Source organism: Nicotiana sylvestris, chromosome 7, assembly GCF_000393655.2.
Source record: "Nicotiana sylvestris chromosome 7, ASM39365v2, whole genome shotgun sequence".
NCBI classification, from domain to species: Eukaryota; Viridiplantae; Streptophyta; class Magnoliopsida; order Solanales; family Solanaceae; genus Nicotiana; species Nicotiana sylvestris.
The window spans coordinates 146797664-146869752 of NC_091063.1; the positions used below are offsets into that span (position 1 = coordinate 146797664).

At 37.7% G+C, this 72089-nt stretch overlaps 2 protein-coding genes and 1 non-coding gene across 5 annotated transcripts; 2 read left to right on the plus strand and 1 right to left on the minus strand.

The window, feature by feature from the left end:
• Positions 1 to 17777: 17777 nt before the first annotated feature.
• Positions 17778 to 17851, plus strand: TRNAV-CAC (transfer RNA valine (anticodon CAC)). Its single transcript has one exon. It is a non-coding gene; the product is annotated as a tRNA-Val (tRNA).
• A 73-nt stretch (positions 17852 to 17924) lies between these two features.
• On the plus strand, positions 17925 to 25577 carry LOC104242719 (PRA1 family protein A1-like). 2 transcript variants are annotated; one of them, XM_009797797.2, is made up of 8 exons: positions 17925 to 18267; positions 21645 to 21685; positions 21796 to 21874; positions 23142 to 23228; positions 23303 to 23391; positions 23517 to 23588; positions 23690 to 23815; positions 25241 to 25577. In XM_009797797.2, the coding sequence occupies exons 1-7, from the start codon at positions 18110 to 18112 to the stop codon at positions 23791 to 23793; spliced, it is 630 nt and encodes a 209-aa protein (XP_009796099.1). In that variant the 5' UTR covers positions 17925 to 18109; the 3' UTR covers positions 23794 to 23815; positions 25241 to 25577. The 2 variants fall into 2 exon arrangements, with proteins under 2 accessions (XP_009796099.1, XP_070006652.1); XM_070150551.1 differs by lacking the exon at positions 25241 to 25577 and adding an exon at positions 24157 to 24235.
• An 18426-nt stretch (positions 25578 to 44003) lies between these two features.
• Positions 44004 to 60374, minus strand: LOC104242718 (uracil phosphoribosyltransferase). 2 transcript variants are annotated; one of them, XM_009797796.2, is made up of 13 exons: positions 60134 to 60374; positions 59774 to 59857; positions 59494 to 59572; positions 55903 to 55961; positions 51192 to 51269; positions 50858 to 50939; positions 50448 to 50496; positions 50182 to 50243; positions 45340 to 45407; positions 44719 to 44774; positions 44587 to 44634; positions 44440 to 44492; positions 44004 to 44345 (listed from the first exon to the last, which is right to left on the minus strand). In XM_009797796.2, exons 1-12 carry the CDS (start codon positions 60263 to 60265, stop codon positions 44441 to 44443), a joined length of 849 nt encoding a protein of 282 aa, XP_009796098.1. In that variant the 5' UTR covers positions 60266 to 60374; the 3' UTR covers positions 44004 to 44345; position 44440. The 2 variants fall into 2 exon arrangements, with proteins under 2 accessions (XP_009796098.1, XP_009796097.1); XM_009797795.2 differs by having other exon boundaries at positions 44004 to 44492.
• Between the last annotated feature and the right edge of the window lie 11715 nt (positions 60375 to 72089).

A 72089-nucleotide genomic window follows, 5' to 3' on the forward strand; every position in this document is an offset into this window, starting at 1 on the left:
GATTTGGGAGCAAGTATAAATTTGATTCCTTACTCTGTATTCAAATCTTTGGGTATTGGTCAACCAAAAGCTACTTCAATAAGATTCCAAATGGCGGATAGAACAATGAAGAGGTGACTTAGTATTATTGATGATGTTCTTGTTCGGGTTGACAAGTTTATTTTGCCTGCGGACTTTGTGATTCTCGACTGCGAAGTCGACTATGAGGTGCCTATAATATTGGGAAGGCCTTTCCTAGCAATGGGGAAGGTATTGGTTGATGTGGAAGCAGAAGAGCTCACATTCCGGGTGGGTGACGAAAAAGTTGTCTTTCACGTGTGCAAATCAATAAAGCAGTCGAATAGTACTGAGGTTTGTTCTTTTGTAGATCTGGTGACGGAGGTGATAGTTGTGACACGAGTGCCATGATCAATGTGGAGGATCCTTTAGAAGATGTATTGTTGAACCATGATGTGACCGAGGATGAAGGCTTGGTAGAGTATGTCAATGCCTTGCAACGAATGGGTTCTTACTCCTATAAGCCCCGTAAACTTTCCTTGGATCTTGAGAACAGAAAGACTCCACCAACAAAGCCCTCAATCGAGGAACCTCCTATATTGGAGTTGAAGCCTTTGCCTCCACACCTCAGGTATGAATTCTTAGGCACTTGTTCAACTTTACCTATTATTCTTTCTGCATGCTTAACTAACGTGCAGGTAGATGCCACCCTCAAGGTGCTCCAACAAAGAAAGAAGGCAATTGGATGGACGCTAGCTAATATTCGGGGGATAAGACCCGCCTTTTGCATGAACAAGATTATACTTGAGGATGATGCCAAATCCTCCGTGGAACATCAAAGGAGGTTGAAAAAGGCTATGTGAGAGGTCGTCAAGAAGGAAGTTATCAAGTGGCTAGATGTAGGGGTTGTGTACCCCATCTCGGATAGTTCATGGACTTCACCGGTACAATGTGTGCCAAAAAGGGGGGGTATGACTGTGGTCCCAAATGAGCAAAATAAGTTGATCCCCACTAAGACTGTCACCGGATAGAGGGTATGCATGGACTACCGGAAGCTGAACAAAGTGACCCGTAAAGATCATTTTCCATTGCCCTTACTTGACCAAATGTTGGATAGACTTGCTGGGCGTTCTTACTATTACTTTTTGGATGGGTACTCAGGTTACAACTAGATTTTGATTGCATCGAAGGACCAGGAGAAAACCACCTTCACATGTCTGTATGGCACCTTTGCATTCTCATAGATGCCGTTTGGTTTGTGTAATGCACCGGCTACCTTTCAGCGGTGTATGATGGCTATATTTATTGACATGGTGGAGGACTTCTTAGAAGTGTTCATGGATGATTTTAGTATTGTGGGTGACTCTTTTGAAGAATGTTTGGGTAATCTTGACAAAGTGTTGGCCCGATGTGAAGAGACAAATCTAGTGCTTAATTGGAAAAAGTGCCACTCCATGGTCGAGGAGGGCATTATCCTCGGCCGTAAGATCTCAAGGAACGGTATCGAAGTGGACAAAATGAAGATTGAAGTGATTTCAAAACTCCCTCCTCCTACTTCTGTCAAGGGGGTTAGGAGCTTTCTTGGGCATGCAAGTTTCTACCGAAGGTTCATCAAGGAATTTTCCAAAGTGGTGAATCCCTTGTGCACGTTGTTGGAAAATGATGCAAAGTTTTTGTTTAATGATGAGTGCATGAAAGCTTTTGAGCTTCTCAAGTATAAATTGACTACCACTCCCATCATCACTATACCCAATTGGAGCTTGTCATTTGAGCTCGTGTGTGATGCTAGTGACGTTGCGATAGGAGCGGTCCTGGGGCAAAGGATGAACAAGATGTTTCATTCGGTGTACTATGCAAACAAAACTATGAATGATGCACATGTCAATTATACGGTGACGAAGAAAGAGTTGCTAGCAATTGTGTTTGCAATGGAAAAGTTTAGGCCTTATCTCATGGGTGCCAAAGTGATTGTTCATACCGATCACGCGACACTCCGTTATTTGATGACAAAGAAGGACTCCAAGGCTAGGTTGATGAGATGAGTTATTTTGCTTCTAGAGTTTGACGTAGAGATTGTTGATCGTAAATGAAGTGAAAATCAAATGGGGGACCACTTGTCCCACTTGGAAGAGGAAGGGAGACCCAAATATGGTCTTGAAATCAATGATGCATTTCTGGATGAACAAATCCTCTTTGTGTCTTTGAATAGCATGCCTTGGTTCGCCGATATGGCTAATTTTCTTGTGACCGGCATTATCCCAAAAGGAAGAAGCTTAAATGGGACATCTTGGATTATTACTGGGATGAGCCCTATCTTTTCAAGATTTGTACTAATAGTGTGATCCGGAGATGTATTCCGGAAGAGGAGCAAATAAGTATTCTTGATGCTTGTCATTCTTCGCCCTACGGTGGTCATCATGGTGGGGCCAGAACTGCTTCAAAGGTTCTTAGTTGTGGTTTTTATTGGCCTACTATGTATAAAGATGTTGGTGAGCTTGTCAAGAGATGTGATGAGTGTTAGAGAGCCGGTGGAATTTCCAAGAAGGATGAAATGCCTCTCACCACTATTCTTGAGGTTGACATTTTTGACGTGTGGGGCATAGACTTCATAGGGCCTCTTGTGAGTTGATGTGGTAATACTTACATTCTGGTAATTGTTGATTATGTTTCTAAATGGGTTAAAGCCGTGGCTTTGCCCAACAATGAGGCACGGAGTGTAGTGGCATTCTTAAAGAAAAATATCTTCACAAGGTTTGGAACTCCAAGGGCGATTATCAGTGATGAGTGTCTTATTTTTGCAACAAGGACTTTGATACTCTACTGTCTAAGTATGGTGTCAGTTATAAAGCGTCAACCCCTTATCATCATCACGATAGTGGACAAGTTGAGGTCTCCAACAGGGAGATAAAGAGCATATTGTCAAAAATTATCAATGCAAATAGGACTGATTGGTCAAGGAAACTGGATGATGCTTTGTGGGCTTACAGGATTGCTTATAAGACTCAAATTGGTATGTTTCCGTACCGGTTGGTATTTGGGAAAACATGCCATCTTTTGGTTGAGTTAGAGCATAATGCCGGGTGGGCTTTGAAGCGGTTAAATCTTGAGTGGGATGTTGCAACAAATCTCCGGGTAGAGCAACTCAATGAACTAGATGAGTTCTGGTTTCATGCCTATTCTAGCTCGTCCTTGTATAAGGACAAGATGAAGTACTTACATGATAAGTATACACAAAGAAAGGAATTCAAGTAGGGTGACTTGGTTCTTCTATTCAACTCTCGGTTACATCTGTTTACGGGAAAGCTCAAGTCAAAATGGAGTGACCCTTTTAAAGTAGTGCATGTAACTCCATTTGGTGCTCTTGATTTGAAGAATAAAAATGGTGAAGTTTTCAGAGTTAATGAGTACCGAGTTAAACACTACCTGGAAAAATTTGATGACAGCCACGTGGTGGCCTTGATCAACTTCAAATGATGACGGTAACATACGTCGTGCCACAACGTTAAATCAGGCGCTTCTTGGGAGGCAACCCATGTGTTTTTCTTTCTTTTTGATTTTCTTCTTAGTATAGGCTTTGTTTTGGACTAACTGGTTGTGAAGTTTGTGTAGGAATTGTTGTGTAGTACATGAATGTTGCTGGAAAAGTTGCCTAAGTGTGAGAATTACGCTGTCGCACTCAGAATTTCACGGTCAGCGGTTGCTTTTCGCGGGGGTGTAAATAGCCAGTGGACGCAGACTTGAAAATTCCATAATATCAACTCTCTGAAGTTGTATTCGCATCAGCGCTTGAAATTTCGCAGTCTACGTCACTCTTTCGGGGCTGCTCTAGTTTTTCCGCTCTCAACGGTACCTTCTTTGTAATAGTCCTTCAAAAAGGTAAAAGCGTGGACCGCGGTGGAATTCCGCGGTCGCGCCATGTAAGGTCTATTTGTCCCTGTACTTTTTAGTATAAATAGAAGGTCATTAACCCTTTTACCCTTTTCGAACCCTAGACTCCCACTGAGCCTAAAAGCATTGTTTATCCTCATATTGTGGTCTTTCAATCTCAATCACTCAAGTGTCAGTCTTTTACTGCACATCTCACAACTGGTATGCTCGAATACTTGTGTTAATTTTATAACTTTCTTTTCTTTCTTCTTAATTTTGCTATTTCTTTATAGTTAGGGTTAATTAGTTATTAATTATTTGATGCTAAAATTCATGAGGATACTTGATGTGCATGCCTAGTAGGGATTAGTGGTGGCCATGATACCTGTTAATGACTCAAAAGTGAAACCCTAGGTCTAAGAGAAGTCAAAAATTCCCGTCTGGTCATACAATTCTGCGGACAGCGGTCCAAATTGCGATGTCCGCGTTCATGCTGTGTAAGAGCTGAGTGATTTGTAGGTCCACAGACGCGGTGCTTTTTTCGTGGTCCACAGATGCTTTTTTGTGGTCGTGCCTCTGTTTTCGCGGACAATATTAAATTGTTTCAGAGAGTTGGTAAATTATTTCTGCGGCCGCGTTCGCTTTTATGCGGATCGTGTTTCAAGGCTCGCGAGCGCGCTTTCTTTTTTCACTCTCAGCGGTACCTCAGATTCAGAGATTGGGTAGTCTGATTCACAATATTTCATGGATTCGGTGCTTTTTTCGCGGTCTGCGGTTGACTTTACGCTGCCGCACCTCCTTTTCCGCGATCAGCGGATCCTGATTCTGAGAGGCAGTATATGCAAGTCCTCTGTTGTGCTTTATTTCCATGTGCAATGTTTTAGCTTCAACTGCCGAGGGTTGAATCCTCCCAAGGCTGAGGAAAAAGGATGTTAAGGAAGGACCAAGTTGCCACTAGCGGTCTATAAATCTATAGGGAAGTTGCGGAAAACCATCAAAGCAGCGGACAAAGCCGCATCCCATTTTGAAGGAAGTGAGTATGTCCCTTCCCGGGAAGTTTTGGAAGGAGACTCAGGGCCAACCCATATTCCCATACACTTCCAAGGGAAATTCAAATTGAGAGGCGAGCCTACACCCCCTGCTTCTCCTACTTCTTTTGAGTCGTCTGATGGTTTAGAGGATAGTAGTGAGTCTTCAGCACCAGCTTCTCCACCTGCCATACCTTTGGCCTCACCAATGAACCCTATTGATGTAGATATTGAGATCTCTGACGACGGGAGAGGTAGTAACACCCAGATAGGAGGGTTGGAGAGATCAAGGAATCCTGTGGTATGGCAAGAACATTTTGTGAGTGAGAAAGCCTACCACAAGTTTCGGGAGTGGTAGCCTCAAAGGTCACTTATAACTGAGAGGGTATTCATTGAGCGAGATCTGTTACCCCATAACCCAAATGTCCAGAGGCAATTCAACGAGAGAGTGGGATGGAAGTACTTCACCAGTAACTTACCAGAGGCCAATGAACACTTGGTCAAGGAGTTTTACGCTAATGTCGCCCATATAAAAAGGGCACATTTTTTACCAAAGTCCAGAACAAGAAGATTAAGTTTGACGGCAAGACCTTAAACGACCATGCTGGGTTCAATGACGAAGATGAGACCCTATATCTGGAAAAAATGGCTATGGATGAGTTAGCCCACCCTTGGCTTGCATCGGTGATTGCTCTTCCTGGGACTACTCTAGCTTGGCTGGCACTTGGGGTCCCGATCTACAAGAACACTTTGAGCTTCGAGGCGAAGGGGTGGGAAACCTTTGTTTGCAGCCGGTTAGAACCTAATATGCATGACAGTGATATACCGGTCTCCAGGCTATTATTGTGGGGGCCATCATGGCGGGATACCCGATCAGCATCAGAAATATTATGGCCAAGGTGATTACCAGAGTGGTTAACAAGAATGAGAGCTCATTTCATTTCCCAAACTTCCTTACCATGTACCTAGATGATCAGGAAGTAGAAGGAAGGGAGTTTGACATCAGAGTTTAACGAAAGAGGCCATTTTCATGGTACAACCTTTAGGGTACGGATACCCCAAGTCCAAGGGAAAAGCCACCACTTCCACATGCCAGTCTGAAGAGCTAGGGGTGGTGGCCACTGGTTCCGAGCCTTACACTACCATGCAATATCCTTCCTCTGGTCCATCTTCTTCTATTCTGACTTCAGTGCCTTCTTCATCAGAATACCCTCTGGCTACACTGAGGGTGAATCAGACTCTATGTATGTCCTATCTATCACAGTGGCAGCTCGGTCAGTTCCGGCATAGCCTCAGATGCCTGCTTCAGTCGAGGAATCATTAAAGGAGCCTCTGGACAACTAGAAGCTCCTGGACAACCAAAAGCTGATCATGGCCACTTTGGAAGCACAGGGAAAAGCAATCAAGGAACTGGCCAAACAAACGAAGAAGATAAAAAAGACTCGGGCCTCAAAGGAGTCAGTAAAGCTGCTGAGCAAGGAGGTTGAGAAGATTAGATCAGCTGGAGACATCTTACTGGACTTATTCTTGGAGGAGCCATTCCCAGCAGCTCAGGCAGCATAGGCACCAGAGCAGGAAGCTGATAGAGCGCCCATGAGAAGAGTGATGATACCTCAGACTAAGGATTTGGAGATTGAGCTAGATGACCCCCCAGGGAGGTAACTCAGGCCAGCCACAGGACCCAACCAGTGACCCCATGAAGATAGAGGAATCATAGGGAGTTTTTCTTTACTCTCTACCCTTCCCCTATTCTATTTTTGATGATAGCATTGAGGACAATGATAATTTTTATTTGGGGGGAGGGGGGCTTATTTTGATTTTGATGATGATTTGGATATTAGTTTGTAATAACCTTGATACTATTTTCCGTTACTTTCGTACCTTTTTTTTTACTTTTGGTATGTAAATAAAGTTACTTTTCCATGTATATATTCATTTCCTTTTATGTATATTCATCTTAATCTCCTATTGTACATATTCAGTTTACTTTCCGTATTTTACTTTATAACTTTTTTTGCAATTTTTCTTAATAGCATAACTTCTTATTTCATTTAGTAGTTTTTTGTCAATTTGTAGCTTCTTACTTTTGCAAGTTTTCGTTATCAATAAGCCTTTTGTTTTAAAAGTGGAGTTTGTGTGAACCGGGTGGCTCTTCCCGATGATGGATGTCATGGCAACCTTCTTAAGGGTTTGAGTCCATTTTCTTTATGTTTTTATATAAATAGTAGTAATGAATAAAAGTGTCTTAGGCAAATCTTCACTTGGGCTTAGCACATTTACCTTTGACCTTATGGTTAGAAAAAATTGATTTGCAAAGAATGGTGCTAGTTTTGATCTTTAGACTATTATGTTGACTAAATAATCATCGAGTGATTTTTTGGGACCATTTGTGTTGCTTAATCTTAGCTAAGGTTGGTGTGGGACCTCGACTCTGTTCTCTTTAGTAATCCAATAGCTTGTGAGGTTAGGTATTGATTTGCAAGTCCAAGTTCTATGCCAATAAGTCTAGAACTTGCCCTGAATATTTGTCTAGGCAAAATTCCAAGTGTAGCTCGACTTGAGAAATGATTATAGGTTCTCCTTGATCCAAATTGAAACTTGAAAGCATCCATAGCCCACCAAATATGATATCCCTAGTCAACCCCGTTGAGCCGAAGCCCTTATTTTTTCAATAACCATGATACAAGCCTTTATCCGTTCTAAAATGACTCTCTCTTAGCCCCATATCTTTTCTTAGCACAATTGGCAAAAGCATAAGTTTGGGGGGGGAGAGACGAGGAATGCAAAAGTGATAAAATGTACAAAATAATGAAAAGGGAAGGCAAAAGAAAGAGAAAGAAAAGACAAAAAAGTCAAAAAGAAAGTGAACAATATAGAAAAATGAAGGGATTCAATAAAAGCAATAATGAAAGGCTTGGAATATTATAAAGGAGAAAAATGATTTCATGAACAAGAAAGAGTGACAGTGTATCTCTCTAATCCCCTAAGGAAGAAGAAAATGACTCAAAGAGTCAAGAAAGTATGAACCGAAATGAGAAAATGAAGTGCTTTAGGAAAGATGAAACCTTCATAGACCGATATATCCTACATTGAACCAAAATCCTTCATTATATTCCCCAAAAGCCCTATATGATTTCGAGTTGAGTGAGCTTACATTAGTGGTGATTTACATAAGAGGCAAGATTATGGTACTTAGAGCCGGACTTGTGACCTTTCTTTGAGATAGACGAGTGTGCTTCTACACAACCCTTGTTTGAGTGCTTCAATTCTTAAGTGAGATTTGCTTATGGAGAGTGTAGGAGAAAGAGTTTGGTTTCCACAACGATCTATGTAGTAGAGCGAGCTTCTTTGATAAGATAAGCCAACTCTTGATGCTCTTGTGTCGCACTAGAGCCATGGTGCTAAAATGTTGTGTGTTGTTGATAAAACATTTGTGTTGAGGGTAATTGTTAGTCCCAATTAATGCTTGATGATGTCACCTTAGAACAACTAAAATTTTCCTTTCTTTTATCTTGTGGAGGTGGGAATTATTTTATTTGCTTGAGGACAAGCAAAAACTTAAGTTTGGAAGAGGTGATAACTATGGATTCTAGCCTATATTATGCTCTCTTTTGCTTAGGTTTTGGATAAAAAATGTGTAAAAGGATTCCTGAATATTGACTTATTGTGCTTGTTTACACAGTTTGGTCAAAATGAGGTAAGAAAGCCATAACCAACTCATGAAGGAGTTAAAATTGTACAAGTTCAAAGTTGAGATAAAAGCGCTGACCGCAAAGGAAAAGAGCGGCCGCGGAAGGTCCACCGCTGAAGCGGCCATAATTACGGTGTCCGCAAAATTGAGATTCAAAGAAGGCATTTATGAGGTATAACAGAGACCGCTGACCGCGATGAAATAGTGCGGCAGCAGAATACCTGACGTGGCCGCAGTGCAAATTCTGCTGAGGGAGAAATAGAGATTCAGAGCCTTACAATATTAGCTAAAATGAGGAATGCGGTCCACGAACATTTTACGCGGTCACGATTGAAGCCAACGCTGACGCGACAAAATTTGCTGTCTGCCAAACCTAGCCCAGTCCCAGTCCAAAATTGATGAAGTGAGTTCCACGCTTGTTTTTGCGCAGCCGCGAAAGTTCATGCACTGAGGTGTCTAGTATTTCGCTAACAGCGGAACCCCAGTAGGGGTATTTTTGTCTAGTAATTTCTGTTGTGTATAAATAGATCTTTTTCACAATTTTAGGTCATCTTTGTATTCGTGAGCTCGTGAACAACCGTACTTTACCACTTAGAGTAATTTTAGAGCAGCTTTAGCTTATATTCTTAGATTTTATTCTTGCAATCAACTTTTATGGCTTATATTTCATCTCCATCTTTGATTTATACCTTTATTATGAATAGCTAAACCTATTAGCTAGGTTGTGACCCAACCCTAGTGTGGGTATTTAATGGGTCTTCAATTTTAGGGCTTATGTATTTATGGGTTAGTGATATTTAGCTTGATTCATGCTTTAATTGTAGAATTGGTAGTTACAAACACAGATTTACGCCTTTATGACTTAGACTCTTCTTGAGAAAGAGGGACTAAATCTAGGAAAATTAGGCTAATAAGGAATTGGGGTGCATTCAAGAGATTGATAGCCCCAATTAAAGGGTTAAACCTAAAGATAGTAATACCCGACTTGAGCCAATTTTACTTGCATTGTTTGAACACCCAATTAGGCTTGAGAAATCCAATTAGGGCAAAGTCACTCAAACTACCGAGAGGTATAGAAAGAGTAATTATGTGTAAAGGTTATATCACGACCCCAACTATAACAAGCTTGTCCTAAATTTTAGATCCCATTAGATACTCACCTAGGTGTAAGTCACTTCCTTAGTGCTTTTTATCAATTGAGAAAACCCTTACAAAAATATTATACTTAGATTATTTTCAGCAATCATTAGCATTAAAATTAGAATAGAAACAACTCCAACCATGGTTAGAAGTGCAATTAAAAGCAACATGCGTAGCTAGATTAGATAGAAACCCAACTCCCAACCAATATTAACTCCCTGTGGAAATCGATCCCGACCTTTCGGGTAAAAGCTACATCAACCTCTCCTCGCCATTATATAGTAGTGCAAGGTTGGAGCCGATCACACTCTTGGTGCTATGACATATATTACTTCCCCCTAGTGTTCGAATGCTAAATATGAGAATTCGAATACTGGAAGTCTTGCATTCACCGAAGACCTTTTCCTTCATTTTATACTTTATACTACTGCTTTATTGGTGGAGATAACTTGTGAAGGGTTAAACAATCTGTTTGAGTTCTGGGAAGCGAGATTCACCATTGAACCAAATATTATTTAACCATCCAAAAGTTGTTTACCACACGAGCTCATGGTTGTCGATCCCATCAGTGGAAGAACTTTAGTGCTCTGATATTAAAGGTCTTGCCTTTGTTGATGATCATTTCTTCGTAGTATGTTTTACGTTGCTGCCTCATTAAAAACCTTGTCAGCAAAACCCGATTGGGACAAAAACTGGTCGAAGGGAAAAAGAGTCTAGCACATACTTTCAGTTCCAGTAAGGATCTTCAATAATAGTACCTTTTAAGATGGGTCACATTCCAATTGTTCGACAATTTGATTCTGTCTTGATTTTCTACTTCGTATAAGTCTTTATCGGCTATAGCTGAAACTTGATAAGGTCATTCCCATGTTGGTCCCAGCTTTCTAGCATTAACCTCTTGAGTGCTTTGAGTAACTTTCCTTATAACCAGATCTCCAACTTTGAAATATCGGAGGTTTGCCCTGTGATTGTGATACCTTTCCATTCTTTGCTTTTGAGCTACCATCCTCACATATGCCAGACTCTAGTGTTCTTCAAGCAAGTCTAGATTTACCAACAACGCTTCATTGTTTGCTTCTTCATTTGCTTGGGAAAACCTCAAGGTCGGCTCCCCCACTTTAGAGCTTCAGAGCCGTATAGGAGCGAAAAAGGTTTTCACCCGTGCTGGACTTCGTCGTGGTCCGATATGCCCATAAAACACTCGATATCTCATCTAGTCACTCGCCTTTAGCATCTTCTAACTTCTTTTTAAGGTTTTGAATAATTACCTTATTGGTTGACTCTGCCTGTCCGTTAGCACTCGGGTGGTACTGTGAAGAAGTAATTCGTTTGTCTTTTAACCCTTCCATGAATTTTGTGACTTTTGAACCGATGAACTGCGGCTCGTTGTCATAAGAAATCTCCTTTGGTATTCCAATCGGCAGATTATATGGTCCCATATGAAGTCAACCACCTCGCGTTCTCCGATCTTTTGGTAAGGACCTACTTCAACCCATTTAGTAAAATAATCAGTTAAAACTAAAAGGAACTTTACCTTCCCGGGGCCTAGTGGTAAAGGACCAACTATGTCCATCCCTATTTCATGAATGGCCACTGAAACGCCATTGAATGTAAAAGTTCTGCTAATTGATACACTAACTGTGTGTGATGTTGACATTTGTCGCACTTTTGAATGAATATTTTTGCGTCTTGTTCCATTTGGGCCAATAGCAGCTAGCCTGACTAACTTGAGAACTAACGAGTCTGCACCATAGTGGTTTCCGTAGACTCTTTCATGGACTTATCTCATCACGTAGTCCGCCTACGAGTCCCTTAAGCACCGAGCCACTGGTCCTTGGAACGATTTCCTGTATAACTGTCCATCAATAAAACAGTACCGAGCCGCTTTAGTTCGTAGTGCCCGTGATGCTTTTGGGTCTTCGGATAATTTACCATGTCTGAGATATTCAATGAAATCATTCCTAAGTCCCAAATTAAGTTGGTTGAATTTACTTCGCAGGAACCGTCCACATCCAACATTGAATCCAACAATTAGACCACCGTACCTGAATCAGATCCTTTTATCTCCGTGGATGACCATAAATTAGCCAAAGCATCTACTTCCATATTTTCCTCCCTCGGATTGTGAATGATTGACCATTCTCTAAATCGTGCAAGTACTACTTGAACCTTGTTCAAGTATTGTTGCATACGCTCCTCCTTTGTGTCGAAAACCCTATATACTTGGTTTACCACCAGCTGGGAGTCGCATTTTATATCGATGACCTACCAAGTCCCTGAGCTAGTTCAAGTCCTGCAACCAAAGCCTTATACTCAACTTTGTTTATTAGTTAACGGTACAATTCTAATGGCCTATCTTAGGAATTCCCCCGAAGGGGTGATTAGAACTACTCCGAGGTCGGACCCCTTTACATTGGAGGCTCCATCCGTAAATAAGTTCCAAACTCCCGATGTCGTTTTCGATACCAACACTACTTCCTTAGCAGCCAAAGGCATTAATCCCAGACAAAAATCGGTCAAACCTTATGACTTAATTGTAGTCATCGGTTTATATTCAATGTCGAACTCGCTAACTTTGATTGCCTATTAAGCCAAATGGCATGACAACTCAGGCTTATGAAGGACATTCCTTACGGAAAAGGTTGTCATAACGGCTATTGGGTGACATCGAAAATAAGGCCTAAGTTCGAGAGGCAACTACGAGATCTAAGGCTAGCTTTTCAAGATGCAGATAAAGAGTCTTCGCTCCTGATAATATTTTTCTAACATAATAAATAGGAAATTGCATACTTTCTTCTTCTCGGACCAAAAGGGAACTTACCGCTACTTCCGATACCGCCAAATAAATTAGCAGTTATTCACATTCCCCCAATTTTGACAATAACAGAGGACTGGATAGGTACCTTTTTAGGTCCTTCAGTGCCTGCTGGCATTCCGGAGTCCACACGAAGTTGTCCTTCTTTTTCAAAAGTGAGAAGAAGTGGTGGCGTTTTTTTGAGGACCTTGAGATGAACCTGTTGAGAACCGCCAACCTACTATTCAGCCTCTGTACTTCCTTCACACTTGTTAACTGGTCCTGGATGTCCTTGATGTCTTAGATTTTGTCAAGGTTTACCTGAATCCCTCTTTGTGAGACAAGAAAACCTGAAAATTTATTGGAGCCAACCCCGAGGGAACAGTTCTTCGAGTTGAGCTTCATGTTGTACTTCCTAAGAATGTCAAACGCCTCTTGGAGATGTCTCATATGATCTCCTGCATTTAAAGACTTAACCAGCATGTCATCAATATATACCTCCATTGTTTCACCTATTTGTTTTCCAAACATCTTATTAACGAGCCTCTGATACGTGACTCTGATGTTTTTGAGCCCCAAAAGGCATCACATTGTAGCAACATGTGCCAAAGTTTGTGATGAAAGAAGTTTTTTCTCGATCTTATGAGTTCATCTTAATCTGATTATACCCGGAATAAGCATCAAGGAAACTCATTAACTCGTGCCCGTCCGTAGCATCAATCATTTGATCAATGTTCGGAAACGGGAATGAGTCTTTGGGGCATGCCTTATTTAAATCTTTATAGTCCATACATATCCTAAATTTATTATTCTTTTTTAGATACTAAAACTATGTTAGCTAACTATTTCGGGTACTTTACCTCTCGAATCGAACTGATACTAAGTAGTCGGGTTACCTCTTCCTTAACAAACATGCTCCTGGCCTCTGCTATCAGACGTTTCTTTTGCCTTACTGGTGGGAAGTTTAGATACTGAATTAGTTTGTGGACTGATAACTCCAGTGGAAAACCCGTCATATTCGAGTGAGACCACGCAAGAAGTTAACGTTAGCTTTAGGAATATTTATAAATTCTAACCTAAGCTCAGGATTTAAATCCGTTCCCAAATGAAATTTTCTTTCCAAAAATTCCTTGAATAGAGCCACTTGCTCCAGCTCTTCTGTAGTTGATTTGGTCTCATCTGTCTCATGCGGTACCTGAAAAGATCTTGGAACCTGATATAATTCCGACAACTCCTCTTTCTCATCATCTTCAATCGGGATGAGAGAAGGCATCAGTTCCTATAATTGCTCTTTGTTGGGTTCTCTGTCCTTTCTGTTGGAAATGGTTACAACATTCATTTCCCTTGCCGCCGGTGGTCTCCTCTTATCTTTTTGATCTCTTCTGGTGTCAAAAATTTCAATAATTGGTGACAAGTCGAGGCCACAACCTTCATCTCATGTATCCACGTCATTCCGAGGATCACATTATATCCCATGTCGCCATCTATAACTTCGAATAAAGTGCTTTTTGTTACCCCCTTCGGCACGCATGGGCAACAAGATTTCTCTTCGGGTTGTGACACTAGTTAGGTTGAAGCCAGTTAGAAGTTTTATTGCCGGAATAATGTTCACGCTTAACTATTCTTGTTCCAAGACCCTCCATTGTATGATATTGGCTGAACTCCCTACATCAACCAAAACACACTTAATTTTGAAATCTAAGACATTAAGTGAAATTACCAGCGTGTCATTATGAGGTAGGAGAAGTCCGTCAGCATCTTATTCCGTGAAGCTGATGTCTTCTTCCGAGACTTCTCGAATCCTCTTGTCATGAGTCACTGATATTTTCATCTTTTTGATGCTGAAAATGTCACCCCATTGACCTTGCTCCCTCTGAATATCATGTTGATTGTCGTCCGAGGTGACCCCAATGCTATTTTTGATGGTTCCGCGTTATCCCGACTTCTACCATAATTGTTTTTAGCATGGTCACTTAAGAACTCTCTAAGATGGCCATCAGCAACGTCGCCACCTCCTCGTGAAGATGTCAGCATTCCCCAGTTCTATGGCCATAAGTATTCACACCACAAACTAGGATCCTTTTGGCTAGGGTTCGACCGGATTGGTTTTGGAAACTATGCTTCTTTGATATTCCTCATCACCGATAATAATTCTACTAGGCTGATGTTAAAGTTGTAATCAGATAACCTGGTATATGTGAGATCTCGATATCCTGGCACCTCATTTTCTTGCAACGACCAATTATTCCAGCCACGATCCGTCCTTCTATTGGAATAAAACCTATCCGACGACTGAAATCCTTTACTGCTACGCCTATCGGTCCTCTCGTATGATAAAACATGAACCCTAGAGGACCTCCGATCTATATCAAAGTAATTTTTGAACTTATCCAGATTTGTATCACGAACCAGTCCCTGGGACGACACCGAAGAACCAAGTTGATTTTCCTCTATCCTTATCTTCGACTCGTAGCGATTATGGACATTTGCCCATGTGGTTGCCTGGAACTCAAGCAAGCTCTCCTTCGGTTTTCAAGAGCCATCAGAACTTAGTGGATTTAGACCCTTCATAAATGTTTCCGCTGCCCACTCATCCGGAACTGCTGGTAGGGGTGTTCATGGTTCGGTTTTTCCCTAAAAAGAAACCAAACCAAGTAAGTCGTTTTTTCAAATATTAGAACCAAACCAAACCAAGTAAGTCGGTTTTTCAAATATTAGAACCAAACCAAACCAAACCAATTAAGTAGGTTTTTACTCGATTCGGTTTATGTTGGGTCTTGTCGGTTTTTCGGTTTTTTTTCGTTATTTGTCGATTTTTTCTTAAATATAAGACATACACTACCAAACACATATTCTGGCGACCACATTTTCAATGTAACACTATCAAATCAATTGCCCTTTGAGAAATCTATTATTTACCAAGATATATTGATGATAATTTAATCAAATAGTGATGAATAATTTAAGGACTCAATTAAAAATATATTATTTTTAACACGAAATGGATTCTTACACTTAATAAAAGAAAATTACCAATCAAACTAGAATGTAAAGGTAAAGAACTATACTAAAAGTGCAAACTATTAACATTTACCAGAATTTTTTTGAAACTTTGTATAAAAATATACATATATATAAGTGTAATAATAAATTTGAAATAGCTAATCCTATAGTCGGTTTGGTTCGATTTTTTCTGGTTAAAACCAAAATCAAACCAAATTTGATCGGTTTTTAAAATTCAAAACCAAAACCAAATCAAACCAAAAAGTATCGGTTTTTTTGGTCGGTTTGGTTTGGTTTTCGGTTTGGTTCGATTTTTCAGGTTTTTATGGACACCCCTAACCACCAGTAGCAGTATTCTTTCCTTCTGGAATCAGATTATGAATTTCCGCAACAAGTTAGATTCTCCTTGCGGAATCCTGAATATATTTGCCTTTATCGCTCCATCTTGGGCTTTAATGAACGAATCTGTAAGCATTTCAAAATAATCGATTGAATGTTCTGATAAGAGGGAATACCATGTCAGGGCTCTTTTCGTGAGGGATTCGCCAAACTTCTTCAACAAAACCAACTCGATCTCGTGCTGAGCCAAGTCGTTTCCTTTCACTGCCGTGGTGTAGGTCGTGGTGTACTCATGTGGATCCGACGTCCCATCATACTTTGGTATATCTGGCATTTTGAACCTCTTTGGGATCAACTCTGGTGCCACATGCGTATACTTTTTTGAGTCTGGACCCTTTAACACCGGCGGCGCGCCCAAAATCTGATCCATCCGTGCATGAAACTACTTTGTGTTCTGGTCCATTTTTTCATTCATCTCTCTCATGAATCTCTTGAGCTCTGTTTTGAAAGGATCATTCAAATTTTTATTCCCAGATCCGCTTCCGGTCCCCATCGACTTCATCAAAACCGACTTTATCCCTTGGAGTGTTGTTATCGGTTCTTTGACCTGTCTGATTTGCGAGAATGCTGGGAAGAACTGGAGCTCTTTCATGGACATTATCGGAAGCACCCGAGAAAGCTTGTTTTAATTCTGTCATCACCTAATCTTGCCTTGAGAGGTGATCCATGGTTGCTCTTTGATGTTCTCTCAAGAGTTTCACTATTTCAACAACGTGTTCATCCTCTGCATCATCAGGAGTTGGGCCCTGCACATGCCGAGGGTACTGACATGCGCGAACCGGGGTTGTTTCATCTCATTCTTTGCAGGTCTTGCTGTTTGAGTCATCCTGCTGGGATGCCTCTTCCCGTTCATCATGTGCTCCACCATTGTAAGCGTTATTAACATCGTTAGCTGCCATATTCGATTTTTACTAAGGAAAGAGTCAAAACGTGAGTGTAACAAACGAATTGATCAAAGCAATTACGCAGTTGTCTATGCCCCATGATGGGCGCCAAGCTATTTACTCGTAAAGTGGTACAGTTAAATTTATAGCGTGGTTTATAGACAAGCGAATTAATTTGATCCAAGAATGAAAACGAAATAGGAACAAAAGCAAAATTAATTACTGAAATTAAAGAAGTGACTAGCCTGAATATGAGCTCAATCTTTCCGAGAGCAAAAGTAAAAGCAATGATAAAGATGTTTAATCGAGCATAAAATAGTAGGTTATAACTTTTTTGTGCAGAATCTTTCATGTCCTCCAATGGTTGTTAATCCTGCTATTTATATCTATACTTAGGGAGCTAAGATCCTAAAATCAAGCTCCTCTTGAATGAGAATAAAAACGTCATTGATGTGTGCATAACGGTTGGCTTTGAATGTAGATATTCTCTGTAATGGCTGCTCATTAAATGCTATATGATGTCAACCTTTGAATCTTTATCATCGGTTATGCTTCCTTCGGGATCCATCCTGTACCGGTTATACATTTCGTACCCGTTGCTAATTATTTGCTGACTCATGCATCTTTTCCCTGTTTTCGGTTCCACGTGTCACCTCGTCATTTAACCTCCCGTTATCAACCATAATCACCCCATACATGTATAATGTGCATCAAATGGTTTCTGAAGATATAGCAAAATAGTTATGAGATTACAATTTGAACTACTGTAAGCTCAAGTTACTGTTTAATTAGTTTTATAATCTATATTCCTAACCTAAGATCATTGTAGTGAAATAGTAAAAAATTAAAAGGAGAAGTACACTAAATTGGCATGGGAGTGCAGAGGATAAGTGCTCTACTGTCTGTCGATCGGAGGGTTTGGTTAGTCTTTGTTTGTGTTTATTTTAGTAGTAAGTATAAAAGAACAACCAATAGTCTGGGTGGTGTAGTTGGTTATCACGCTAGTCTCACACACTAGAGGTCCCCGGTTCGAACCCGGGCTCAGACATTCATTTTAAAAATTTTTATTTTCCACAACAACACTCCCTTTAACACGTCTCTTTTTTGGTTTCCTCTCCTTCAAGTGGTAGTTTACTTAAGGACGTTTACTCGCGTCGTCATCCTCAAAAACAGATTCATTTTCATTTGCCATTTACACATTCCAAAAATCATACAAATCATCCTTGTAATTACGCTTTCCTATCAATTAATTTTTTGTAAGTATCCAGAGGATATCTAGGGTTTCTCGTTGAATCAAAAGGCAATAATGGATTGGGGAACGGTGACCACAGAGGATCTGATCGAGGCTCTACGGGAAGTCGACTGGTCATCTCCACCGCGTCCTCTCTCTGAATTCTTCTCCCGATTCACTTTCCCCAGATCCTCCTCCAAATGGAACAGTCGCCTCAAGTGCAATCTTTACTAGTACGCTTCTATTAATTTTGAATGAGCGAATTTGCGTTTCACATGCACAATTTTTTCTAGCTAAAATTTTCCCAAGTGTTTTTATTTTTTTAATCTATTGAATTCACTAATTAGCGTTTGATGAGTAGATTAATTGTTAAATTTTTCCAAGTTTCGAATTCTTCTGTCAATTGCACAAATTAGTGTATGATAAGTGTATTAGGAGCAATCGATTGAATGAGCGATTTATCTTTTCATAAGTAGATTTGTTCCTTGCTAAAATATTTCCGAGTTGTTCTAATTTCTTTTTAATCAATTGAAGGCGCGGATTATGTTGATATGTTGATTATTGCTAGATAAAATTTTCGGAGCTCCTATAATTTTTAATCAATTGAATGCGCGGATTAGTGTTTGATAAGTGTATTGGTAGCTAGCTTTTTTCGGATGGAAATGAATAGTGTTTCAGCAATCGATTTGAATGAGCTAATTAGCTTTTCATAAATAGATTAATTACATGCTAAATTTTTCCGAGTTGATTTTATCTTTTCAATCAATTGAATGCTCAAATTTGCGGTTGATAAGTTGATTATTGCTAGGTAAAAGCTTCCGAGCTCTTATAGTATTTATGCCTGATAGTAGTATATAAGTAGCTAGTGTTTTCAGATGAAATGAACATTGTTCAGACTTCAGATATGTAACTTACTTCGAAATTGAGTTTTCGTAGAGCTTCTAAGTAAATAATCAATTAACTGCACGGATTAATGTTTGTTTAGTGGATTAGTTGCTGGTAAAACATCTCTTAGTTTCTTACTTTCTAATAAGTTGAATGCACGAATCAGCGTTTGATAAGTTTAGCTACTTTCAGACGGAAATGTACTGTCAAACAAAACAAACAAACAACAAGCCTAGTGAAATCCCACAAGTGGGGAGGGAAATGTTCTGTCAGAGATTTCATGTGTTGTCATCAGATTTTTTTTTTGAGAAAGCTAACAGTTTTTTATAAATAATCAGAAAAGTAGTCCTTACCACAAAGACTGTGCTAAGGGAACGAAGTTACAGGGGGGCCCCAAAAAGCAAAAACCCAAAACCTAGTTTTATAATAATTATAATGACCCAATGATGTCAACTACGGAACCTACATCTTCTGCTAGGGCCTCTTTACACTAGAAATTAAACAAAAATATACAGTTCATCTTATTTTTCTCTTCAGAGTTAGCTCATCTTGAAAGCACCTCAGATTTCTTTCGTTCCATATTGTCCACCAGTAGCATGCAGGGGATACTTTTCTACCATCTCTTCTGCTTCACCATGTTACCTGGATCATTCCAACATGTTAGCAGCTCAGCAGTTTTCCTAGGCATTGTCCATCTGAGGCCTTTCATACTCATGAAAAGCTGCCACAGAGTACTAGTAATTTACAAGGAAGAAACCTGACTATTTGTTTCAACCTCTCCCCCTCACAAAAAACATTTACAACACAGCTGCGCTCCTCTCCTCGTCAGACTGTCATGTATTAGGACAACCTCTTTTGCTACCAGCCAGCAGCAATATTCCACTTTAAATGGTGTTCTCACCTTCTAGATGTGCTTGCTGTTGTTCATGTTACAAAAATGCTGTTGTTGCTCCGACCTGTTCAATATACCATATGCATATTTCAAGAAAAAATACCCCTGCTATTCCTTTTCCATGTCAGTTTGTCCTCTTGCCCACAATGCCTTTAAAATCATCCAAAAGTTTGTAGAACTCGATCGCTCTAGTCACTTCCCAATCATTTAGAGGTCTTCTGAAGTTCAAATTCCAACCTTGTTGACCCCAAGTCTCAGCCACAGAAGCTTGAGGTTGATTCACCAAATATGTCTGAGAAGGAGTCTTTAAGAGGTTCATTGCCAATCCAGTCATCATTCCAAAAGGAAGTCTTGACACCATTGCCAACTTACTACTGGTAAAACGATTGAACTTTGGCCAGAGAGATCTTAGTGATTTCCATACAGAAAGCCCATAAGAATTAGATACTGTCTTAGTGCACTACTGACCCCCAACACTATACTTTCCACTGACTACCCTTCTCCACAGTGCTTGCTCCTCCAAATTGAATATCCATAGCCACTTCATCTGTAAACTCTTGTTATGTTGTCTCAGATTTCTTATCCCCAGCCCCTTTCCTTCTTATCAACTGTCACAGTCTTTCATTTTACAGGGGGTAACATTATTTATTTCCTTGTTCCCTCGACAAATAAATTTTCTCCTTAAAGCATCCAGCCTCCTCTCAATTTTCACTGGTAGAGGAAAAAGTGACATCATATAGGTGGGAGGGAATCCAGCACAGTATTCGGTATTCACTAGGGCAATCCTCCCACCCAAAGAGAGGTAGTTGCTCTTCCAGTTGGATAGTTTCTTTTCACATCTCTCCAAAACCCCATTCCATATGTCTTGTGTTTTGTTTTTTTGCTCCCAGTGGTAGGCCCAAATATATAGTTGGTAGCTGCCCCACCTCACATTCGAGGGATCCAGCCAAACTTTGAATTTGTGGCACTTCATTCACTGTAATAATTTGTGACTTTCTCCGGTTGACATGAAATCCATATATAGCTTCAAAAATAGTTAAAATCAACTCAACTTCAGCATCACAGAATAGCACTGAATCATTAGCTTAAAGAAGATGTTTGACTTACAAATTGCTCCTTTCATTATTTAGTACCTTAAACCCCCTTATCAAACTCTCATGGTTTGCCTTTTCGTCATACAATTCAGTCCTTCCATAGCAATAATAAAGAGGAAAGGTGAGAGTGGGTCCCTTTGTCTTAATCCTCTTTGTGATGGAAAAAAACCCTCAGGAGAACAATTGACTAGAATTGAGAACCTGACATTACTGATGCAGAAACCTATCCACTCCAGCCATTTTCTTCCAAACGCCATGTCCTTGAGGACACTTAGGAGATAATCCCAGTTCACATGATCATAAGATTTTGCAATATCAAGTTTGCATAAAACCCCAAGGATCTTGCTTCTGATTCTAGAGTCAACACATTTGCTATCAAAACCATCCTTAATCTCCCTACCTTTTATTAAAGGCCATCTATTGGGTATCTACCAGTTTGTGATTCACCTTCTTAAATCTGTCTGTCAACACCTTGGAGATGATCCTGTACTCACTTCCTAATTTCCTATGGACTTATTGGTTTGAAAGTTGGTATAATTTGGTATAGAACAAAACCTGGAATTTAAAACTTGACTGAATTATAAAGATTTCTTCGTACTTAAGTTTGTAGTTCATCTCTCTCAAAAAAAAAAAATGAAAAAAAGGTTGTGAAGTACTTGTTGGTGCTGTAGGGTTTCAAACTTATGAAGAAACTATGCTAATTCAGGTTCTTTGGATTTTCTCTTTTAAATTGTTGCAGCTATCGGACAAATTACTTCATTATGATTGTGACTATTCTTGGTAAGAAGCAAATAATCGTGTATTACTCACTACTCAGTATAGATATGATTTTTACGTTAGGCATTTTCTTTGGACTTACGAATTAACTTCAGGTGTGTTTTGTATTGCAGCACTGGGGTTTCTTAGGAGGCCACTTGCTATTGTTGCTGCTCTTTTGACAACTCTTAGTATTGCTTTTCTAAATGACAGGTACTGTACTTCTTATTTACTGTTATATACATGAGTAAAAGCTTGACGCATAAGGTTTTTGGTTTTCTATAAGAATTATTGTGTGATGAGATCAAGGTTATAAACCAGGTTTTCCATGAATTTCGTATATACGGAACATATAACTCTTAGTTCGGGGTTAATTTTTTGGGGGGTGGGGGTGGGGTGGGGTGGAGGATATTTGCCCAGGCTACCTTTTTTTTTTTTTGGTTAAAGGAATATGTCGAGGTTACTCATAAAGACAAAAAGGTGAAAAACTGTAATATTTGTCTACTCTGTGGTTGTAGAAGGCTTGCTTGGACTCCCATTTCCCTTTTGCCTTTCCATGATTAGGTTAACAGGTTCTATAATAAGTCTTTCTCTGGGAAAAAAGAAGTCCTTGGCCCAAGTTCCTCCTTCAACACCTATGGTGCTTAAGAGAAGAGAATATGCAGTTTAGAAGTCATACCTCTTTTTGCAGTTTACTTGTTAAAAAAAAAAGTCATACCTCTTTTTGCAGTTTACTTGTTAAAAAAAAAAGTCGTACCTCTTTTTGCTCATGCGAAAGAAAACATGGGATGTCATACCTCTTTTTGTTATATTTCTGGTCATATATGTGAAAATTGACTTGAACTAACTTATCCAAAAAAAAAGTAAAAATTAGTTTGATCTAAACCTGATGCTAATACTTTGAGCTCTCAACACCCTTCTTGAATGTTCTCCGATCTTGAAGGGTTGAGAATAGCATTTTTAGTATAGAGTTATTTCCTGGGGGCTTATTGAGCTCTAAAACTCAAATGAGGGGATACTCTTTGTATTGTGTGTCCTATAAGAAAATAGAGTATTCCAGATGCAGAAATGCCGGATAAGGAACTAACATCTCACTTACCCTTGAGCAATCTGGCCTTCAAAGACAGAAAAATGATTTAATCATTTGGATTTTTTGGAAATCTCTGCTTTAACTTGGATGCTCTATAGGAAAGTAGTTTCCTTTTTCTCTTCCTGGTTGATAAGTTTTCCCTAGGGTGCCTTTAAGCCTCAACCAAAACAAATGAACCTTAATGTACGGTTGATAAACTTTCTGGTAATTGGTCGATGCTTTAAGGAATAACTGTTTTCTCCATCAAGCTGTCTTCTTTACATTGACTGCAGATTATCTGTTAGCACAGAAAAGCATGCGAAACACAAATCATCGGCAATCTTATTTTTGACAGTTTATTTACATCTTGTTGCTGCATCTTTTTCATGTTGCTAATGATTTTTCCAACAGTTTCGCAGGTACTTTTAGTGAAAAGGTGACAAGAACTGTCAGGCAGTTTTCTCCTCATTTAGCTGCAAAAATGAGGCCTCCACTCACGTGAGTCTGCATAAACTTGAGGTTTAAAAGCAAACCAGGTGCACTACTGATACTGAAATATTGACCATTTTCAGGCCAGTTATTCGAGGACGTCCATCTGCTAAACGAGCAATTTACATTTGTGGAAGGCCTCGTTGGGTGTTTGTCTTGGCATTCTCTCTAGGTATCGGAAGCTTTAGGCTCTTCTATCGCGTCACTGTTTCTTCCCCTCGGTGCTTTATCTTTCCTATTGAAACTTCAATAGTTTTGAGATGAAATGGTGTTTTCTGCCTTTTCTACATTTTGCAGCGAGTTTCACCCTTTGGTTTGTTTCCTGTGGCCTCTTGACTGTCTTATGGGCATTGGCTATAGGACTTCTTTGTATGTATTCTCTTCTTGTTGTGAAGTGTGTTATTCCAAATCCTATGTTTCAGCATGAATAATGACTTCTCTGTCTTCTCTCTCTCTCTCTCTCTCTGCAGCCACTCTTCTTCATGCAAGCTTTAGGACACCTAATTTGAAGGCCCGCCTTAACACATTCCGTGAGGAATTTCGAGCTGTTTGGCGCAACTATAGTGAGCTGTAGCTTCAGCAGAGTCCCATTTCATGTCAGTTACTTTCCTGAGATCTGCCATTTTGTTTATTCATTCTCTTTATGGTTGTATGCACTGTTTGTTTTGTTGCCTAGTGTCTGTAAGTTAACATGATCTGTTCATCCTTGAAATAATTTTCCTTTTACTTGCTAGTACAATTTTCTTTTCTTCAATGTAGCTATTAACTCTGTATTTCCCTTCGCTAAAAATAAAAAACAATATTTGTTGAGCCGTTGTCTAATCACTCATTACTTCTGCTGAGGAAATGCTATGCCTCTCTGTTCACTTTCCTCGTGCACTTGCATTTCCTTGTTTGGAAAAGAATAAAAAAAGTTAAGTTGTCAAACCTGCCCCAGGACTTCTCAAACATTGAGGTTGCGATTGACTCAACTGGAGCATTAGTAAAGGCAAGGATCATGTAAACCTAAGAGAAGACTGGATCTGCAGGCAGTAGAAAGTGCACTTTGAGGAAAGTGGTACTAGTTTTATGAGACTGCTCTTGGGGTTTGAACTTGTAGTACGAAGAAAATATTCAAATGAAAATTATCACGATAAACTTCACACTAAGCTTGTCTCTGGCAAAAATAATAAACATATTTTGGAGAGAAGCCTGTCCAAGAGATTCTTGGAGCTGAAGAAAACAAAGTACAAGATGCTTTCATGGTTGTTCTTAATTACATAAGATTTGAACGAAACAAAAATTTCGCTTAATAATGTTCAAAGCATGATGAGTTACTGTATTATTTTATGAGGACTGATGAACTGTTATTGCATCTTATTGGCATTTTATCGGTCTGCTCTAATATATTATTTATTGACTTCATTTTGACTTTATGGTTACGCTATCCGTTGTCACTTCAAGCAGGATTTTTTTTGTTTCCTGGACCTTTGTTCAGAGTTCCTCTTTAATTGTGGAAACATTATCATACGTGTTCTAAATATACCTCAATTCCTCCAAAGCTTAATTAATATAGCCTTCAGCATCTTTTGCTTTTTTCTTTTTGCCCCTTTTCTTGGTGAGATTCTATAGGTCATTGGATAGTTTCAGGCTTCTATCATTCTTTACCAAGCAATCTTGTGCAGTTTAGCTTTGAAAAACCGTTAGTAAATCACATTTACGTCAGAAGCGTAGAAGCATGAAAACGACTAGCTCCTAGATTGGCCTCTCTTGTTCTGTGATTTTACCAGCAATCTCTATGCAGTTTAGCTTTAAAAACTGTTATTAAGTCATAGTTATCGTCTAAGCTTAGAAGCATCAAAGTTTAATAACTCCCGGATTTCAACTAAGTTTTTGTTGAATTGTCTTTTTGTTGAAAGGTCTTCGTACATTCTACCCTTCCTAAACCCCACTTGTGGGATTACACTGGGTTTGTTGTTGTTGTCTTTTATGATGACTATTGCGTAGGACTTGTTGTAACTCTCACTTTTCTATTTGTATAGGAGCAGCAGTTCTGCAAATTTGCTGTCATGTGCTGAGCTTTAATATGGTGTGCTGATGCAATATATAGTTTTCTTTGACCCGGCAGCTGAGCTCTCAAAAATCTGCAATATCTGCAGATCAGCCACGGGTTGTAAATTTCCTTGATTCTTACTTTTATGGTACTGATTTCTACGATTCATGTACGTTTGAAATGACTACTGGATTTAGGTGCATGGTAGGAATTCCCTAGAAAGTTGGGGTCTGTATTAGGAGTCCATTCTTAATGCCTTTGAGAAACTCCTTGTTACTCTTAATGTTCAAAGCTGCAGTAAAGCTTCTAGTGAGTTCTGTCTTAAAGTTTTCGCCCGATCTACTATTAATATTCCCAGGGTGTCTTTTTTCCAAAAGGATTTTTTCAAACCGCCTTGTGGGTTAATGCTGCTTCTTTTGTGCATAGATCGCTTATGATCTTGTTTTCGACAGCTGCCTGCCCGTATTCAAACTGTGGAGGACGCATATTTTGTGAGATTACTTGTTATTCTGTGAACTTGAAAGGAGATTCTCTCAGGGGTTGGGGCAGCTCTCCTTTTTTATGGTTTCGTTTTCTTTAACTTGCAAACTCCTGTGCCAATTGCGTGAGCAAGTTGGTTTCCAAATACCGATAAAAAGGAGTATCCCCGTGAAAAAATACTATTATGTGAATGGCTGACTTTAGTTAATTTAGGACATTGATTCTCTCTGTGTTGCAGCAGCTGCAAGAAGCTACCCATGTACTTAGAAAAGTTTTAAAAAAAACATGTAGGAGTTTTGTTACTGTTATAAATCTGGAACCAGCTGCCTAGATATTCAAGCGCATGATCTGTTCCAGTTTCATTTCTCAAATGTAGAAAGTTAGAAACATTGACCTAAATCAGCTCGACATTGAGAAATCTAAGACAGTTCTGTTTGTTTTTTCTTTTTCAGATTTCCAATGCACTGTGATTATTAAATAAAAAATAAATTATAAGAGGAATATTTAGGCGAGGGAAAGTAGTAGTAAAGTACAGCTTGAAATATTCCTTCCTAGTAAGTGTATACCACGTGTTAAGAAGTCACTCCCTAAAGTGAACTTTGAAATGAAAAGTACCCATGCATTTGGCTGGCTAACTATGCAAAACGAAGATGCTCTCTAGCTTTTCGTCACTATCTTATTACTATCCAATTATTTCCCATATATGACTTTGGGTGCCCATCCAGAATAAATCGGACACAGAATCACTTCTAATCTTGCGAACTTTGCACTTAAGTGTTACATTATATGTAACCAACCTAGCATGCTTACTGACCATGTGGAAAAATTAACTGTAAATCAATACACATATGTATCTATGCAAAAGAAATTGCTTGTCAGTGATTGTTCTAACTGTTCGAGCACAACACAGTGATGTTAATTCAAATGCGATAAAAATAGAGTATATGGTTTAATTTTGACTCTCATGTAAGATTATAAATAGGCGAAGTCTGACTTGCACCTACGGGATTCAACTTCCCTCGACATTTTATTGGAAATTCCCTTACACTGCCCATCAGCCAGTGGCTAAAGGTAAATTCGTAAGTCTTAATTTTTTTTTTCCCAGTATTAAATTTGAAGTGTACAATTCGCTGTTTAACCTTATTATTGAGGCAAAAGGCTTTTTAATGGACGTAGCTTGAGGCTGTAAAGTGTAAACAGATTGTGTCAATCCAGAATCATATCGGACATACTATCGCTTTTAATCAGCTGGACTTTGCACAAAAGTAGTAGTAAGAAATTACATGCAAGTCTGTACCTAACTAGCACGCTCAGTTGCTGACCATGTGGGAAATTTATTAAAGGGCCTTACTGTAAAATGTAGAAAATTGAATATCATTGTTTTAAAATAATTATTGAATACCATTGAGGATACATGTTCAGTATTCCATTGTCAGTTGTCACTAATGCGAAATGTGAATGTAGTGAGATCGGAAAAACACCATTTATCATAAATCAAACACAATTAATTGAACGCGTGTATTCCTTGCCAATATCCTAATAACCTTTATATGCGCAATTATTTCTGATATCTTATTACCATGATGACATGTAAGTGTAAATTAAAGAAGTAATAGAAGGTTCAACGGAATCTTAGAGATGAGTGAAATGACTATACAATCGCCTCTTTTTCTCGAACTTTACTCTTAATAATCCTTATGTTCAAATAAGATATTGTCTTATTGGACTATGAATTCAAATGTTTGGAATTTTTTTTTTGGTTTTTTTTTTGTTTGGGGGTGGGGGGGGGGGGGAAGGGGGAGGGCATAAAATTATAGCAGGATTTATTGATTAACAATACATGGTAACTAAGAATTGATTAGCAACACATGGTAACTAAAAATTAACATACCATAACAGCTCCTCCCCCCCCCCCACCCCCCCAAAAAAAAATAAAAAAATAGGGATACTAATTAATAATCCACAAGTCATCCCTATCCTTTCCATTTATTTTTGCTTATTTTCAGGGATGCTCTTACAAAATCATAAGAAATGAGGATCATCTGCCTTAAATAGGGACACTAATCAATCCGTACGTTGCCATTATTATTTGAGGATCTGCCTCTATCAATATATATGTATATATACTTTGCCTTTCAATTTTACAGTTTTTTTAATTTTTTTTGCCGTATATTTATAGGAGGAGAACATAAATGGTTTAAATGTATATATACAAATATATACCTTACATTTTGTCATGAAATATATGTATTTTTATATTCTTAGAACATACAAGATGATTATGGTAAACATACATGATTTATTCCTAGGATTATATAATATTATTAATTATACATGATATAGTATATCACCACATTTATCCCTGTTTTTATTTATTTATTATGTCATACATATATATGGTTTATAATTTTTGTATGACATCGCCAAAAAATTATAAAGTATATTTTAAACTTGCATAATTATACCTGCTTTATAGTGTATCATCACCATATGTCCCTAAAATCCTAAGATTACCATACATATGTGTACCTCATATATATATAGAGAGAGAAAGATCTAGAGTATTACAGACTGTTTATGGTAAATATACCAAATTGATTCCTAAGATAATGTAATATTATTAATTATATATACTTTATACTGTATCAACACACATATCCCTAATTATTAAACCATACATATATAAGGTTTATAATGTATATTTACCACATTTACCATAAATATATTTTGAGGGAAAATATGTATTCAATATATTTTATGAATAGAAAGAGAAAATATGAAAGGATTCATTTGGATTGGTAGGAAACGTTATGTCAAGAGAAGAATATTTTTATCAAGAAAAGAGACTTTATATAATAATAATAATAATAATAATAATAATAATAATAATAATAATAATAATAATAATAATAATAATAATATCGAGCAAATAGGTCATTGTCATTAGTATTATTTTACTGCTTACTAAATGTTACTCACCTTTATTCAAATCAAATAAACTTTTCTTAACATTAAAAAATGTATAATAGTTATTTCATACAAGTAATATTGATAGACTAAAGAAATTATTGGACTTAAACCCAGGATAGTTTTCTTTTCTGTTCTATTGGGCCTTTTGTATAGTTGGGCCTCTTTTTCTTTCTCTTATACTGGAACCTGCCCATGTCCAGATATTATTGATTATTGGACTAAAGTATACATACTAATAGACTAATTGAAGTCTATTGAGAAATATACATCATTTCCTCTCTTTCTATTTACCCCATGGTTTCTTAGTTTCTCTCTAACACCGACTAGAACCTAGGGTTTTCTCATGGAAATTCAATCTCTTCTTACAAGTTAACATGGTATCAGAGTGAAGATTCCTGACGTACTCGACGAGCTGGTTCATCCTATCGGTTCAGTTTTCTCAATTTTGAGTTATTTCGTTGTATTCGATGGGATCTGATTTGCGATTTTCTGGGAAATTTGGGCTTTTCCGGGGTCAATTGAGGATAACTTCAGCATTTCCTTAGTCTAAGTCAATAATGTTCTACTCCTTCGAGTATTGTGAATGAGATACGGTACTATATGTTCATCCTTTGCTACATAGGTTTTGTAATCTAATTGAGCGATTTGTGAAGCTACTGTTTGTTTAATTGATTTTAGCTCAAACTTTCTCTGTAACCTGATCTATACGTATTGTAGTGTTGAGTCCTAAATTTTGCCCTTAATTGTTGTTTCAAACCATAGGTACAGATCGAGCACTTCCTTTTCTGTCCTTCAGTCTCCTTCTACGCTTATTTACTCTTCTCATCCTCTCTATGTTCATCCATCAGATAATCCTGGTGTTTTATTAGTGTCAGTCCCTTTTTCAGGGACTAGATATGATTCATGGAGAAAAAATGTTCTAATTGCCTTGTCCGCTAAGAATAAAGCTGGGTTGATCAATGGTAGAATTCCACAACCCCTACCTACTTCTCCTCTTTATGATTACTGGGTAAGATGTAATGACACGGTCTTTGCTTGGCTAAACAATTCCTTATCCAAAGGCATTGCAGACAATATTTTACACTGTGATACTGCTAGGGACCTATGGAGGGATATAGAAGAAAGGTATGGATAATCTAATGCTAGTAGGTATTATCAAATACAAAGGGAAATTGCAGGGGTATCTCAGGGTTTTTATGATATTGCTAGTTACTACACTAGGCTTAGGAAACTCTGGGATGAGTTGAAGACTGCTGCATTTGTCCAGCATGCACTTGTAGGGCTGAGCCACAATGTAGTGATGGTCAGAAACTTATTCATTTCCTCACAGAGTTGAATGAGACCTACTCAAATGCTAGAAGCAATATCCTTATGATGTATCCTATTCCAACTCTAGGTAAAGCTTACTCCATTCTTCTTCATGATGAGAGTCAAGAGAAATTCAGCCATCTGGTGGTTCATTTCTCTTAGAGTTAGCTTCCTTTTCTGTGAAATCTACACCTGCCCCTACTCAGTTCACCAATGGTCCTAAATCCTTTCCTCAAAAAGTCAATTTTGACATCAAAAGGACAACTATGGTGTGCAAATACTGTAAAAAGACTGGACATTCTGTTGACAAATGCTACAAACTTCATGGCTTCCCAAGTGATTTCAAGTTTACAAAGGGCAGAAAGTCTGTTGCTTGTGCTCAAGTTGACACTTCTACATCAGAGGATCAACAGTTTTCTGAAAATATCACCAACAATCATGTTCATGGGTTCAGCAAAGAACAGTACCGACATCTCATGAGCTTATTTCAACAGCCTCACATCTCCCCTTCTTAAGATTCAACTGGCAACACTACTGTAATGGCTGCTTGTACAGGTGTGGTCTGTAGTCTTGTTGTTTACTCTCTTGCTTTGTGCTGTGCATCACAATTAAAAATCAACACCTGAATTATAGACTCAGGTGCAACCAACCACATGACACCTAACAAACACTTGTTACACAACATCCAAATTTTGCCTTTTCCTTATCTTGTCACACTTCTAAATGGTTATAAGGTCAAAGTTCATTGCACTGGTTCTTTACAACTATGTGATGATTTGATTTTATCAAAAGTCCTCTTAGTCCCTTCCTTTGAATTCAATTTAATCTCTGTGCCTCAACTAGTTGATCAACTTAGTTGCACAGCTTTCTTTACCAAATTTTTCTGTCATTTACAGGGACCTTCTATGAGGAGGCCATTGGAAATTGGTAGAGAAGCAAATGAACTTTATGTCATTGATTCTGCAGTTACTCTGCCAACACCTACATCATGTGTACATAACATCACAAATAAAAGATCAGTCAGTTTGCCAAAGTCTACTCTTCTTGTAAATTACATTTCAAATAAGGCATCAGTTACTTTGTGTAATTACAGTGCTTGCATTTCTACTTGTAATCCTGATTTTCCCTATTAATAAAACTGATCTTTTCTGGCATCAAAGACTAGGACATATGCCATTTCATAGAATGAAATCTATTGACTTTTTATCTGATAAGTTGTCTTCTAAACAATCCTTTATTTGTCCTGTATGTCCTTTAGCCAAACAACAGAGACTCCCCTTTCTAGATAGTTCTATTAAATCCACTAAACCTTTTCAATTAGTACACATTAACCTATGGGGTCTGTATCATACTATAATATATAATGGTTTTAGATATTTTTTAACTATTATGGATGACTTTTCAAGGGTAACTTGGACACACTTACTTTCTTGTAAAAGTAATGCCTTTGATCTTATTAAGGCTTTTGTTCTAATGGTCAAAACTCACTTTAATCTCCCTGTACAACCTATTAGGTCAGACAATGTCTTTGAACTTGGTTCTAGTGCCAAGACTTCATCCTTCTTTGCTGAGTTTGGCATTCTCCACCAAACTACCATTCCCCATATCCCTCAACAAAATAGTGTGGTTGAGAGAAAGTATAAGCATCTTCTGAAAACTTCTAGAGCATTACTATTTTAATCAAAGCTTCCAATTAAGTATTGGGGTGACTCTGTGCTTACAGCTACCTATCTCATTAATAGGTTTCCTTCCACTGTCCTCCAAAATCTCTCCCATTATCATAAAATACATGGCCATCCTCCTACTTATGCTCATCTAAGAACCTATGGCTGTCTATGTTTTGCAATTATGCCAAAGGTCAAGAGAGATAAACTTCAGCCAAGAGCCTCCCCTTCTCTTTTTCTGGGGTACCCTTTAGGGAAAACGTTTACAAGCTATTGGATCTAGCCAATCATTCCATTTTCTACTCTAGGGATGTGGTTTTTCATGAACACATTTTCCCTTTACCATTCATCCTCACCTCCTTCTGGCTTCCCTGTCATTTCTGATCCTTTTATGGACTCTCAAACTTCTTCTTATTCTCCTCCCTCTTTTGTTCCTCATCCTTCTCCCATTCACACCTCTCACCTCCTCAGTCAGTCATCACCTCACTCCTTAAATTAGTCTCCTTCTCATCCTTCCTCTCCTCCACTCATTCCTACTGCACAACCTCCCCCCTTAGGAAGTCCACCAAGGTTTCCCATGCTCCAACCTATCTTAAGGACTATATTTGTTCTTCTGTTTAGCTCTCAGCCTCTTTACCCTCTGAACCTCAGTACTATAAGCAAGCTGCACCACATCCTGCCTGGTAGGAAGCCATGGAAAAGGAATTCCAGGCCTTAGATGCTAACTCCACATGGGACATTGTGCCTCTTCCACCTGGGAAAAACCCATCCCTTGTAAATGGGTGTACAAAATCAAACAAAAGTCTAATGGTTCCATTGAAAGGTATAAGGCTAGATTAGTGATTAGGGGTGATTCTCAAAAGGAGGAAATTGATTATTTTGAAACTTTTAGCCCTGTTGTTAAGATCACAACCATCAAATGCCTCCTTACCCTTGCTATTAAACACAATTGGAATGTACACCAAATGGATGTCAATAATGCCTTTCTCCATGGTGATCTTAATGAAGAAGTTTACATGAAGATCCCTTTAGGTCTGTCTGTTGAGTCCACACCTTCTGATGTTCCTTTAGTTTGTAAATTGAAGAAATCACTTTATGGGCTAAAACAAGCTTTTAGGCAATGATTTGCAAAGCTTTCAGAGTCTCTTGTTTCAAGAACTACTCTCCTAGTAAGAATGACTCCTCTCTTTTTACCAAAGTGACTCCAACTTCAATTGTCTTTCTTGTTGTTTATGTGGATGATCTTCTTTTGGCTGGCAATGATGATGCTGAAATGCTAAGCCTGAAGTCCTTCCTTGATCATCAATTCAAGATCAAAGACCTTGGGAGTGTCCATTATTTTTTTGGTCTTGAGATTTCTAAGATGGATCAGGGGTTTTTTATTAACCAATGTACACAAATGATCTCCTCTCTGAATTCCATTGTTCAGAGGTCAGACCTACTCTCACACCCCTTGATCCTCATGTCAAATTATTTGTTGACTCAGGGGAAGCTCTTCCTGATCCTACTGTCTATAGAAGATTAATTGGTAAGCTGAATTTCCTTCAACATACTAGGCCTGACATCTATTTTCAGTGCAACATCTCAGTCAATTTCTTGTGTCTCCTAGAGTTCCTCACATGCTGGCTGGTTTGCATGTTCTCAATTACCTCCTCAATGATCCTGCCCAAGGCATTCTGCTAAGTGCTGCCCCTGATTTCTCCTTGAAGGCTTATGCAGATTCTGACTGGGCTGCTGATGATAGGCTATAATTACGTATTTTAGTCGATTATTAGACTCTAAGTTACTGCACTTTAGTTGAGTTTGCGCTTTAATCGCTAGTGTTTTGCACTAATTGTGTATTTTATGCCTTGTAGGTGTGATTCCGAGCTATATAGATATTATGGAATGAATTTAAGTGGTTTGGAGCTTTGAAGTCTGAGTAAGAGCTCAAGGAATTAAGCTGGGATCGCGTTCGGGGATCAACGGATAATAAAACAACAAAACGAAAACTCGAAGAAGCATATTGCGCACTGTCTAGTAAACTAGACATAACTTTTTTCTCAGAACTCCATTTGGGCTTCATAATATATGGTTGGAAATATAACTCAAAGGGCTACAACTTTAATGTTTTACGTTTTTTCAAATTCCAAATGGAACAGGGTGAACAATCGCGGTTACGGTAGGATCATGGCAGAACCGCGGCAGAAGGCAGTCGCGGACAAATGAAGAACCTGAGAGGGTGTTTGCCACGGTTCCGGCGTAACCGCGGCAGGATGCGTAATTTCAGGGACAAAAGTGCAAAACACGGGATTTTAAGCCCTAAACCCTATATTAAACCAAGGAAGCCGGCCAAGAAAAGGAATTGGACATATTTTTGACATAGATTTGACCTAAGGAGGCAGAGACACAATAGGACCAAGGCTTGGGAATTCTTATACAAGTTTTTTCTTTCCTTTTCCTATTTTTCATTGTTGGTTATGACTTTTAGTATTGTAGTTTTACATACTATTATGAATAGCTAATTTATTATCTAGAATTTTGATAGAACCTTTGTAGGATAAATTCTTGTTATGTTTTTATATAATTGAGCCGTAGTATAATCTCTATTTGTTCAACTACATTCTTATTGTAGTTAATTGAAGAGCTCTCAATTAGCTGTGCCTATTTAGTATGCATAACTCGGGAGAGAGTGCATATTTAGGTAATTGTTGAACAACACCACTCCCAGAGTATATGAGGGATCAATAACCGAGGGTTTAAAGGCGGGATTAGGGATAACGAAGCCTTGGGTGCGATCTGAAGTGAGCTGTATCAAAAGCCAGCTAGCGTAGCTCGGGAGAGTGCGTCTAGTAAATTGTCGTGATTACTCGGGAGAGATTTACGGTAATAAGAGTGCTCATGATCGGTAGAGAATACTTAGGCGAAATTATAGAAGACATAGCGGGAAGGATTCCGACAATTGGGGAAATCATAACTCTAGACCTCCTTAATCTTGTCTCTAACTCTTAGTATCTTTAGTTGTTAATTTATTATTTTAATTTGTTAATCAATTAGTTAAACACAAGAATCTAAATATCTATAAGTTAGGAACTGTTCAAGCTTGTCTTCTTGGTGATAGTGAACAACTGTAGCTAAGCCTTAGTTCTCTGTGGGATTCGACTCCGGACTTGTAAACCGGATTATATTTGCAACGACCGCATTGTCCTTTTTATAAGGCATAGTTGGACGTGATCAAATTAGAGTATAATAATCGACTAAAATACGTAATTATAGCCTATCATCAACACCCCACACTTAAATCGACTAATAATCGACTAAAGGTATATGGCATCATGTATTGAAGTTCATGTATATTATGGCATCATGTATTGAAGTTCATGTATTGGACGCTTTTGTGCTTAGTCTATTTTAAATAATCTTTGTGTGATGAGTTAGGAGAATTTGTTTAAAAAGGTCGTGTCTATAAAAAAAATGTAGTTTGATTGCTCGAGGACGAGCAATGGTTTAAGTGTGGGGTGTTGATGATCGGCTATAATTACGTATTTTAGTCGATTATTACACTCTAATTTGATCACGCCCAACTATGCCTTATAAAAAGGACAATGCAGTCGTTGCAAATATAATCCGGTTTACAAGTCCGGAGTCGAATCCCACAGAGAACTAAGGTTTAGCTACAGTTGTTCACTATCACCAAGAAGACAAGCTTGAACAGTTCCTAACTTATAGATATTTAGATTCTTGTGTTTAACTAATTGATTAACAAATTAAAATAATAAATTAACAACTAAAGATACTAAGAGTTAGAGACAAGATTAAGGAGGTCTAGAGTTATGATTTCCCCAATTGTCGGAATCCTTCCCGCTATGTCTTCTATAATTTCGCCTAAGTATTCTCTACCGATCATGAGCACTCTTATTACCGTAAATCTCTCCCGAGTAATCACGACAATTTACTAGACGCACTCTCCCGAGCTACGCTAGCTGGCTTTTGATACAGCTCACTTCAGATCGCACCCAAGGCTTCGTTATCCCTAATCCCGCCTTTAAACCCTCGGTTATTGATCCCTCATATACTCTGGGAGTGGTGTTGTTCAACAATTACCTAAATATGCACTCTCTCCCGAGTTATGCATACTAAATAGGCACAGCTAATTGAGAGCTCTTCAATTAACTACAATAAGAACGTAGTTGAACAAATAGAGATTATACTACGGCTCAATTATATAAAAACATAACAAGAATTTATCCTACAAAAGGTTCTATCAAAACTCTAGATAACAAATTAGCTATTCATAATAGTATGTAAAACTACAATACTAAAAGTCATAACCAACAATGAAAAATAGGAAGAGGAAAGAAAAAACTTGTAGAAGAATTCCCAAGCCTTGCTCCTATTGTGTCTCTGCCTCCTTAGGTCAAATCTATGTCAAAAATATGTCCAATTCCTTTTCTTGGCCGGCTTCCTTGGTTTAATATAGGGTTTAGGGCTTAAAATCCCGTGTTTTGCACTTTGGTCCCTGAAATTTACGCATCCTGCCGCGGTTCCACCGCGGTTACGCCGGAACCGCGGCCAAACACCCTCTCAGGTTCTTCATTTGTCCGCGACGGCCTTCTGCCGCGGTCCTATCGTAACTACGGTTTTTCACCCTGTTCCGTTTGGAATTTGGAAAAACATAAAACATGAAAGTTGTAGCCCTTTGAGTTATATTTCCAAAAATATATTATGAAGCCCAAATGGAGTTCTGAGCAAAAGGTTATGTCTATTTTACTAGACAGTGCGCAATATGCTTCTTCGAGTTTTCGTTTTGTTGTTTTATTATCCGTTGATCCCCGAACGCGATCCCGACTTAATTCCTTGAGCTCTTACTCAGACTTCAAAGCTCCAAACCACTTAAATTCATTCCATAACATCTATATAGCTCGGAATCACACCTACAAGGCATAAAACACACAATTAGTGCAAAACACTAGCGATTAAAGCGCAAACTCAACTAAAGTGCAGTAAATTAGAGTGTAATAATCGACTAAAATACGTAATTATAGCCTATCATCAGCTGTTTTCTCCATTTCTAGAAGGTCTGTGACTGGGTATTATGTGGTTCTTGGTGATTCACCTATTTCCCGAAAATCTAAGAAACATCTTACTGTCTCTCTTTATTCCGCTGAAGCAGAATATAGAGCTTTAAGGAAGGTTGTTGCTGAGGTGGTTTGGCTTACAAGGCTGTTAGCTGACATGGAGCTATCTATTACTGCTCATGTCCCTATTTTTTGTGATAGTCATGCTGCCCTCCACATTGCTAGAAATCCTGTTTTTCATGAAAGAACCAAATACATTGAGGTGGATTGTCACTATGTGAGTGATGTGCTTTCTTCTGGGCTTATTGTTCTTGAACGTGTATCTTCTGTAGATCAAGTTGCTAATGTTCTGACCAAGGCTTTGACCGGTATTCCCCATCACAAGCTCTTGTGCAAGCTGGGTGTGCACTCACTCTCCAGCTTGAGGGGTGGGGGTGGGGGTGGGGGTGATAGACTAAAGAAATTATTGGACTTAAACCCAGGATAGTTTTCATTTCTGTTTTATTGGGCCTTTTGTGTAGTTGGGCCTCTTTTTCTTTCTCTTATACTGGGAACCGGCCCATGTCCATATATTATTGATTATTGGACTAAAGTGTACATACTAATAAACTGATTGAAGTCTATTGAAAAATATACATTATTTCCTCTCTTTCTATTTACCCGATGGTTTCTTAGTTTCTCTCTAACACCGACTAGAACCTAGGGTTTTCTCACTTCCATTCATGGAAATTCAATCTCTTCTTACAAGTTAATAAATATTCTCCCGCCAGAAAATTCTCAAATAAAAAAATTTGATTACAATTTCAAAAATGTCATGGGCGAAAAAAAAAGTCCCGAAAAAGTGGGATTTAATCATAAATAAGGGGAAATAACGTAGATTTACAATTGATCAGTCGCTATTTTTAATTAATACAGGCTGGTCCATGTTGTGTTGGCTTCTTTTAAACTCAGATCATATGTGCACCACTATTTCTATCAACTAAATTGTCTCACCCTTTTTCCAACTTAATTAACTTCCAAAAATAAAAGATCCGATTTTCCTTTTTTGTATTCCTCTCCAAAAACCAACATTCTTTTCCTCATTTCCCCCCCTAAAAAACTACTAATATTTAGCCTCATATATAGTTCCAAGAAATAAGAAACATACTACTAAAATCCTTTTTTTTTTTTGGGATTAGCATGAGGGTTCTCTTCAATTGATTCAAGGACGTACGTTCATCATTTTAAGATCTCCAAAGGGAACAAATATTGAAAAAATATTGATTTATTATGGGAAATTACATGAAATATGTACAAGCTATAGCTTCTGTATGGGTTATTATGTTACTGTTAGGTCTCCTCTGTTGTTGCCTTAGCAGCAAGCCCCGTTTTCAAGATGACAAAAGCGGTAGCACTGGTGGTTGCACTTGTGATGGTGGCGGTGTCTGACTAGAGACGGAGCCAGAGCCAGAATTTGAAGCTTACTAGGTTACTGAGTTTTAAATTAATAGTTTACACATATTTTATGACAAATATAAAGTTTGGATCAAAATTATTGGGTTCGGTTGAATCTGTACTCTGTAGCCTATACTCTAGCTCCGTCCTGTGCATGATTAGTGATATATTTTTTCCTTTTAGCTTTAGATTTGCTATTAGCTTTGGCTTAGTGATTGAGTAAGAAATTAGAAGGGTAAGTATAGTGCTAGTTTCATGATTTATTGAATTCGTTTAAGCATAGTTGACATACTTTCCTTGTTTTTATCATCATTCATGTTTTTCATATATAGTTATTCTTTGAGTGAATGTGTATGTGAATTGCAGTGTCTTCTGTTTTGTGATTACTGATTAGATATCTGTTTGAAAAATCAGAACTGAGGGTCCATCCAACCTACAACTTTAGAATATCTATCTATTAGTTGTCATTTTTTAGTTTGCCATATGGAGGTAGAGGCGGATCCAGAATTTAAACTCTATGGGTTCAGCCTTTAAGATTCTTAATATTGAACCCGTTATATTTTAAAGTTGTGGATTCATATCCATTCGTTGTTGCAATTTTAATAATTTTTTGCACGTAAATTTATGTACCACATCAAAAGTTAATAATAAGTTCAATTGAACCCGTCGAAATTACGCTACATCTCCTCCTGTCCGGAGGACAGCGGGGTAATTGAATTTGATAAGTAGTACGTATTTCTTACATCTCAATTTATCTGATAGTAATATTTAAATATATATAAAAACGTAATTATAAAAAAAACTTTTGACACGTATGATCTAAAACAAATCATAATTACTTGCCTTGCTATAGATAATTAAAAGTAAAATATGAATTATAAAATTAAATTATTTTTAAATATATAAACATTACATTCTCATAAAGAGTATTATTTTTCTTTTAAATGGTAAGAGGGGAAGGGAGAGAATGCAAAAGATTGTTACTCTCTCTTTCCATTTACACTATAGTACTCCCTCCACACTTTTATTTATCCACTATAAATTTTACACACCCCTTAAAAAATAATAAATGAAATGCATAATTTACGTACCATAATATCCATATTAATTGATACATATTTTTAAAATGATTTGAAATAAGTAATTAATATTGTGGGTATAACAGGAAAAAAAGAATTATATTCTCCTGATATGTTAAAAGAGACAAGTAAAAGTGAAAATCTATTTTTAGAACTAGATAGGTAAAAATGAACGGAGGGAGTAGTACTATTTCCTTATTAGACAATCCCAAAATTAATTATACCTTTCTATACTTAAAAATAATTTAACTTTAAATATTTCTCTTTACACTTACGATATGATTTTATTGCCTATAAAATCTCAAAACACAAGTTTCAAAAATTTCTCTATAATTTTTAAACTACCTGCCAGCCAATACATGTACCTTAACAGAGTTTTTAAATACTACAACACTTATTAAAGATTATTATCATAAATGACTCCTATTATCTTTGATTTATTTCAAAAATAACAAATTTAATTTACATATTTCAAAGTTTTAGAAATAAAGAGGATCCATGAATTAAGGGATTTGTTTTACCTTATTAATTTTTTCCCCTTTCTCTATCTTCTTTATAATATAGTCAAACTTTTCTATAACAACATGTTCATATAACAGTCATTTACTATAAAAGTAAGTTATTCTCGAATTTATTCTTTATATTATGTTATAATATATTTTCTCTATAACAACACTTAGGGAGGTTTGACTGTTTAACAAACTGTTATATAATACTCCATCCGTTTACTGTTACTTGTCCACTTTAGACTTTTCACGCCCCTTAAAAATAATAATTGTAGTATATATGTTACCATATAACCCCTAATAGTGATGCATTTCAAAAAGTCTTGGAAAATAATTTTGACAATGAGTAATTAATGATATGGGTAAAACAAGAAAAAAATTATCTTTCTCTTGATTTGCTAAACTAAACAAGTAAAAGTAAAAATATATTTTTAGTATAGTGGACAAGTAAAAGTGAAAGGAGAGCAATTGTTTCAAAAAGTTACTTCCCAGTAAAATAGGGAACAACATTTAATTTAAGATTGTAGTTCTCCATCGTTCTTAAAACCCTTTCCCCTTTCTCTCGCCTCATTTACTATAATTATACCTTTACTATACCAATTATATAATTAAATATTGCTACGCAAATATGCAATATAATCGAATTATTCCCTAAATATATGTACAATATATACCAATTATATACATTATACAGTTATTATATATGCAAAGTTCCAAGTTTGTTGGATTTATATTAGTCTTATTTCCAATTGTTTGGACACACTTCGTATATTATTGTACCTGCTATATTCAAAGTATTTTATTGTAATATTTTTGTTCTTGTTGATCTTATTTTTCAACTGTTAGTTGTAGTTAGGGGTGTACAAAGGAAACCGACAAACCGCACCAATCCGATAATCTGGGTCAAATCGAGAAAAAAAAAATCGACTATGGTTTGGTATTGGAAAAAAAAGTCCGACCATAATTGGTTTGGTTTGGTTTTAACTAAAAAAAATCAAACCGAAACCAAACCAACCCGACATTACATATATTGAAATTTTAGATATATTTAATATATAAACATACTTATTGTGATGTAATTTATAAATATTTCTTAAAAAATTTCACAATTTTATCTTTTAAGGTATTATTTCAAGGTTGGACTAAGAACTTTTGAATGTTTCAATAACATTAGTAAATTAAATAATGCTAACAAAAGTTCAAACCAAAATCAAATCAATACTAATGCTAATAAAAGACATTCAATTCAACACTATGAATAGAAATGTATTGGATATCTATTTTTTGTTTTGCAATAATTGAGATAAAAATACATAACCTATTTTTATTTTTTTCCTTTAGCGTTTAGTCATGTAATTAGTACTCCCTTATAAGTCTACTTATTTTAGCATGACTTAGTACTTTTAGATTATGTTTATTTTTATTATAGCTTTTTAATTAGCAATATTTATATTACATAATTTTATTGTCTTTATTGTTGAATATTTTAGGATAATGCCATGACACATCTCATATTTTGTATTATTTTCTTATAAAATACTTTATATAGTTGTATCTTACTAAGATTAAAGAAATATTTTAAACACAATTTATATGTTTTGTTCTACGAAGATTTTACCGGAAAAAACCCCGAAAAACCCGAAAACCAGAGAAAAACCGAGAGTGAAAAAACCGAGTTTTATTGGTTTGGTCTTTAAATTTAATAACCCAACACAATTGGTTTGGTTTAGTAATTATAAAATCCGAACTAACCCGACCTATGTACACCCCTAGTTATAGTATATATTAATATACCTATTATAAAAAAATTATATTATTTTAATTTTTGATTTTTTATAGTTTGAGTTAGAATTTATACGAGTAATTTGTCTATAACTAAGAGATAAAAGGAGATATTCCATAGAGATGTAAAGATCAGTCATCTTTTAATACAAGTTTAACGTGAAAATAGCCTGATCTAGCCAGTTTTCGAACTGCTAATTGAAAAATAGTCAACATTTGAAAAGTCATTAAAAAATAGTCATTATTTTGCTGAAACACGGAAAGTTCCACCATAATATGCTGGATTATGGAGCTCATGCGTGTAAACTTCTAGTATATTATGTTGGAACTCCAGCACACGAAAAGCTCCAGCATAGTATGATAGATTATGGAGCTCCTGTGTATACATGTCCAACATATTATGTTGGAACTCCAACAACACGAAATGCTCCAGTATAATATGATAGATTATGGAGCTCCTGTGTATACACTTTCAGTATACTATGTTGGAATTCCAGCACATTATGTTGGAATTCCAACATATTATGAAGTTACAATACATTATGTTGGATTTTTTTTCGGATTTTTAAGGGTATTTTTATTCAGATTTTATCTTTACATGAAGAAATGGCAAATTTCGAATACTTTTAAAATTATGACTATTTTTTAATTACCAGTTGTAAATCTGACTGTTTCTGATTTTTTCCCCTAAGTTTAACGTCTGAAATCAATTAATACAAATTTATTTGAAGTTATCTTTAGGTGTTGTTATTTACGTGAGTTGGTTTCCTTAATTTAAAGAGAATCTGTTATGGTACGTTAATCTTTAGTTGTCATGTATTGTCAACTCAACTAATCCTGCTATGATTTTGTAAAATTTTGTATAAATATTGCACAATTATATTTTTGTCCCCTAAAAAATAAGCCAAAATTGGGAAAGATGGCCTCAGTAATAAATTGTAAAAATTGCACGGAGCGTCCTATTTGATCGCCCCCATTTAATCTATACTTATTTTTTTTAAACTTTTAACTTGTACCCACTTTTTAAATAACTTCAACCCTCTTTCTCCTCCTCCTTCTCCTCCTTCGTTTTCTTCTTCTTTCTTCTGCTGCTGTTGGTGCAGATTATTTCTTCTTCGTTTTGTCTCAATTAATATTCTTTTACGTAAGCATAGTTATGGATTTAACTTAACTGTTTGTTCAGATTTTTCATGAAGTGGAACGAGTCATCTATTGAGCTAAAAAACGGCAACCTGTGATGAAGTAGAATGGAGTAACATATTTGAAGGGAAGATATACGTACACAAACACAACTATGACAAGTAGGCCAAGTAATTGGTAGCAACTTTTCGCCTAAACAAAGAACCACCATAATTAAGGATAAATAACAGATTAACTACTCTCATCTTGGCTACAAAAAATACAAAGAGTTATCCATATGAAATCACCAGTGATTATAGCTGTCTTTGCTAAGTACAGGAAAAGCAGTCAAGTGATTAAAAATTCCGAATCCAGAAGAGGAGAGCCTAAGTAAAATATTAGTACAAACAAAAACTTCAGCTCTAGAGCTGAAGCTTACAAACAAAAAGCCAGTTACAAACAAAAACTTCAGCTCTAGAGCTGAAGTTTGACAGTTACAAAACAAAAACTTCAGCTCTAGAGTTGAAGCTTACAAACAAAAAGCCAATTACAAACAAAAACTTCAGCTCTAGAGCTGAAGTTTGACAGTTACAAAACAAAATCTTCAGCTCTAGAGCTGAAGCTTACAAACAAAAACTTCAGCTCTTGCAAACAAAAACTTCGACAGTTACAAAACAAAAACTTCATCTCTAGAGCTGAACTTCAGACTTGGCTACTAGAATGCTGAAGTTTTGCGTGATTGTCTTTGCTACTTCAGCCCCGTATGTTGAAGTTATGCGAAAAAGCGGGTACGTTTGCAATTTTTTTTGCAAAGCGGACACAAGTTAAAACGTGACACAAAAAGCGGATATAGATACAAATGCCCCTAATAAATTACCTCCAGCAATTCAAACTAATATGTCACGTTGAAATTAAATGAGAAAGCACTTCAACGGAAGACATTTTTATTGGGAAATGAAGTATATAGCGGCTCTCAAAATAATAGTAAAAAAATGTAGTATATATATATATACATACATGTTATATACCAAAAAAATGCAAATTTATATACTTCCATAGCTAAAAATAATCTTTGCCCTTTTTAATTAATAAAACTTTTCTTCTAGCAGCATCAAACGACAGGACAGAATGAACTTGAGTAGAATAATTCATTCTCTGTCTTTCTTGGAACTAAACGTAACGTTACAGATTAAACTGCACAAACAATTATAAGTTTTATAGTAGTGTCAAGACTAAGGCAGCAATCACTTAATTGTGTATACGCAAGAGTTTAGTTTTATTGTCTGTCAAAATTATACGCTATTGTTGAAATAACAGATTCCCTTTAAGATTTGCATACAATAGCACACAATAGAAAAACATAAGAGCACATCTACTCTATGATAAAATCAAATAAGGTTACATTTCCTGAAAACTCAATACTCCCTGAGAATTAGCAAATTATCCATTGAATAACCACGTTCCAAAGCATCTCTGAGATTAATTTGATCGATTAATTGTTCGTAAAATACATAGACACAAAACTCCTGCAGAAAGATGATGAGAACCTTGGCTCAGAAACCTGGCATCCTATATTTCTGAACTCTACTTCACATATTCTTCAACCCGTCGTACTGCCAAAAAATTGAAAGACACGGCAAAATAACTTTGGCAGGTGTTTTCCATATAAGTATTTGGTACCTCAAGGTTCCAAAACTGGGAAACAATGATAAACAAGATAGGGGTCAAAGCCTAACTCCCGAAATCACAACGCGTATTTCACTTCTAAAAAAATGATACGGCACATTACTTTATGTGCCAAAGCTACGGTCTCCAGCATCTCCTAAACCGGGGATAATAAACCTGAAAATTTATCAATCAGAAAACTGTAATGACCTGATGAATTCTGCTATTTAGAGAAGTGATTAAGGTAAAAGGTTGTTTGAAGATTGGTTACCCTTTGTCATTAACAGTTGGATCAAGTATTCCAGCATATACGTGTAATCTGAAAAATAAAGAAACAAGAAATCAGGATATCTACTGAAACACATCAAATACGTAAAAACTTTTGAGTTATTAAACTTGTTACCCTGGAAATTTCTCACTGAGCTTTTGGAGAGCAGGCGGAGCACCAACTGCACATATCTGAATGATGCAATTCGAGTAATCAGCAAGTTGACGAGACAAATATAATTGAGAGATCAAACCTAATACTCATTCGAGAAATGTTCATTCAGGGTATTTCCAGTTCTGGTAAGCATTGACTATTGAGCCGACCTAAACTCCATATAGAACCCCCATTTTTACACGTTACAAGTTGAGGTTTTCTGGAAATGCATAGCAAAATCTAGAACTGCTTCACAGACCAAAGAGAAAGGTAGTCACAACTGAATATTTAAACATGCAAGGTTTGCTGCAAAAAATATCAATCTCTATTTCTGGAGCATTGACAAGCCTCTCTCCCTTGTACCCGTAATTTTCTTTGTTTCTCTTCCCATTATAAAGAAAGTTGAATGGAAGTTTCGAATACCAATATATATTTATGCCAGCATGCATGTGTTTCTTAAGATCCTTAACATCCAACAGAACATTCTTCACATATCATGTCGATATCACACAGGAAAACAGGAAAAATTAGCACCCTTCACAGTGTCAACAATAGCAAACAAACATTTTAGCAAATAAATATAAATATAAGTTGGGAACTTACAACTTTAATCTGACTATTGTCAACCCCACGTTCCTTTATAAGGTCAATGGCTGCAACTATTGTACCACCTAGAAATACAAAGAAAATCCAGTCAGACGAGAAAACAAATCAAGCGACAATATCCTTTAAAAGCATAAAAACTTAAGGATTTATAGATGCTACCACAAGAATACGTGTGTTCGTCAGTACATACTATGAGAGACACATCCAACTACAAAAACTGATTTAAAGGAAAAGACAACTGTTTGCCACTAAAAGGTAGACCGACCTGTCTGGTAGCAATTTATATGGACTCCTTGGTGAAGATATCCCGGGAAATAGTTCCTTCACAAGACTCGCAAAGAAGGCACGTAGCCATGAATACTTGCAAAGATAAAGGTTGTTACAACCCCAACGGATCTTAGTTACTAGCTCTTATTAGAGAACCTATACCCCAACTCCTAACTAGAAAAGCAGAGGGAACTTGGTTATGGTGTATCACTTCAGCAGAACTATTTAAGCTTGTCTGTTATAAGAAATAAATTTAAGCTTAATTGCGCGTCAGCAATTTGGCAGTGCTACACAGAACACAATTTAGAGAGTGAGATAACAATATATCTGGAGTCTGGAAGACAAGAAGCTTTGAATAAGGTTTTGACGAAATTCTTATGATTCTGCATGAAGTGGAAATTTATGTCTTACCTAACAGCTAAGTTGCTCGGACACGGGTGCGGGTGTCCGTCAAGAGTGCGGATCTAGAGGTCAGATCCTTCGAGACATAAATTCTAAGATTCGGAGATACGGATCCTAGTATGGATACAGGTGCGAGGATCCGGCTAAAAATAAAAGTACAAAAATATCTCTAAATTATGAGAATTTTTGTGGAATACTTATGTATAGCTTGTAAATTGTGGATTTCTTTTTTATTCTCAAGTTGTAGATAAGTAAAGGATTGATTTCCTAGATAAGTTGTGGTATTTTCTTCAAATTTACCCTGATTTTGGTTCTGAATTCAAGAATCAAATTGTATCTCATCTCGAATTTTTCCATCCGTTGTGGTCAAAGTACCCAAAATTGTTTGACCAAATCCAGTACGGATCCCATAGCCGTACACATACTAGTGCCGTGTCGGCACGAGTGCGGCACCTAAAACTGTCAGAGCAACTTAGCCTAAAAACTATTCGTTAGGTTAAAAACAGTGATTGCTATTTTTTCTTTTTATATTTCTTTTCTCGTTTTTTATTGGTTTACATGAGTAAGCCATCAATGTCTTTCTTGTTCCACTAGCTAGGAGATAATTTGAAAATGTCCCCTTCGTTATTACTTATTTCAATGACGTCATTCCTTGTGGGAACCACTAGAATATTACAGAATGATCTAAAGAGGGTCATAGCTTATTCAACTTGCAGTCAATTAGGCTATATGATCTTTGCTTGCGGCATCTCTAACTATTCGATTAGCGTCTTTCACTTAATGAATGACGCATTTTTCAAAGCATTACTATTCCTGAGTGCAGGTTCGATGATTCATGCCATCCTCTCGAATAGAGCTCCTTACAAAAATTCCAGATCATTGAAGAGGAATAAAAAAAAATGGTAATTTTCCTATCAAGTACATGGATGTTTTCTAGGACATGGATTCTATATGAACCAATGATCGTGACAAGTCGTTACTACTAGCATAGTGACTTCCTCTTTCATTACTTCATTCTTTCCATATCCCTCTCCTTTGTTCTCAGTTACTCATCAAATGGCACTCAGTTCATATCTTTAAGTTCGATCATTGACAATGTTCAAAGAAAGGGTGGGCTATTGATAAAGAATCGATGGAAAACCACAATGCTAAGCGAAAGAGATGAATCCGATGTTAGGAATCATTAAATCCTATAAACGATTGTTCGGGTATATCGTGGAAATTTTTTGAAAGACGAGAATCAAATAATTTTCAGTGGTGGAACAAAATATCTCTCATCTCTCCCTCGAATAGATTCTTTTTTTTTGTTTCCAAAGGAATGTTGTTATGTTGTTTTGAAGGGTGCACTAATCCCTTGAATCCAGTACCAACATGTATCATCCCCCCTCCCCCCCCCAAAAAAAAAATACAATGTTCTTTTTCAGGCCTTTCAACCAATCGATACGAACCCGGAAAGCCGCTTTTGCTAAAACTACTATAGCCATTTCTATACATTCAATGTACTCTACGGATAGAGAAATACATAGAGTTGAACATAGTAAAATAAGAAATTGAAAGATTTCGTTGAAATTGTTCATTTGGAAATTTCCCGAAAAGCTAATCATATGTTCTTCTCTCCATCGGAATAATAGGGTCGTTATGCTCATTACTAAACTTGTTGAAGAGATGAAATATAACCAAGGTATATCTTTTTTATCAGAGGTTGAATCGATCATCAGAAGAAGAATTAGGCCAAAAATTAGAATATATTTTGGGTAGAGCCGTCAATATGAGCTTGGCACGTTGAGCCAGCCCAACCCAGCCCATGATTTAGCAGGATTGGGCTAGAATTTTTGGAGCCCGTTTAAAAACGAGGCTTTTAAGCTCGGCCCGAGTAAGTCCGTGGCCCTAATAAAATATTTATTTAAAATATATAAAAAATAAAAAGTATACTGCCTCTAGAGATGGAACGATAGAATTGGATCTTTACTAAGAGGAACCAAAACTTATCTTGAGAAGTTTCAAGAGATGGATGTTGTCGTGTATTGGAAGGACCATTCTAGAAAATATCCCGATCTTTCAATGATAGTGCGTGATGTACTTAGTATTCATATTACTATTGTAGCATCGGAATCAACATTTAGCATTGGTGGCGTGTTCTTACAAAGTAGAGAAGTTGCATTTATTATGAAAATGTCCAAACACTTGTTACCACTCGAAATTGGCTGCACAACTTTTCCCAAACTCAAACCGGTAATATTTTTTATGTGAATTTAATATTATTAATTTTTAAAATTTAATTATTCTTAATATTTAACTAATTAATATTGCATATGAATTGTAGATGTAGATGAAAGTGAAGATGTTAAGACAACCTTGTCACAAGCGGATTCAAATATGTTTGATGAAGATGATGTGTTGGATATCTCATAAGCATCATGAACATTCTCTTGAATAGTTTGGTTTGAGTTTTGACTTTTAGTGAATGAAATATAATCTTGTCTTTTACTTTTTTTGGTGTTTATTGTGATATATTGGAACAATATAAAAAGTTATCAAGTTTTGCGAATTTTTTCCAATAAGATATTTTTTAACTTTTAAATAATTATCTTTTTTAGGTTAGAACTTAAAGAAAAAATAGAAAATTATATTTTTAAAAATGATGGGCCGGCCTGTGGGGGCCCGCAACCACATGGGGCTGGGTGGACTGACCATTATAAGGCCCATCAAAATGGTGGGCTAGCGTAGCCCAGCCCGTCAATTGCTAAAGCCCACATGGACTGGACTGAGCTACCCCGGCCCGGCCCATATTACAGCTCTAATTCCGGGAAAACAAACTTCCATCGAAGAGAAGCAAATGAAAGGCTTTCATAAAAATTCTCGTAAAATCGAGAATGAAGTTTTCAGAGTTTGCATCCCTACAGGAAGTTAAAGGACAAATTTATATTGACAAGATAGAGAGAAGTACGACAATAGGCAACATCTATCTTCTACTGGTCAATCCATCTGCAATGCTCAACATAATTTTTTTTCTGGATAAGTAAATGCTGGTAGAATCTGAGCTTTTTAGCTGGAGGTCCGAAGCAGACCCCGGAGTTTAAAGGTTTCAAATTGAGCAGGACTAAAACAGAATACTTGGAGTGCAAGTTTAGTGATGAGACTTGTGAGGCTGACATTAAAGTGAGGCTGGGCGCACAAGTCATACCCAAGAGAGAAAGTTTTAAATATCTTGGGTCTATAATCCAAGGAAATTGGGAGATTGACGACGATGTCACACATCGTATTGGAGCGGGGTTGATGAAGAGAAGACTCACATCTGGCATCTTGTGCAACAAGAATGTGCCGTCAAGACTTAAAAGTAAGTTTTACAGAGTAGTGGTTAGACCGACCATGTTGTATGGAGCGGAGTGTTGGTCAGTCAAGACCTCGCATGTTCAGAAGTTAAAAGTTGCGGAGATGAGGATGCTGGGATGGATTTGTGGTCATACTAGGAGGGATAGAATTAGGAATGAAGATATTCGAGATAAGGTGAGAGTAGCCTGTGTGTTGGACAAGATGCGGGAAGCTAGGTTGAAGATGGTTCGGGCACGTGAAGAGGAAAAGCACAAATGCCCCTGTGAGGAGGTGTGAGAGGTTGGCTATGGCGGGTTCAAGGAAAGGGCGTGGTAGGCCGAAGAAATGTTGGGGAGAGGTGATCAAACAGGACATGGCACATCTTAAGCTTATCGAGGACATGACCCTTAATAGAAGGATGTGAAGGTCGAAGATTAGGGTTGTAGGTTCGCAGGTAGTTGAGCGTATTTCTTTTCGACCCTTCCAAACCTGTACTTCCTTCCCTAGCTATAGTACTAGGGTTATCCTCATATTCCCTATTTTAGATTAATATTATTACCTGATGTTTTTTTTTTTGCTTCGTTTTTTTTTTGTTTATTACTATTTCGTTTTCCGTAGTTCTTTGCAATAACTGTTGTGATTTTGCTTTATTGAGCTGAGGGTCTTCTGAAAACAACCTCTCTACCTTCATAAGGTAGGGGTAAGGACTGTGTACATACTACTCTTCCCAGACTCCACTTATGAAAATATACTGAGTATGTTGTTATTGTTGGATATGTGGCAAAATGTATTCACGGAAATTCACGAGTTACTTAAATATGAAAATTACAGAATTAAAGGGGAAAAAGATGTTTGTACCAGTTGCCAGCATTGGATCTACAACAATCACACGAGAACCTTCAGGAAATTTATCGGGCAACCTACAGAATGGACGAAAAGGGTTAGAAAAAATTTACCTCATAGTTCGTTGGCCAAAAGAACAAGAAAACTCCAAGCTCAAATAAAATAGGAAATCGCGCAACAATTTGTACTTATAGTGCGAAGGCAAGAAATACTTCATACAGGAACCTAATGCCACATTATACAATAGTAAGCAATAGTCCAGCTTCAACAAAAATACTTACTTGTTCAAGTATACAGAGGGCTGAAGTGTTTCTTCGTTTCTGCTTATTCCTTAATTTGAAAATGAACAGAAAAATTAGCATCGTGACAGTAAACAAATGGAAAAAACACAAAAAGAACAAAGTACAGGACAATATTTGGAGCTTAGATTGACATAGTTTTAAGCTTAGTTGAAAATGAAACTTTGTTTCAAAAGGCGGGAGGATCCTGTGCAAATAAGTGAGCATTATCATGTACATGAAACTCGTATGAAGCAGTAGGCTATCATGCCATTATAAGTGCAGTCACCTTAAGATTCAATCACCAAATTTTATCTATAATTGATACTCCAATGAATATTCACACATACAGGTAAGGAAGATGAGAGATTATAGTTTCCAATGCTAAAAGATGATGATAAACTTGTCTTTACCCAGATGATAAGTTTTTGTTGCAGGAAGAATTGATGATGCATGCTCGGCAAGAGCCAGACCAGCTCTCAAGATGGGAACAATCTGTAAACCAAGGTAGTAGGTGCATGAATGACCATGGCGTGTCTTCAAATTTATCTTTTATGAAAGATTGCTTCTCACAAATATATATGATAAAAACCACAACCATCAGAGTTGTCTAGTTATTAGGTTTCGCTAAAAACCAAATTTGGTAACCATGTCATGAACCAATTGAGAGGCCGGAGAAGAAGGAGGCAATTTGAAAGGAATACCCAAATATTTGGACTACAAAGATGCAGAAAATTTAAAACTTACTGCAACAGGTTCCCTTGGATCAACGAACTCCACAGATGCAACACCCATTGGTGACTGGATCTCTCCTGTTATGGTAGGCTGCAATGATAATGATAATTATTTTAAGTCAACATTTGGCAGAGGAAGAAAGTGGAAATACACTGGGTCGTTGTTGTTGTATTTGGCAAAGGAAGATTATTCATTAAAACCATCGGCATCACTATAGCTTAGTTGTAGATTAGGGTGGTTTTGTTTTACTTCAATTGCAAGAACATCAGAACAGAATAAGTCATGTTCAATTTGAACATCCAAATTTGCTATATTTAATGAATTTAGACTTCTATATTGCTAGAGTTTGATATGATCCTAGATAGCCCGAGCAAAGCGGAGAATATTGAAGATGGCCCCGAATTATCTAGCGGACCGTTGACTCGCTCCAAGTCCAAGAACGCCCGAGGGATGCATGCTGAGTAGCTGCATGATCTTCAACAATTGACTAGAAGATGTTTGGAGAGGCACTTGGAGGATTCATGCAAAGGATACTATGTTTGGAGTCTTGAGAATTGAAGAATCAAGGCCCCAAGTCAAACCGTGTAACATGGCTTCACCAACCGTTGGTTACGGGGCAAGAGGGACCTGAAGGGCGGAAAAAATAAGCTTCCGGAATTCGTCACGGTTCAACTGTGTGTTATAGTTGAGGCTAGCGTTTGGCCAGGCGAGTTTTTTTGGGAAATTAACTTTGAAACTTTTCTTATTTTACCCATTGGGTAAAATAGGGTTATTTCATTAGGAACTTAGCCTAGGGTATTTATAACAGTCTAGGGTTATTTCATTAGTAACTTAGCATATTTTGACATAAGAAAACTCTTGAGAGAGATTTGGAACCTCTTGGTTCGAGTTCAACTTTGGATTACCTATTTTCAAGACTTGGGTTCTTGAGGGTAATTTTTTTCTCCTTTCTTTATATCTAAGGTAATTGTTGCTTGAGACGTTCACGTAGGGTTCTAAATTTTCTTCTATATTCCATCATTCAGACTACTTTTGATTATCTTAATCAAACCTATTATTAGTTTTGCTTTACTTATTGTTATTTTCATATTTCACTGTTTTGTTTATCTCGGAGCGTATCAGTTGGTACCAGAGCGAAGGAACGAGTATTGTTCTAGCAAACCCACGTTCCCCAGTTTTGAAATCAAGATCCGAATAAGTTAAAAAAAGGGCCAAAAAAAGGTATAGTTCTTGTTTGCAACTAAACCTTAGAGTTGATTACAAAAAAAAAAAATTGTTCTTGAGTTTCAAAAAAAATATATATATATTAGAAAGGAAGCTATTGAAGTGTTCTTGTTGATTGTTAGGGAAAGACTACTTTTGGGTAAGAAAGATTCATGGGAGATACTTGTTAAGAACGAGCTAGTGCTAGTTCGCATTAAATCATTTTTAATATTTGAAACTGACTATTTCTTTAATGCCAATTCATTCGTGCTTTTCTCGTTATTTTCACAGAATTTCTTGGCTCCCGTTCTTAGTTTTTAAAAGTCCGTTCCTGATTACATAAACTCCACTCTTAAATTACTTTCAAGAAAACTAATTCTTGGATAGGTGATTTGTGAGTTGAGCTCGAACTTTGAGGATTTCCAAGGAGTGAGGCAGAGAATATATACGAGTGAAACATGAGAATTCATAATCTTGAGAGAATGTCTGGCGTTGAGGATGGTACCAGTGGCACTAACGCACTAGCTCAGACTGAAAGAACTAATGAGATGTCGCAAATTATGATGCAACAGATACAACATTTGACTTTGCAGGTAAAAAACTTGCAGAGGGCTAATCAGACACTACCAGTAGCTCCGACACCCGCAGTATATCAAGGTCCACCTCAAATGTGAGGAGAGATCCACCACAAGTTAGGATACCTCCACAATATGGCCCATATGAAGAATCTGAAGATGAAGATTTTGATGACTATATTGATTATGGTCATCAAGGCTTGAGAGCGGGTAGGGGAGGAGCTAGGCATGGGAGAGGATTTGGGATGCGACAATGGAATCAATACAACCAAGATGAAGGAGTTGATAGAAACTTGGATAGCATTAAGATGAAAATTCCTTCCTTTAAGGGAACAACAGATGCGGATGCATACTTGGATTGTGGAAGCAAAGGTGGAAAAGATTTACAAGGTTCATAACTACTCTGAGGAGAAGAAAGTTCAAATGGCGGTGACTGAATTAAAGGGATATGCCTCTGCTTGGCTTGAAAGAACTGAGCTTGCTCGTAGAAGGCTTGGTGACAGACCAATTGAAATTTGGGAAGTTTTATAGAGACCTTTCCATATGTTATCCACTATAAGCAAGGCAAGGATAATGTTGTGGCTAATGCACTTTCTAGACGATATGTTCTGATTAATGTGTTAACTGCTAATTTGATGGGGTTCGAGCATATTAAAGATTTATATGATAGTGACCAAGATTTTAGTAGTACGTACAAGGAGTGTAAGTTGGGTATGTTTGAGGGATTCCTTGTAGATGATGGTTATTTGTTTGGGAATGGAATATTGTGTGTTCCTAGATGTTCTTTGAGGGAATTGTTTGTTAGAGAGGCACCTAGTTGTGGATTGATGCGGCATTTTGGAGTTTCTAAAACACTTGAGCGCCTAAAAGAAAGAATTTATTGGCCCCACATGAGGAGAGATGTAGGTAAAGTTTGCGGTAGATGTATCGAGTGTCTTCAGGCTAAGTCTAAGGTTAAGCCACATGGGTTATATACTCCATTGCCTGTTCCCGAGGGTCCTTGGTTAGATATTTATATGGATTTTGTTTTGGGCTTACCAAAGACTAGGAAGGGACATGATTGCATATTTGTTGTGGTTGACCATTTTTCTAAGATGGCACATTCTATTCCTTGTCACAAGAAAGATGATGTGTCTTACATAGCTACATTATTTGAGAGAGAGGTTTTAAGGTTACTTTGGATGCCTAGGTCCATTATTAGTGATAGGGATACTAAATTTGTTAGCCAATTTTGGAGAACTTTGTGGTCTAAGTTGGGAACTGAACTATTGTATTCTACCACTTGTCATCCCCAAACAAATGGTCAGGTTGAGATAGTCAATAAGACATTGGGTAATATGTTGCGAGCTGCACTTAGGGGTAAGTACACTTCTTGGGAACCGTATACCGTTTATTGAGTTTGCTTATAATAGCTCTGTTCACTCTTTCATGTGTAAGTCTCCTTTTGAGGTTGTATATGGCTTTAATCCGCTAACACCTTTATATTTGATTCCTTTGCCTATGAGTGATGTTGTGAATGTAGATGGTAAGAACAGGGCTGAAGCATTAAAGAGGGTTCATGAGCAAGTGTGGTTGCAATTGGAGAAGACATATGACAAGGTTGCCAATAGAGCTAACAAAGGAAGAAAACAGGTTATTTTCAAACCTGGTGGGTGGGTTTGGGTTCACTTGAGGAAGGAACGGTTTCCTGATAAATGCAAGTCCAAGTTGCATCCTCGTGAAGATGGACCATTCCAAATTCTTGAGAAGATTGGCGACAATGTGTACAAGTTGGATCTCCCAGGTGAGCTTAAGGTGAGTGTGACATTTAATGTTTCTGACTTATTTCCTTTTGGTGCAGGTATGTTGGATTCGTGGACGAATCCTTTTCAAGAAGGAGGGATTGATACGATCCTAGATAGCCCGGGCAAAGCGAAGAATATTGAAAATGACCCCGAATTATCTAGTGGACCGTTGACTCGCTCCAAGTCCAAGAACGCCCGAGGGATGCACGCTGAAGAGCTGCATGATCTTCAACAATTGAGTAGAAGATGTTTGGAGAGTCACTCGGAGGATTCATGCAAAGGATACTATGCTTGGAGTCTTGAGAATTGAAGAATCAAGACTACAAGTCAAATCGTACTGTTGGCTACGGTTCAAGAAGGACCTGAAGAGCTAAAGAAAATAAGCTTCTGGAATTCGTCATGGTTTAGATGTGCGTTACGGTTGGGGCTACGGTTTGGCTAGGTGAGTTTTTTTGAGAAATTAACTTTGAAACTTCTCCTACAACAACAACAACATACCCAGTAAAATCCCCACTAGTGGGGTCTGGGGAGGGTAGGATGTACGCAGACCTTACCCTACCCCGGAAGGGTAGAGAGGCTGTTTCCGGGAGACCCTCGGCTCAACAGAAGAGATAATAATTTCAGAAAAGAACGAAAGAAGAGATCTGTAACAACAAAAGAAGTAAGAGAAGTAATAATAATATCTTAAAATACACCAAATAAGTGAAAGGGAGTGCAATAATAACTTTGAAACTTTTCCTATATTACCCATTAGGTATTTATGATAGCCTAGGGGTATTTCATTAGGAACTTAGCATATTTTGACATAAGAAAACTGTTGAGAGAGAGATTTGGAACCTCTTGGTTCGAGTTCGACTTTGGATTACCTGTTTTCAAGACTTGGGTTCTTGAGGGTAATCTTCTTCTCCTTTCTTTATATCTAGGATTCTAATTTGCCATTTTTGGGAGGCAATCGAATAGTTTTTCAATTGTTTCTTGAGACGTTCACTTAGGGTTCTAGATTTTCTTCTATATTTCATTAATCAGACTACTTTTGATTATCTTAATCAAATTTATCATTAGTTTTGCTTTAATTATTGTTATTTTCATATTCTGCTGTTTTCTCGAATTGTATTAGAGTTCCATGCATAATAACGAAAAACAGATATTATCATAACTCACCAACCAATCTCTTGAAGCTTCATACATAAGCAATCTACCAAGTTCAGACATGGCATTCTCTACAAGAAAAGTATAAAATTGACATATCTTTGATCAAAAGGACAGCCAAATGAAATATAAATGCAGCAATTAAGAGGGATGTGCGTTCACACAATATTAGAAAATGTTGCATCGGACAAAAGCTGCAAGTACCACACATAGAATACATGCATGAGATAGTTTGGCCACGTCCTACATAAACTTCAAATATAGAGTAATTGGTAGGTGTGCGACATTATTGTTTAACCCAAAAAATAGTTTTTACGGTCAAAACAATTAATTTTATGTTTTAGAGTACAAACCGATTTAACACACTTTTCCAAATATAAACAATATAAAAAGGAATAATAATTGAGAAAGGAAAGAAATTTTTTATTGATGTTAGTAGCATTTATTCCGCATACGCTACATATTTAATTGCCAGAAATAGAACAATGAAATTCAACAACGCAATTGAGAGAATAATTGAGTAATTTTCAGATGGGGATACAATGTAAGGAATAGGGGACTAAACAGTATTTCTATCCCGGAAACAGCCTCTCTACCCTTTTCGGGGTAGGGGTAAGGTCTGCGTACACTCTACTCTCCCCAGACCCCACTAGTGGGATTTTACTGGGTATGTTGTTGTTGTTGTTGTTGTTGTATCCGTAATTGATTGCCTTGTCCAGCTCCTGTCCATTACTATCATTTATTATACGCTACATACTGATGCGTAATAATGGCAAATCTCGTGTTAAATGATTCTTTCCTTGTTCGTGATTATGAACGATCTTTCGTAACAGGCCGAGCCTTTTTCTTCATAATCACTTCCCGTGACTAATAGTTATGGTACTAATATTAGCTCCTAATGTATTTTAAACATCATTCTCAATAACTTTGCCGACATGTGTTGTAATCTAATTGATTCATGTGGCAAGGTTATTTTCCACTAATACAGATACTCCCTCAATCTCCGAATAATCTCAAATGAATACTCGGAAAGTGGTAAGTTATTTATGCCAGGAAAGTTTGCTGCCTCTTCCCGAGATTATAATGCATGCTGCAGAAGTGAAAAGACATGTGCCTCTTTCATTTAATGCTAGGGACACGTGGCTCAATATGATTGGCTCTTAGATTTGTAGCGATTTTCTAGATTCTGTGACAGTTCCATGATGACGTAACTCTTTCCTATAAATACGAAACCATAAACCCTCAAAACCTTATTCTACCATTTCCTTATTCTTAGAAATTCTCTCTGCTTTTTCGTTCTTTGCTTTCAACCACCTCTTCTTCTCTTTCCGCTTTTTTGTTTTTTGCTTTCATCCTCTTTCTTCATCCCTCGCTTCCAAACTTCTACTTATCGTGCTATCACAACGGATGAACTTCCTAACGTACTAGCTCTAGGAGAAAAGGAAGAAGATTTCGTCGCCTTGGCTCCATGCTAAGTAGAGGCAGCACTACTTCCACTAAGGGAAGTTCTACCAAAACTTATTCTACGTCCAAAACTTATTTTAAGGGCAAAACCAACGCGAAGATATCACGGAAATTTTGGCTGAGCCTTTAGTCTTTGAAATTATACCACAAGCATTTTTTTGTGCAACCAACTGCGTTGAGTAGAATAAGAAGATTAGTCAAAAGGATGGCCGTAACGATCCAACTGACCATCTCCATTTTCTTATCAAGCCATGCCATCTCCCACTTGTTCTCAAAGAGTGTCGTTGCATATCAAATTTTCCAGTCGAAGCTCCTCGTGAAGATGAACAAATAACTAGCTACCTCAAAGGTTATTCATTCGTGTATACTTATTCGTTCTCCCTCGATAACCTTCGCGGTAGTTAGTTATTCGTTCGTCTTCACGAGGAGCTTTGACCGGAAAATTGGATCTCGAACGGCACTCCTTGTGAACAAGTGGGAGATGGCATGACTTGATAAGAGAAGGGTGTTCTTTTGACTTATCTTCTTATTCCACTCAGTACAATCAGCTACAAAAAAAAAATCTTGTGGTATCTTTCAGTTTGCTTTTGCTTTTAAAAGAAGTTTTGGAGGTAGAAAAAGTTTTGGAGATAGAAAATGTTTTGGAGGTAGAACTTCCCTTATTGGAAGTAGTGCCGCCTCTACTCACCATGGAGCCAAGGCTACGGAGTCTTCTTCCTCTTCTCCTAGACCTAACTGGAGCTACTAAGTTAGGAAGTTCATCCACTATGACATCACAATGAGGAGAAGTAGCAGGGTTGGAAGAAGTTGAAGGTTTGGAAGCCATTAGAGAGATAAAAGAGGATGAGAGCAAAGAACGAAAATATAAAAAGAGAAGAAGGTAGTTGAAACCAAAGTACGAAAAAGCATAGAGAATTTCTAAGAATAAAGCAAAGGCGAAAGAAGGTAGAAGAAGGTTTTGAGAGTTTATGGTTTCGTATTTATAGGAAAGATTACGTCATCACAAACCATCCTTATGGGACTGTCACTTCAAAGTTACAGAGCCATTATTGCATAGAAAACCGCTACAAATCTCAATAGATTAAAACACGTGTCACCAAAGTTATTGAAGAATAACGTGTAAAATACATTCGGAGCTAATATTAGTACCGTTACTATTAGTTCCGAAACTGATTATGAAGGAAAAGATCCGAGCTTGTACGAAAGATCATTCATAATTACAAATAAGGATAGAATCATTTAATACCAGATTACATGGGATTCACCATTATTATGCTATCGATTACGCATCGGTTATGTAACGTATAATAAAGCAATAAATGACAGTAACAAGCAGGAGGCTGACAAGGCAATCTTACGGTTAGAAATGCTATTTAAACTCGTATTCTTTACGTTGTACCCCCGTCTGAAAATTACTCAATTATTCTCTCAAACACATTGTTGATTCTCATTGTTCTATTTCTAACAATTTTATATTTAGCTTACACGGAAAAAATGTTGCTAATATTAATAAAATTTCTCTTTCCTTTTATCTATCAATTTTTTTGTTCAATTGTTATTCCTTTTTATATTATTTCTATTTGAAAAAGTGCGTTAAATCAGTTGTTAGTGCCCCAAAACATTAAATTAATTGCTTTGACCGTAAAAACTATTTTTAAGTTAAATAATTATGACAATTGAAAGTGCCAAAATGCAACATGGTAAGCCTAAAATCACTCTTAGATAAACTATACACTCAAATTTAAAACCAATAAGTTGAATATTCAAATAAAAATAGTTTTTGACAGTTATATAGATACTGGCAACTACACCTTAATCACAAACAACAATTACATTGATATATTATTAAAAGATATAAAAACATTAACATTTAAAAGTCAGTTCCTTTTACATTTATCCATTAAAAGAGACACTATATTTCACATTTGGAATAAATTTCAAACAAAGCAACTACTTTTTTTTCAGCACATAATAAAGGGTGCTGATGCAAAATTCAGTAACAGACTCAAACTTCACCCCTCATAGATTATCTTTCTTCATATCCAGTTCAGCATGATTTTTAGCAAGATTTAATTTCAGCATTAAAATCTTTTGAATGAAAAAAAAGAAGCTAAAATAAATTAGAAAAACTTCACATACTGAAAATGGGGCTAGGCGTCTGCTCATTTCGAAGAACTGAAACCCAGTGCTTTATCAGAGGATGTGGTGGAACAAACACCTAAAAAAAATCAATCAATTAAACTAACATCACCAATTAAATTAAACTTGCTTCTGTATTTATTTACTAAAAGAAACATTTTGTCCCATCATCAGAAAAAGTTAAAAGAAAATCCAAAAACTAAGATTCCACGACATTATTTATCAAAACACAATATTCTGAACAACCAAACAAAGCGTTAGATGAGTGAACTTTACTTACCAGCATTCTATTACCACTCATCACTTTGTTCTCCGCCGCCATTGAACACACCACAATTCCCCTTCGTTGAATAGAATTTGAAATCTGAGCTCAAAATAACAAAAGCATAAAATTTATTTCATAGATTACTATCCCAAGATTACATGAATCTTCTTATATCATAATCTAGTCGTCCTTTAATTAATAATCACATGTTAAAATGCACTGATAATATACAAAAATCTTTACAATGACCGGGCAAAAAACTCGCGAAAGGGTATATACCCGTAAACAAAATCACGTAATATGGTGAATATCTCCATAAAAATAAAATATATAAAAGGGGTACAAGGGATTGTTAAGTGGGGTTAATTAAAGTACCTTTTTGTAGTGAAAATTGAGGTTTTGCCGATAGAAAGAGGCGGCAGTGGAAGAGGGTAGTAGTGAGAGAGAGGGGTCGGGGGGTAGACGGTAGGGGTGAGGGGTATAAATAAGGGAGTGGTGGGACGCCATTGGTAAAAAAAAGGTAAGCTGAGAGCTGAATAATTTTAGGTGGATTGGGTATCTTCTCAAATTCCTTATTCTTCGGGGCTGGTGACGAAGGCTTCTCTATAGACAAGGCAACGGTGGGGATGCTCTTTTTTTGGGTTTTATCTCTATTTTTCATCTATAATAACTGCACTATGTAAATCACTTACACCTTGTTTGGATGGTTATTTCGTTTGTACTATTATATTGTATTATCACTTTAAATATAATATTAATTTAATTATTACTTATATTTTATTATATCGTATTGTTAAATTCATTATTATGTAACGGCGAAAAGTGTTATTTTATGGAACGACGGATTCGATGTGGTGGCGTCGTTACCTTGCTTCTTCTTTTTTCTCATCTTGCCTTTCATTATTATTGAATAATTATATTTTATCGTTTACCCTACTTTTTTGTATAATAATTTTACTATGTATCCTATTTTATCTTATTGGTAGTATTGTAACTTTATTCTTCATATTGTTGGGTGTGACATCATGAAATGATGATAAACGATACAATCTATTCAACCGTTGTATTCATGAAATAATACAATACAATGCAGTACAATACAATACGATATATTATGAAACAACATGTAACAACAATCCAAACAACTATGTTACGAAGACTATAGTTATTCCACTCTATTTTTTTATATTTATTATAGAGAAATCATCAAAGGTGTATAATGGAAAATGTCCCTTCATTCTTCTATCATTTGAATATAAAGTTTTATCTTCGGTAGAATTCAACTTAATAGTTTATAGTTGGCAGAATAGCTTGGGAGACATTTGTACTTATTATGGTTTATCATCTCGGTCCCTACACTTCATAAAGTTTCATCTAGACACTTCAACTTAATCAAAACAAGATTTTTAAACCCTTCTGACCATTGACCGAGCTTATGTGCCATTGATATGGCTGAGGTGGATAAAATGAGTGATTTACACGCACATTAGGTGCGTGAGCTAATGATTTTTCTTTATTAAAAAAATAAATAAATAAAAAATGCTAGCAGTGACTCCCCCCGATCATGCCCCCCCCCCCCCGGTTCTTCTTCTTCAACCATCCTCCTTTCCCCTCCCCCCTTCTTCTTCTTCTCCAGTCCCTTCCCCCTTCGTTCTGCTCCCCCTCCCCTTCTTCTTCTTCAGTCCCTTCCCCTTCGTTCTGACCCCCTCTTCTCCGGCTGTTCTCCTCGTCTTCTTCTTTAGATCCCCTCTTATCCCCTTTTTCTTCATCCCTTCTTTCATTAGATTTTTTCCTTGGTGTGTATTTCTTCTTTCATTATGTCATCTTCCCATTTTATATGACTTCTCCATTTTTTTCGGTGGTTTTAGCTTTCAATTTTTTTCACAACCCTTTCAAATTGGGGTAGAGGAATAAGTCAAAATTCAAAAGACTTAATTCTCTGCTCATGTATTTTTCATGGATAGCTAACTTTCTTTAAAAGAGGAGTGAAGGAAGTAGTGGTACTCATGGTGGAGAAGCCATGACACGTGGGTTATTCTTTTAAGAAGGTTGAGTGAGTGGGTTTGAAGAAGGGAGGAGGGGTTTTCTTTAATTTTAATTTTAATTTTAATTTTTTGCTTATTTTATTTCATTTTTTGTTTATGAAATTAAAATTTTGTTAAATAATATTATTTTGGCATAGAATCTGATGTGGATGCTGATTTGGCATCCACGTCAAGCAAGTGAGCGTCACGTGATTCCGGAGGTGTTTAAAAGTCTTGTTTTGATTAAGTTGAAGTGTCTAGATGAAACTCTATGGAGTGTAAGGACCAGGATGACAAACCGGAACAAATACAAGTGTCTCCTAGGCTATTCTTGCCTTTATAGTTTCTAGGTTTATAGAAACTAAAGACAGAGTAGTAGAATACCTCTCAAGACATTCATTATTACAATTCAACATAATTTTATTAGTTTTTAGTTAGTTGTCAATCTATTGCGACTCTTTTACTCTATTTAAGCTTGTAACAATCAATTTGAAGCTCATATATATATATATATATATATATATATATATATATATATATATATATATATATATATATATATATATATATAACAGACCTTAACTATAATTATTAGTAATATGTAATTCTCGGGTTTGGTAAGAGAACTAATGTTTATATTGATTTTTTGGTCCTTTGTAAATTAAGCACTTTTGGTTGGGCAGAGACCCGGTGAATATCCCCCTTTTGGGTATGATATAAAACGAAGGCGCCACCGGCAGTGTGATTGAAGGAAAAAAATGTATTTTTTTTTTTACATATAATGCTTAATACAAATCTTTAACACTTATTCACTTATATTTTAAAATGATAAAATAACTAAATTCATATGTTATAGAATCAACAACTTTAAAGTTTTTAGTAAGGATTTTAAGGTAAACGAAAAGAGAAGAAAGGAACAAGTCGTTTCAATTTGTAAGTGTCACACCTCCTTTTTGCGCGCCCGCCCCGAAGGGTTAGATGCGCGAGGGAGTTTTTCCAATTTAAGTGACAATATTCGAAATGGGATTATTTATTTAATTCAGAGTCGCCACTTGGGAAAGGTTTGGTTTTTGGTGTCCCAAGTCACCGGTTTATCTTGAATCCCGAATCGAGGAAATTTTCGACTTTTCCAAATGAAGTCTGCGAACCAAAAATTCTAAGTAAGGAATTCTGTTGACCCGAGGGAAGGTGTTAGGCACCCTCGAATCCCGTGGTTCTAGCACGGTCGCTTAAATTGTTATAATGGCTAAATATCTGATTTAAATACATGTTATGACTTACGTGCTTTTATTAAGTTTAAACCGCTTTTATTATTATCATTTATTTTTATAGAATTGCAACGTCGTGAAAATGCATCTCGAACCACGTCACAATCAATGCACCCGTGGTCGTCGACACATTTTGACTCCGTTGAGATTTGGATTTGGGTCACATCAATGTGCACCCGAGTTTAAGAATGTAACTTAATTAAGCCGCGCCTAAAGAAGCCTAGCGCATTATTATTTTTGTAGAAGGCCATGAAATTCACTAAACGGCCTATCCTGAATTCTAAATATTTATTATGGTTATTTATTGAGGGCCCCGCAATTTCGCATTTTTTTATTTGGCGAGGCTCGTCTCTATTTTAGAAAGGATATCCTAAAGTGGCTACATTTCTAATGCATTTGTCTCTAAAACTAGAAGAAAAAGGTACATGCTAATTTAATTATATGCTTTGGCCTAACCCGGATTCTTATCAATTTCTGATTAATTATTTACAAAGTGAAGAGGCGTCATACCTTGTGAAACATGCGAGATTGACAAAATGCTATACTTGTATCCAAACATTTCTTGAATTGAACTTAACTAGCCTTATTTTAGGCTAGATTAAGGGAATTGAACACTAGACATTATTACTAATGGGGATTCGAACGTGCTCCTATATACTGCCTAGCGGGTCCTGAATACTGAAAGGCAAAGAAGAAGTGAAGCAGAAAGGTCAGCAGCAGCAGAAGGCAGAATAGCAGCAACAACAACAGCAGGTAACCAATAGAAACAAAATCCCAGTGCAAGATGCAGTTTGGAGCCAATGAAAAATGGCAGAGTGTAGCAAATTCCCAGTAATATGAATCAGAATTTAGGCAGAACAGATCTAGAAATGCACTGATGCTACACACAACTAACAATCTCAAACAGGACTCAGAAGAAATCAATATGGAACAGGGAAATCCAGGCCAGTGAGAATCAAGACAAAGATGAAAAATGCAGTTCCTCTTTCCTGTGTTATGCCTCTCTCTATCTATTTCTGTCTGTGTGTGTGTCCTCAAAAATCTTTCTTTCCCCCTTTTTCTTATCAATCTCCCTGTGTGTCTGTATATTATCTTTTCCCTCTTCTCAAATCTCCTAATGTCTCTCTAATATCAGGTGTCCCCCCTTTTAACTGATGGAAGTCCTTTTCTTTTATAAGCCTTAACATCAGCCCTTTAACAGCCTGTTAGACCAAAAGAACACCCCTCCCATGTGCTATATCTTTTCAGTTTCCACTTAGCTATTTAAGTATAAAACCCCCATCATATTCCCTTGGCAGGCTTTTGAGTAATGTTTATTATTTCTGAAACTTAAAGCAGAATATGGGCAGCAGAATGTAATCTGACAGCATGTGCTGTCAAATTATTTTAAACTTAACAAAAGCCTTTATGCAGGACACAGGTTGTGCACAATGCACATGAGGTGCACAAGTGCACATGCCCTCCAATTCAGAACTGTAACTAAACAAAACATTCCTTTTACATTTCTGATTCAAATTAACAACTATAAGTAAACAAACTCAGTTCCTAATTGATTCAAGCAAATGCTTAGCAGAAGTAAGTTGATTTGTTATTGTTCGGACAACTTAAACTAATTGACGACATATGTCGACTCGACTATACTAATTATAACACATACAATCGTAGCCAAAATCAGATATTTAACAGTATCAAACCCATGATTTGAATTGTACTGACTAAACAGAATTGCACTCGAGGAATCAGTTGATCAGTCAAAATTGAGGTTCGACTAATTGCACAACACACACATATACACATTATCAGTAAAGACAGAAAAGGGACTCAATCAAACACAGAGGTTCAGGTAAGGTGGACAATTAACAGTTGATAACAATTCAAAGACACAAATTATACAAGACATTCAGCCATACGAACAGACCTTTAATCAACACATGGAATAAAGAAAAGAAAAGAAAAGAAAACTCACCTTAAATCCCGAAAAATCAAAGAGCCTTAGCTTGGATTCGAACAGGCCTTTCTTAAGGCTGAACGGACTTTAATCGATGAGAAACACTTCGATTAAGGTCCATTAGACCTTAATCTCTATGGCTTAAACAGATACGGAACAGGCACGGGGTTTAAACCTAATCTCTTAGTTTGAACAGGCACGGAACAGACACGAGGTTAACCCTAATCTCTTGGCTTAAAACAGGCACGGAACAGGCATGAGGACAGGCACGGAACAGGCATGAGTACAGGCACGGAACATGCACGGAACAGGCAAGGAACAGACACGAGGACCCTAGGGTTCAAAACATCAGATCTGGGATTTGTGTTTCCTTGGTCAGTTCGGACCAAACCAAGCATGGTTTGGTCACGAGGGTGGTCCGGGGACTATCTGGTATGAAACTGGGGTTAATCGGTGTAAGTCAGGTTCCGACTTCGAATCTTCAAATGAAGATTCGAGAAGGTGGGAGGGGATTCGAGCTAAGTGGTTAACAGATCCATGTTCAGGGTGGCAAGGGGGTTCTATGGTGTTAAGGATGGGGTCACCGGCGTCCATGCCACCGGGTTTCTGGTGAAGGGAGATGGGGGCGGCTCTAGGGTTTGGAGGGGAAGGGGATGAGGACGAAGGCGGGGTCTTGGATAGGGGGCAGGGTATGGTAGGAGGCTTATATATGGAACGGGTGGGTTGATCTCAGCCGTTGGATCAATTGAAATCAATGGCTTGGATCTGAAGGCTTAGGAGAAACGGTGTCGTTTCATCTAAACGGGGTTTGGGTTGGTCCGGGTGGAAATGGGTCGGGTTCATCATGGGTTATGAGGAAGTGATCTTAGCCGTTGATCAATCTGAGATCAACGGCCCAGATCAGACTAGGTCACTACGACGTCGTTTGGACGTTCTGGGTATCAGCTGTTGTGGACCGGGTTACACAGGGGTTTGGGTCTGAGTTTTGGGCCTCGAATTTAAAATGAACATAAGCCCAACTGATTTTCAACCCAATTCTGCACTCTCTTTTTTATTTTTTTATTTTTTTATTTTAAAACAAAACCTAAGTAAATCAAATTAAAATTATATAAACACTTAATACAATTACTTGCACACATATGTTAAAATATTTAAAGCAGGTGAAAATCAAACAAAACAAAAATCACGGACAAAGATGCCTATTTATGATTTTCTATTTAACAACCGGATTACGGTTCAAATTACGCATGACATATACATATTTTTTGTATTTTGTTTTTTTTAATAAAAATAAAGATGGGCAAAAATCATAAATAATTAACAAAGTGTCATGTAAAATCCAAAATTTGTACAGCAGGACCATTTGTTATTATTTTTTAATTCTTTTGGAGCGATTGTCGCGTAAAACAAAAATCACGTGCTCACAGCTGCCCCTCTTTGTTCGGAAACACGAAGAGTTTTCGTGCAAAGATAAAGTGAGCAGATATGAGCGATTTTTGCCTATGGACTACTCCGTGTGAAGCATGTTTTTGAAAGATCTGACCGAATCTTTGCTTCCAAGATTTCCTACATATCCTGGGCTAAACAGGAATCAGGTCAATGTAGTTCGGGAAACTTTGGCAGCTGGGACTGCCATGGGATTGTAATGCTTGTTGTTACTGCTATTGCTGTTGTCATCGTTGCTTTACTGACCGCCTTATTACAACCAAAGGAAAATTGAAACTGAACTAAATACTTATATGCATGTCAACTGCTAGTTACAAGATCCCTATCTATGATTCTTTTGCGACTTGATCTTGGGTCTCAGCTGATTTTGCTTGTAGACTTCGATCCGAATATTGATGCTTGCGAGTTGTAGGTGCTTGCTCACTCTGGGATACTCAGTGAGACGTGACTGGCAGAGTTTAGGACCTTAATCAAATGTTGGAGTCGATCTGCCTTCCATTTACTCCGATATCTCGGGACATCTTCTTTTTGTCTTTTTCTTCTTTGATTCTGAATTGAGGCTCCTCTCGTGGGTCATTTCAATCCGTGTGGCTCGAGGTTAGACCTGCGGGAGAAAACAAACAAACGAACGAAATTTTCTGCCCCAGTTTCACTAGGAAAATTTCGTGAATTATTCGCCAGGAAGTTCATAAGATTGATGAAAGAGGATATGCATGCTCAGTTCAGGGTTGAGGCCCTAAACCGACTAGCTGGGTTTAAAACCCTAATGCTGACTAAAGGAAAAATTCAGTTTAGGGTTTAAAACCCTAATGCTGATTGCATGGAAAAACTCAGTTTAGGGTTTAAAACCCTAATGCTGGCTGAATGGAAAAAGTTCAGTTTAGGGTTTAAAACCCTAATGCTGACTAAAGGAAAATTCAGTTTAGGGTTTAAAACCCTAATGCTGATTGGCTGGGACAAAATTCGAGAACAACAACTGACCTCTTTTTTTTTGAATTTTCTTGTTTTAGTAGAAGATAAAGGGAGTTTCGTGGAAACTTACCTTTCGAGTGAACTCCTTATTGCCAAAATATTTCTTGTACTCATGTACCTTCTTCTTTGGGCGACACCTGCTTCTTACACGGTTGTCTTGGATTAAACCTGTTTCAACTTTTCAGACAAAGAACAATTGTTAGTTCGGAAATGACGGTCGGTCTGGTGACCTTGATCGTTCACGGTTGCTTTGTTGCGTCTTCATTTCTGTTGCGAAGTCCCGCCATTGATTTGGTTCATATGTCAAAACCCTTTAGACTGCTCAGGCTTGTATTTCCAGATTCTGCGATGATTTGCCTCGTAAGGCTCTTTTTCTTTTCTCTTTTTTTTATCCCATTTTGCTTGGAGGTTCTCAACGGGGATTTTATTGGAGGTATTCTGTGGGGATTTGTACAAAAGGAAGCCCTGTGGGGGAATATTTACAAAGTGGATTCTTTGTGTGGATTTTTGTACAATGGGGCATGCTGGGGATTTGTTTCGAAGCGGGCTTTCTAGGATTTGTTTGGGTAAGCTTGTTGGGGAATTTTTACAAAGGGACTCACTGGGGATGTGCTGGGGAGATTCCATTTTTTTTTTAATATTGGGGAGACTCTGTGGGGGATTGTACAAGGGGAGACTCTGTGGGGATTCGTCCGAAGGCGGACTTGCTGTAGGAAAATTTTCTTTTTCCTCTTTATTTCGAACGCCATCAAACATCATGATTCATCAGGCTTGGACAAACGTACCAACGAAACGAGGTGTTTTCCTTCATGAAACGGAATTCCGTGCAACCAAACCTGCCACCTGTCCTTTCCGGTACATCTAGAACTTGGGCTTAAACATGAAAGAGATTCGAAGAAAAACAAAGAAAAGATAAAACGAATTTCAGAAAAGGAGTGCCCCCTTCGGGATGAGAAAGACTTATCTGAGGAAGATAATGCTGGCTTTAAATGACATGACATGCTCTTTGGACTGGACGCCTGACTTTCCATGAGCTTGCGTTTCCCTGAACCAAAACGGATCTGTGATTCCAAACCGGTGGAACTTTGCCGAAACCTCCTTGGGTGGAGTCACTCTTTCGGCCAACAGCGCCCTTTGCGGGTTTTCGCTGGCTGACCTCTCTCATTTCTCTTCCAGTCATCACTTGATAGCACCCTTTGTGAGTTTTTACTAAACAAGCTCTCTCATTTCGGTCTCTCTACTCCCGTCGCCTCGCGGTGCCCGAAGGTTTTCACCGACGAGACTCTCTCATTTTATCTCTCTCAATTCAGAGTGTGCTGGTCTCCATTTGTGACGCTTATTGGCTTCCCACTATCTTTGGTAATTGATTTGAAGGCTTGTGCTTGGTAAAGAGATGTAGATGATACTAACTTCTAGGCCGCTTGACGTGCCCCGGTTTCAATTTCAGGGTGAATGGGATTTTATTGTTGGTGTGACTGAACCTCAGGGAGAGGCTGCCTACGTATCCTTTCGGAATCAAGTCAAACGTAGTTCAGGCCTCAATCAATGTTTTTTTTTATTGGTCACCGAAGGGATATGACCGGCTCAAATGGCTTGTAGAGAGGGTTGGTAGTGTTTGGGGTTAGTGGGGAGTAAAACCTTCGTCAATTTCAAATGTGTCAGGACCACTGGAGTATAATTCAAACGTAGTATCTCTTGACTGCATCTGCATTTACTGCTGTTTCGGGATCATTTCCTTCGATATCACCTATATACAATGCTCCTCTCGGCAATATCTTCCTTATGATGTATGGGCCTTTCCAATTTGGAGCAAATTTCCCTTTCGCTTCCTCGTGATGTGGCAGAATACGCCTCAGTACCAGCTGACCTACTTCGAAATTCCTGGGTCGGACTTTCTTGTTGTAAGCGCGGGCCATTCTTCGTTGGTACAACTGTCCATGACAAACCGCGGCCATTCACTTTTCATCGATCAAAGTCAATTGTTCTAATCGAGTCTTGACCCACTCGCTGTCTTCGATTTCTGCTTCGACAATGGTTCGAAGAGAAGGAATTTCTACCTCTGCCGGTATTACAGCCTCTGTCCCATAAACCAAAAGATAAGGAGTTGCTCCTACTGACGTGCGTACCGTAGTGCGATACCCCAATAATGCAAATGGTAACTGTTCATGCCACTGTCCGGAACTTTGGATCATTTTCCTCAAAATCTTCTTGATGTTTTTGTTTGCCGCTTCTACAGCGCCATTGGCCTTTGGCCGATAAGGAGTAGAATTCCTATGCGTTATTTTGAATTGCTCGCATACATCTCCCATCAAGTGACTGTTCAAGTTTGCTGCGTTATCTGTAATGATAGTCGCAGGAATACCGAAACGACAGATAAGATTTGAGTGTACAAAATCCACTACAGCTTTTTTAGTGACCGACTTGAGAGTGACAGCCTCTACCCATTTTGTGAAGTAATCGATGGCAACCAGTATAAACCTGTGTCCATTCGAAGCCTTTGGTTCGATTGGTCCAATGACGTCCATGCCCCAGGCGACAAATGGCCAAGGCACAGACATGGGATGCAGTTCTGTGGGAGGTGCATGAATCAAATCACCGTGCACCTGACACTGATGACACTTCCGAACGAAGCTAAAACAGTCCTTTTCCATGGTCATCCAGTAATAACCTGCTCGAAGGATTTTCTTTGCTAAGACATACCCATTCATGTGAGGTCCACACACACCTACGTGTACTTCGTGCATGATCTTTCTCGCTTCCTCGATGTCGACACATCTTAGTAGGTTGAGGTCCGGAGTCCTCTTGTACAACAATTCACCGCTCAGAAAGAAACCACTTGCATGTCGCCTAATGGTTCTCTTTTGATCTCCAGTAGCATGCTCGGGGTATTCTTGCGTCTTCAAGAACCTCTTGATGTCATGGTACCAAGGCTGAGTATTTGATCCCGCCTCGATTACATTGCAGTAACCGTGTCTTTCCTTGATTTGGATTTCTAAAGGATCGACGTGGGCGTTGCCCGGGTAGGGTAACATTGAAGCCAGAGTAGCAAGTGCGTCCGCTAGTTCATTGTGACACCTCGGGATATACCTGAACTCTATTGATGTAAAGCGCTTGCCGAGGTCCTCCACATGCTGTCGGTAAGGGATAAGTTTGACATCCCGAGTTTCCCATTCACCTTGGACTTGTCGGATAATCAGGTCAGAATCTCCCATAATCAGTAAGTCTTCGACATCCTGATCGATTGCCATATGCATGCCCATGATGCAGGCTTCATACTCAGCTGTATTGTTTGTGCAAAAGAAACGCAGTCTAGCTGTGGCGGGATAATGCTGACCGGAAGGCGAGATCAAAATTGCCCCAATCCCTACACCTTTGGCATTCACGGCTCCATCAAAGAACATCTTCCAAACATGAGCGTCCTCCGAGACCACCTCTACGGCGTTTACTTCTTCATCTGGAAAGTAGGTACTCAATGGCTGGTATTCCTCATCGACCGGATTTTCGGCCAAATGATCTGCTAGCGCCTGGGCTTTCATTGCCGTGCGAGTGACATAGACTATGTCGAATTCAGTAAGCAGGATTTGCCACTTGGCCAGTCTCCCAGTAGGCATCGGTTTCTGAAATATATACTTCAAAGGATCCAGCCTGCTTATGAGGAAAGTAGTGTGGGCTTGGAGATAATGTCTCAGCTTTTGAGCAACCCACGTCAGAGCGCAACATGTCCTTTCCAGCAGAGTGTATTTGGCCTCGTAGCCGGTGAATTTCTTGCTCAAGTAGTAGATTGCTTGCTCCTTCTTTCCGGTTATGTCGTGTTGCCCGAGGACGCAACCGAAAGAGTTCTCCAAGACTGTTAGATACAAGAAAAGTGGCCTCCCTGGTTCTGGAGGGACCAAGACTGGGGGATTCGAAAGGTATTCTTTGACTTTATCAAAGGCTTCTTGACACTCAGTTGTCCATTTGATCGCCGCATCTTTCCTTAACAGCTTGAATATGGGCTCACACGTGCTTGTCAGCTGGGCAATAAATCGACTGATGTAGTTCAACCTGCCCAACAAACTCATCACGTCTTTCTTCGTTCTCGGGGGAGGTAGATCTCTGATAGATTTTATCTTAGTTGGATCTAGTTCGATACCTCTCCTGCTTACGATGAAGCCCAAAAGTTTGCCTGACGGAACTCCGAAAGCACATTTTGCTGGGTTCAACTTCAAGTCGTACTTCCTTAATCTCTCGAAGAACTTCCTCAAGTCTTGGATGTGATTATCCTGCGTCCTGGACTTGACTATCACGTCATCCACGTATACCTCTATTTCCTGATGCATCATGTCATGAAAAATGGCAGTCATGGCCCTCATGTAAGTAGCCCCAGCTTTCTTCAAACCAAATGGCATGACCCGATAACAGTAGGTGCCCCAAGGTGTGGTGAAAGCAGTTTTCTCGGCGTCCTCTTCATCCATCAATACCTGATGATACACAGCGTAACAATCTACAAAAGACTGTATCTCATGTTTGGCACAATTATCAACGAGGATGTGGATGTTGGGCAGCGGGAAATTATCTTTAGGACTTGCTCTGTTCAGATCTCGGTAATCTACACATACCCGAGTCTTCCCGTCCTTTTTCGGTACTGGAACCACATTTGCCAACCATGTTGTATATTGGACTACCGAATCACC

Coding starts and splice junctions, on each gene's coding strand:
- LOC104242718 (XM_009797796.2), bottom strand. CDS start 60,265: ATGGCGTCCCACCACTCCCTTATTTATACCCCTCACCCCTACCGTCTA. Junction 44,775..45,339: donor ACAATAGTCAGATTAAAGTT/GTAAGTTCCCAA, acceptor TGCATCATTCAG/ATATGTGCAGTTGGTGCTCC. Junction 44,493..44,586: donor CCAACTGTTAATGACAAAGG/GTAACCAATCTT, acceptor ATAAATTTTCAG/GTTTATTATCCCCGGTTTAG.
- LOC104242719 (XM_009797797.2), top strand. CDS start 18,110: ATGGATTGGGGAACGGTGACCACAGAGGATCTGATCGAGGCTCTACGG. Junction 21,875..23,141: donor ATTGCTTTTCTAAATGACAG/GTACTGTACTTC, acceptor TTTTTCCAACAG/TTTCGCAGGTACTTTTAGTG. Junction 23,392..23,516: donor TGTCTTGGCATTCTCTCTAG/GTATCGGAAGCT, acceptor TACATTTTGCAG/CGAGTTTCACCCTTTGGTTT.